Genomic DNA, 72089 nt, shown 5'->3' with positions numbered 1-72089 from the left:
AATGATTGTATAAGATTGTGTGATGGATTACTGCCATATACTCCTTGTGGGAATAATTGTGTTTATATTGGGGTATTGTAAGTGGGATTGTTACGTGAATTAGGAATCAACTGTGGGTGAGGATCGTGTTAATTATAATAGTGTTGAGTTTAGACGCTGAAAAGGTTGGAACTGTATGGTGGTCAACTGGGAAGGAGGAAAATAGAATAGGTCGTGGGAGGTGCAGAAACGCATTGCAGAGAGTCTGGTTCTGGTGTGCCGCCTGGCGGAGCTATTCTATCCGCCAGGCGATGACGATGGGTGCAGGTACGTCTTTTGCGTGCTTAAAAGAGAGAAGAGGGTGGAAGTGAGTAGAACTGGGATGAGTCATGTTTTAAACAAATATTGATAAAGTTGTAAGAGATAAATAGCCAGTAGTATAGGATTAAGGAAATGGGATTAAGTGTGAAGGCATGAGCATGATATGTAAGATTGGAAAGAGTGTAGTTGGAATAGTAAGAATAAGAATTTTAGTGACCAGTCTCAGAGTTGAATAAACACACTTGTTGGGGTCGCAACTGGAATAAGGGATAGATGGATCAAGATTTGAGGTAATACCTATGATTTGTGTAGAATGAATTATGAATTAACTGAGCAGGGAGTGTGGTACTATGATAAATCAATTTGAGTAGAGAATGTGGTATGGGAAATATTCTAAGGGGTTTCTATCAGGAGACAAGAGAGCTTACATTGTAATGTTGGAAGAGATTGGTGCATTGTAGGTATGATAGGGAGTTTGGAATGGGAGTTATAGGTACATGTATTTGTTTACATATGATATTTGTAGGCTCGCCTATGAGGGTTGAGATTGGGGTTCTTATGCGATCTATGGAAGGGATTTAAATGGTAAACTGGATTAACTGGAGTGTCATAAACCAGAAAAATGTTGTTCTGGTATGGCGCCTGGCGGTCTACTGATAGCCGCCAGGCGATAGCCTTAGCGTGAGAGGGTCTGCACTGAGAGGCGCCTGGCGGCACGGTGTGCTCCGCCAGGCGGTGACGAGAAAACAGTGGGGTCTGGGAGAACGCTGGCGCCTGGCGGGAGGTGAGTACCGCCAGGCGGTCTGGAGCAATTTCGCCTGGCGGCGTGTGGGCCGGGCCAGGCGGAAACGCTGTTGTTCTTGCACTTGGTGTGTTGTTTTTGACTGACAATGATGCTTTGCTTGGATCGGGAGATGCTGTGCCATGAGCGGGTAGGTTCATGGATGGTGTGACATGTGATGATATGAGCGGGGAGGTTCATATCAAGTTACTCTCACGTGGGGATACGAGCGGGGAGGTTCGTATGTTCCGTGCTCACGTTGAGAGATGCCACGTGCGGGGAGGTACGGGGGCTGGTGGATCACATGTGTTGGACTACGGGCGGGTAGGTCCGTAGAGCAGGACTACGAGCGGGGAGGTTCGTAGAAGCAGGACCACGAGCGGGCAGGTTCGTGTGAGCATCAGATTCCCGAGTCCAAGGCTAACAAAATGTATGATTTGAAGACTGTTAAGTCTTGGGGATTAGGGTCTTGGCCAAGAATTATAGATAATGATTAAGATGGGTAAATGATCTATCTTGTGTTTATATTCTTGTTATTTTATTTTCTCAGCTCACCCTTTCTGTTTGTGTGTGGCGATGATCGTGTAATTCGTTACACGGGAGCAGATGTTGATACAGGTGGTGCTGAGGATGTTCAGATGGCGGAGTGAGGGCTAGCATGGGAGTAGTGCTAGGGTTTTACTAAATTGTAATTTATGTTTAAATGCAAATTTTGGGAACTTGTAACATTGTATGAATTGGTTATGAGTTTTGGCGCGCTAACTTAATGAAATAAAATTTTCCCGCGTTGGGAATTTTATCGAGATGGCTATTTAATGAAATTATTTATTTTAATATTTATTTTTAAGTAATATTCCCTAGGGATGTTACATTTGGTATCAGAGCAAACGTTTTGATGCTTTTGGGGCAAACTGGGGAGTGAGCTGACGTTTGTATGTGAAATTGATTGATGTGTGTTAGTTGCTAGAATTAATAGAGCATGATTTAATCTTTAGCTGTTTGATTTTAACAGCTAAAATATGTGGCGTGAACAGGCAATGGCAAACAGGAGGCGTAGAAACACTGCCGGAGCTGATGAGATTGCTAACGCAATCCACAGGATGGTGGATGCTATGCAGCCCGTGGCAGCGCCCCCACGGGCTATGATCCCACCTGTCAGACCAGTGACCATGGAGGACTTCATGCGTCACAAACCGGCTAAGTTTACTGGGAAAGCCACCCCAGATGAGGCTGACGCATGGCTTCGTGAATGTGAGAAGATATTTCGGGTGATCGAGTGCACAGAGGCACAGAAGTTAAATTTTGCCACCTTCCTACTAGTGACTGAAGCTGAATATTGATGGATGAGTATGCAGCAGCAGATGATAAATAGAGCTGAAGATGTGACTTGGGCCAACTTCAGGACGAGGTTCCTGGAGAAATATTTTCTTGACAGCGCTAAACATGAGCGCGAGGCAGAGTTTCTCACCCTGCAGCAGGGAAGCTTGTCCGTGCAGGACTATGTGGAGAGGTTTGAGTACCTCTCGAGATTCTACTCCCAGACGGTGACGGAGGAGTGGCGCTGTAGGAAGTTTGAGGGCGGCCTCAAGCATGAACTGAGGCGTTTCATAGTGCCACTGAGGGTGCGAGAGTTTCCTATCTTGGTGGAGCAAGCCAAGAGTGTGGAGCAGCTGGAGAAGGGACCCAGTCTGGTGAATCGTACACAGAGGAATAGTACTGAGGGCAGAGCCCAGAAGAAGCCTTACAGTCGACCAGTCGTGTCTTCGTGGAGACCGAGGTGCTATAACTGTGGGGGTGAGCATCTGCAACGAAATTGTACTAGACCCGCCCGCAGCGGAGGCAGTGGCATGGGCACTCGTAAGTGCTATGCCTGTGATCAGCCAGGACACTTTGCCGATAAGTGTCCTAATAGGAAGACTACCCCAGCATCCCGATCTCAGCCATCCTCATCTGACAGGCCGCGAGCCGCAGGCTGGGTTTTTGCCATGACCAGCACAGAGGCCACCCGGTCAGGTAATTTGATTCTGGACCATTGTTCACTTTATGGTAACAGTGTGCTAGTGCTATTTGATTCAGGAGCTTCGCACTCCTTCATATCCCATGATTGTGTGAAGAAATTGGGGTTGTCCACTCGTGACCTCGAATGCGAGTTGATAGTCTCGACACCCGCATCTGGACAGGTTTCAACAAACATAGCCTGTGTTAGATGCTTGATGGAGGTGGAGGGCAGACGCTTCAAGGTGAATCTAGTCTGTTTGCCCTTGGAGGGATTGGAGGTCATACTGGGAATGGACTGGCTGTCTATCAACCACGTGGTGCTTGATTGTGGACGGCGCAGAATTGTGTTCCCAAAAACAGAAGGGATAGAGTTGGTAACGTCTGGAGAGGCAGTGAAAGAGATGAAGAGAGGATCGACGTGTTTTGTGATAGTGGCCCAAGAGAAGAAAATGAGTACAGAAGAGCAGATCAGTAAGATACCGGTGGTGGACGAATATGCATATGTGTTTCCAGACGAGATACCCGAGTTACCACCCAGCCGGGATATAGATTTCTCAATTGATCTAATCCCTGGAGCGGGTCCAGTGTCGGCAGCGCCATATAGAATGGCACCGGCTGAATTAGCAGAGTTGAAGAATCAGATAGAAGACCTGCTAGAGAAGAAATTCATCCGACCCAGCGCTTCACCGTGGGGAGCCCCGGTGTTATTAGTGAAGAAGAAAGACGGTAGTTCTCGGCTGTGCGTCGATTATCGTCAGTTGAACAAGTTGACGATAAAGAACAAGTATCCACTGCCTAGAATCGATGATTTGCTTGATCAGCTCAGAGGGGCAGGAGTATTCTCCAAGATTGATTTGAGGTCTGACTATCATCAGATCTTAGTCAAGCCGGAGGATGTCCAGAAGACAGCCTTTAGATCGAGATATGGACATTACGAATATGTCGTGATGCCCTTTGGAGTGACCAATGCACCAGCTGTCTTCATGGATTATATGAACCACATCTTTAGACCGTATCTGGACAAATTCGTGGTGGTGTTTATAGATGACATACTCATCTACTCTCGGACTAGGGAGGAACATGCGGGCCATCTGAGAGTTGTGTTGGAGGTATTGAGGGAACACCAGTTGTACGGTAAACTGTCCAAGTGTGAATTCTGGCTGGACGAAGTGCAGTTTCTGGGGCACGTAATTTCTTCACGTGGTATATCAGTGGACCCGAGTAAGATTAAGACGGTGTTGAAATGGGAGAGACCTCAAACTGTAACAGAAGTCAGGAGTTTCTATTGGACATTAAGGTTACCTTGATGTGAAGGTTCACTCCTAAGGCTCCAAGAGAGAAGAGATGTTCAATTAGGAGCAAAAAGTAAAGCTCAACAAGCATCATATAATGCACATAGACCAAGAACCAGAGAATAGAAAAATCAACCAAACAATACTCGAAATTATGACGAATAAGGACTAAACAAGATTACTAGACAACATGTAAAGATCATAAAATCAAAATGACTCAACATAAAAGCATTTCAACTGAACAAGGGCAACAAAATACTCAATAAAATGCAAAAAGCTCAAGGCCATAACACAAAATGAAGCAAATGAGTTAAACCAAAAGAAGAAGACATCAGAACATAAAACCAATCGGTAGAACTCAAGAAAATAAGGAAAACAATGAGAAGACAACATGAAATTGAAGAAATAATGAAGAAGATAAACTTATCTTTGAAGTGTGATCAACCAAGGCTCATGATACGACATGATGAGTCCATCTTAAAGCTTGGAATTCATGAGCAAATGATGGAGGAAATAAAGCATGAAAGCAAGGTAGAATGATGGTGAAGAGGTTCGGTGATGGTGTATAGAAGAAGCTCTTAAGTGAGGTTAGGCCTACACTCAAAGAGGTAGGTTAGAGGAAGCCAGTAAGGGGAACTCTAGCCTAAGTTGATTCACAAAGAGAGAGTAATGTGGAAGCATTTCAACAACATAACTCTACTAAATTCATGAATGAGTATACGTTAGCTAAGGCCCTTTATTTATAAGAGAAAAAAAGAGCAAGGTGTCTAGAAAAAGGGAGGGAAAATGGTCTAGAAAACATGGATTTTGGAGCCAAAAGAGTGCATGCACAAGATGTGACTTTCCACCTAGGTAGTCATATGTTCCTTGCCTTGGTGCGGCTAAGGAGAAGCTTGCTCACCAAGCTTGGTGCAAATTAGGGTAAAATCCCAATGTGTTATGCACCTCAGACCAAGGCCTAACATGTAGCATGTAACATCCCGTCCGGATATTACAGATTTAAATAAAATAAAATATAATTAATAATTAAACAACATTTATTATAATGTATTTTCCCAAAATGCAGAAAATTAAAACTTTATTTCATCATTAAATAACTTAAATCCATACTTAAAAAATTAAAATACAATATCCAAATCTGGAACATAAAATTTTATAACATTATTCAAAAACCATAAAACTTCAAATCTTTGATAAATCTTTTCTCCCAGTCTAGCCCCACTCCGACTTTAGGCTTTACCAGATCCACCTGCAACGTCATCTGCCCACTGTAACACAAAACACAATCATCGTCAAACACAAGTAGATAGGGTGAGCTAATAGTACAAAATATAAACATACAATTCATGAATTATTCACACACATCAAAGGAACTCCTATCCTTTGATTCCACACAACATGGCCACCACCATGTCATCCACGATATACGTCTTTAGATGAAAACCTCAAGATAGCTTGTCGTCACACCTACAAGCACAACTTATAGAACACATGCAGGAAACTAGCTACGGACCATACTCTATAACGCCAGGTGGAGTTCCCAATACGAACCAAGTTCGTAACATCCCAAGACTACTAAACTCGTTAGCCACCTACTGAGGAGGGCAATATATCTGGACCCATCCGTACGAGCCACAACTCGCACACTCACACTAGCAACACTCGCCAACCCCAGCCACTGTAACATCCCGGTAAGATATTACTTAAAATAAATAATTAAACAAGGCAGAAATAAATACCTCATTTATTAATTAGTCCATTTCCCAAAAACACAGGAAATTTTTAAAACTTTAAAAACATTAATAGTCCACATATTCTAAAATTCATCTGTACAACTTTAAGATTAATATCCAAAACCATAAAATCTGTAATCAAATTACATGGAAATTAAATAAAACAGTTATAAAATCCCCTCGTGCGCTGAGCCCACTCTCCGCCACTAAGCGTCTCCTAGCTCACCTGAAACATCATCTGCTCCCGGATAATAAATTACCCGATCATCGCCAAACACAAACAGATAGGGTGAGCTATGCACATAAACATAAATAAGTATGAAATAATTTCCCAGTCCATTCATAGATATTTATTGGTTTCCAAAAACACCCACATTCCCATACTCATAACCAATCTGAGTTCATGCATGTACTCTAAATCTAGGATTTCATGTGCTTCCATGACCCTCCTCGCTCGTGGTCCAACCTACAAGCCTATCCCGCTTGTAGTCCTGCTTCACGGACTCCCTCGTCCGTCATCCGAACTCCTTGCTCAGACCCGGACCGCATACCCGCCTTTTCTACTATGAATTCCCTTGCTCATAGCATTCTCAAGTTGAGCATGAGATGAACTCCCTCGCTCATTCATTCCAACAAGAGTACCTCTGGTGAACTAAACAGTTCACGTTCCGCATGTGGTCCACCCATCACGAACTCCTTACTCGTGACAAAATCCAAGCACATCCCACATCCTATGGACTTAGTCCTTCAAGCCCAAACACCACAAACATGTGTATACTTCCCATAACTTAGGAAACACCAAGTAAAACAACTCAAAAATTGCACACACAAGCATGGATTCACAACCTTCTCACCTAAGCCAAGGGTCTACGCCTAGGCTAGTCCATCAGCCTCGCTTAAGCTAGCCCACCTCGCCTAAGCGAGCGTGCAATAGTGGTTGTACCACTTCATCTTGCTTAAGCGAGCTCTTCTCGCGTAAGCGAGACGTTAGTTCGCTCAACACACGTAGCTCCTCGCCTGGACGAGGATTCAACGAAAACAACACCAAGTCTTGCGACCTCGCTTATGCGAGCCATTCTCGCGTGGACGAGAAGTCGCGCTAAACTCATACAGGCTTCATTGCGACCTCGCTTAGGCGAGCCATTCTCGCCTAAGCGAGAGTATATGTCGCTCAACCCTGACACAGGTTGCTTGAGCAAGCAGCACGAACCAAAAACCAGAAACGAGGATCTGCAACTCTCGCTTAGGCGAGATGGACTCGCTTGGATGAAACTTGCAGAGTTTCGTCTCTGTTCACGCACACAATTCACCAAATCCAATACCAAAACATCACTCAATCATTACCAACATAATGTAATGGCAAGCAAACCTCACAATCATGCTTAATCATATGGACTACCAAAATTCGAGTATACATTCTTCAATAAACCTCCAATATCAAAAACCCTCATCCCCCCATCATACAAATCACAAAAGGGTTTTGCAACCAGTAACAACCAACCCAATTCTCACTCTCATCACACATGCACAAAAATTCACAGCACACAAAATTCAATTGAGAATAACAATGCTCCAAAAATCATAGCGCACATCAGTAAATTCACATGCACAAGGACAACTCCCCTAACCTGAAATTCTTGATTAAAATTGGGAAGGATGAAGGTTCCTTGGTTCACCAATGCTTATGCTTCAGCCCCTTACACACCCAAAACACCCCTCTCACTCCCTAATTTCGTTCTCCTCTCAAAACCAGTTCACAACACTGCCAAAACCCTTTCTTTTCCCCTAAAATAGCCTTTTATATGTGTCTTAATTATGGGCTTAAGTGCTAAAACAAAAAATGAGACTAATGGTGTTTTTAATTTCCAATTAAGGGTAATTACGTAGTGGTTTAATACTGTTTTTCCAGCTCTTTGGCTGCTTCTCATTCTAGTTTTACCTTTGCCCTTTCACCTCCACTCCAAGCTAGAATTAGCAAAAATAAAGCCTACTTTATGTCCATCAAGGTTTGAACCCATGACCCTCCACTCATAAGACCAAAGTAGAACCATTATGCCAATTCAAATTTAGTGATAACTATTATAATCCTATGATTATAATATCACGCACCAGTCACAAATATATTATCAAAATAATAATAATCAAATAACACACAAAAGGTATACATAGGACTTGAACCCAAGTCCTCTCACACAATCAAAGTACTCTCAATCATTTGAGCTAGTACTTTTCCATATCATATTTAATGTCATTCTCCCTCATTATTAATTAATTAATTAATTACTTAATTAATTAATTTCCATGGGTCTTACAGCCACAACTCAAGAGTTTCTCGTGTTCATCTGCCATTCATAGCCACAACTCAATAGATGTCATTCCGAGCCACAACTCAAGGGATGCCACATGTTCAACCCCTATCTCGAGCCACAACGCAAGGGATACGTTCCGAGTCACAACTCAAGGAACACCAGCAAGCTAACCTTGAAGGTATCACCAAAGTATTGTAGATCACGCACAACCAAAGCAAACAAAGCTTTTAACTCTATAGTATCGCCTGGCGCTACTCTAGAGCCACTAGGCGAAACACGTTTCTAGACTGCTTGGCGGGGGACACGTGCCACCAGGCACCTCATGCCTCTGATGCCACTAACTCTACAACTATCGCTTGGCGGGACATCCCTCACTGCCAGGCACCTCGCGTCCTAAAGATCCTCTAGAACAATGGTTATCGCCTAGCGGGACGCACCCCACCGCCGAGCGCCACACTAGTATAGCGAACTGTACTGGTTTTGCGTCACTTCATCCAATTGTTAACCCTCAGTCACACAACTGCACACATCTAAAGTATTAATTCTCTTACTGGTTATCTTATTACTAATGTTCCTACATCCATATAGGTTCACCAATCCAATTATCTCAATAAGTTGATTTACTTAAGATCAATCTGACTCACCCACATTACGCCTTACTCAACTAATATTAACCATAACCCATCCCTATTTCCAAATATTATATCAATCTTCACCTAATTACAAGTGACATAACAAGTATACCTTAATCTATATTTACCCCGCATTCTCAACTTATACAAATCCACATAACCTCTCCAACTACTAAGTTATTCTGCCTCACCATCCAATAGAATCCTGGTTTAATTAACTTGTAAGGCACTATTTTTGGCATCCTAATATGTCAACCCAAATCATCACCTAACATTCTCACTTAGTCACATCTCATACATTGCTTATCCTTTTTAATCCCTACCCAACATATCCTTGTTCCCTTTTAATACTCCAAATGACCCAACATAAATTTCCCAACCTCCATTGAACACCAAACACACAATGGCTACTGCTTTGGTCTAGCGTCTAACGATAATCAGGGTGCCGCTAGGTGGTTCATGCTATTCTAGGAACCCAAAATTTTTCCTTGCACCCACGAACCTTAACCCACCCAAATTTCAACTTAATAGACTACACTCACGCGATTAAGTTCATAGTTCATTCATAAAGCTTTTAATACACGAAATTCTATTAATATTCTCCACTTATCTGATCAAACACCAAAAACCCCAATTCTCAAATCCTACTATTCATATTTGACCAATTTCATTAAATTCCTTCGCATCACACTCCAATTTCACAATGATCCCTTTTTCCCAGGCACCCATAATCAATTACAACTTTTTCCACCGATCAGAATCAACCCAGAACTCCAAGAACATCAAAATCGAGCCAACATGGCTCGCTTACCGCTAGGCCATTCAAACAAAACCTAGAAAAACTTGGTGGAGGCATGCGTCGCTTGGCAGTCAGGATCATACCGCTAGGCAGTTCCTCTTCAACAACCTAGAATCACGCAGAAAAGGATGGGTCGCCTAGCGGCAGTTCATCACTCGTCAGGCAGTTTCTGGAAAATTTTAGAAACACAAAATATACACAGTTTGGACAAAGTATATGCATCCAATAAATCATACATTTCATACAATTAAGCAATACGAATTAAAATGAATGGTTCCAGCTCCACTAACCTGGATTCCTTGCTTAAAAATTGATGAGTCTAGAGTTCCTCCTTGATCAACAATGGCAACCCCTTTTTCTCCTTTCACGAACCACACTCACTCTCTGAACACAGTGATAGCTCTCAATTTCCTCTCCTCACCTTGCTCAACAACAATGACACACTCAAAAATCTTTCTTCTCACCCACAATTGGTCTTTTAATGGTGTCTTAATGGTAGGTTAATGTTCCAAAACGAATTTCGTTTACTCAAGATGTTAATTGACATTCAAGGTCCATTATGGGTTGTTTCCCAGCCCTTTTGGTTGCCTCTCTGACAGCTGCTAGGGTTTCTATGCTCTTCCACATTCATGCCAAAAAGAATCTTGAAATAAAGAAAGTTCAATTTGGATCTACCAAGGTTCGAACCCACAACCATGCAATTCCAAAACGAGCACACAACTAATTCAATCAATTCATGTTTCATGATAATTCCTATAATTCCAAGATTATATTATCACTCATCATGATCAAGCATATTATTAAAATAATAATCAATTAAATAAGATATTTGAGCTAGTATTTTTCCATGTCACAATAATCAACATTTAATTCCATAAAGACTCCTACTACCCACATTTATTAATTATTTATTTATTTAATTAAATAAATTTCATGGGTCTTACATAACCCAACTCATATTGGTCCTAAATGCTTCTAAGGCCCACAAATCCTTCCAAGGCCCAAATATACATGGCCCAAAGAAAACTATTTGCCTAGAATACAAAACTCAAAATTAAATCCTAATCTTCACATCCTCCTTAGCCATATGAACTTTAACTTGGGCCTAACATTCTCATAGCAGGCCATGTTTTCTTGTATCCTTCTAGCCATAGCTTAAGTGGTAGGTCCCTTGGCTGGAGGTATCTCATCAGGTAGTAATGTAGGTCTTTAAGTGTTTGTAAATGGAGGCTTACTTGCAATTGCCTGATCCAACAACTTAACTTGTATGCTCTTGGGCTATATTCATTTCAGTGCTTGTGGCTCCCCTATTGCATTGTAGGTGGCTAATGCTCTAGGGAATTCTAGCCCCAACGTTAATGTAAACGTTTTGTTACTCTCGATCCTAATTAAGGTTTTAATTAAGGTATTTTTATTTAGAAATATTTTAAGATTTAAGTTTGTTGGTCAACAATAGACTTAAAATTTAAGTCTACCGATTCTTGGTCTATTCTAAAATAGACTTAAAAGTCCCAAAATAACAGACTTAAAAAGCCTGTTTTGTGGTAATGACATCTTCCTCAATACCGGTATGATAATGTGCTTTTGTGATAAATTACAATAATCGTAGTTGGAAACCACAACCACTAAAATAGATGGGTGAGATAACATAACAAAGTAAAACCTTAATTTTGAAAATAAACTCATTCAACCTTTAAATCATGACACAAAGAAATAAATAACTTTTCATAACAAAACCTAATAACACCTTTGCTCATAGAGTTCTTAGTCCAAAGACATTCATCCTCTGGGTTCGACACTCTAAGAACCCTTTCCTCCATCGAGGTACCAACCAAGAGGGATCCTCTCAAGGCACCCAATCTGGATAGAGCTTAAAGCATCATCATATTCACCACTCTCAGCTAGAGTCCACACATACAAAAATCAAAACAATTTAAAATTTCAACTTTAAAATAATAATTTAAATATAAAAAATTTCAACACTTTCACCACCAAAAACACATTTTGATCATCAAATAACAGCAATATAAAAAACTAAAAAGAAATCACAATCTAGCTAACTTCACCACACACATACAAGCAAGAAAGTTAGCTCCCCTCACAACTTAAGATACTCCCACACCTTTATACTCATAAAACTCATAAAATGATGAAAATATCATATTCCCGAATTAATCATAAATTTCTTAAAATCTCAACATATTTCAAATAAATATTATTTTAAACTTTAAAAGATAATAATCAAACAAAAAATAACCATAGTTTAGCCTAACTCATCATACACACATATAGAAACAAAGACAAGAAAGAAAACAAGAATGTTTGCTCCTATTTACCTCTTACTTTTCACTTCTTCCTTCTTCCCCTTCAAAACTCAACCTTTAAAACCTTCTCCTTTCTTCCTTAACATGCCATCGTTTCAATTAAAATTTCCCCCCTAAATGATGACTCCATTACTCACCATGAAGCAATATAGGATGACTAGAAGGGAGGCCTCTAACCTTATTTTTCTTTATTTTTTTTTCATTATGTTGACTTTCCCTAAGTTGACTTATGTTGACCATAGTTGACTTGACTTAAGTTGACATGTTGACTCTTTTGTTTGTTTCTTTTGTAGGACAAGCTAGTAACAACTTGGAGGAGTGTAACACTACTTGGAATGGAAGAGAGCATCACCTCTGGAATAAAATAAATGGGCACATATTTGGAGAGGCTTGGGAGGCAAGGTTGACCTTCTTTATCTAGGAGGTCAATGGCGCCACCTAGGAAGCTTAGAGGGCAAGCTATGATTCTCTCCAAGAAACCACATTTTTATCGAGTTTCGAGAATACTTGTTTTTCATTTTGTAGTTACACCCTTCTACTTTCTCTTTTTGCAAGGAGGCCCTTTCCCACATTTATAAAAGGGGCTCTCCTAGACTATTGTAAGCGTTGAATATTTTTGGGTGAAAACACTATATTTAAGCACCTTTTACGAGTTCTCCCCTCGAGAGTGTCTTCTTCCTCTTGCCCTATCTTGGTATTATTTCTCAGGTGACGGTATACACCACTAATCTTTGGTTAGTGAGCTTTAATGCCCCCTAAGTTGCATGCCTCACCATTGAGTTCCCCTCCTTCCCTTCTATCTTCCAATTTTTATCACTTTTCTTCTCTTTTGTTACTTTTATTTTCATTACTATCTGCATACTTGTTGATTGGCCCACGAAGGGTTCAACTTTTTAATAGGTATACTGGGTCAGTTGTAGTGCAACAAGGTTGTATCCATAGGGAGGAAGTGATAACTAGATCAATAGTCTATAGTTTGACTCAAAGTTTGGCAATGGAATAGTATATGAGATTTGGTTTCTATATTGTTAAAGATAAATAAGTGATAGAGGCTGTACCCCACCAAATTAAAACATATTAAATGCGGTACATGAAAGTGAACCAAGTCGTCTCCCAACGACCAATATTTTCATTTAAAGCGAAATTTCCAGATGAACACAACAATAAAACACAAGGGGGGTTGGCAGAGAGATTTAGAATGCTAATCAACAGATTAAATTAAATGCTACAATGATTAAAACTGTATTGACATCCTTGATTCAAATGCAATTTCACTTATCATAGGCCACCAAATTAACACAAACTCTGCCTTGTCTCCATCCACTAGATAATAATTCACTAAGCGAAAATTACAATCTAGCTTCATTATGCAATTAAGCAATGCACACATCCTTAAATTCATGACAGCCAAGCTACATACATTAAGCATGAACGTATCTTAACCAAAACATATGCAATTACTCTGTAAATTAAGCATTAACAGATTCACCACATGCATTCCACGAATTCAGAACAAAAACATGGCAGATTTCACAAAACAAGCACAACCTCAAAGCTTCATTGCATTTTTCATCAAGGAGTCAATACACGAATTTAGCTAGACATGGAAATGAGAAATTAAACACTTCAAAACTGAAATCACAAAAACAGAACTAAGAACCCAAACTTATGAAATCTGAAAATGCAATTTAAGAGCAAAAATAAAGATTTCAAAGCTTAAGTGGAATGCAAAACGGTGTTATCATATATAAATGCGAAAACCCCATGAATGGGTATTGTTCCAAGTCAATAAAACCCACAACACGAACTGCCCAAGCAAGAAAACGAATTCAAAACGCAAAACCCTCAATGGGTGCTGTCAAATATGCATAAAAACGGTAAAAATGAGCCAAAAACGTGAAAAACCGCAAGGGGGACGTCCATGGAAGCTTGGAGAACGAAAATGGATGTTTTAAAGAGTGGTTGAAGATGATGGAGCGGCTGGTCTCTTCATGTAGACCTAATTTCGTGGTCATATAACCCTTGCCACTCATATTTACAAAACTGCCACTCTGCCACTCAGATTTACAAAAATACCACTCTGGGCCTCAAATGTTGACCCATTGACTTTGCTGACGTGGAAATGACATGGAAATGATGTGGCAATGATGTGGAAAGTCTCTTCAACTAAATATTAATGTCCAAGCTCCAAAATTGCTTCACCCAAATACCTAAAAATAATTAAAAACAAAAATTAGGCCAAATAATGTGAAATTAGTCCAAATTCGGAATAATGGCCCAATAAAACCCAACAGATGAAAAACACTCTAATGATAAACAATTAAGCACTAATCAATTGTCTAATGGGTACACAAAAGCTAGTGAAATGGAAGAAAATAATGACTCATCAAAATCGACCACACTTACCCTTTTGCACTCCTCGGCAAAATTAAAGAGTAAAGCAAAGCAAGGACATCACAAACATAACAATAGAGACAAAAAGACACAAGACAAATAGACACATGACAAACGGACTCGACACAGACAAATGGAAACACATCTAACACAGAAGGATTCAAAGCTGCAAGGTATCCATGAACATCATCCAAGCAATTCAAAACATGTCAAGTACTCAGTTCAGCTTAAGGAGAGAATTGAAAGCAACATAACCTCACGAAATATGCACTGTATCACTCAAATCTATAGGCTACTGTTTGCTCTCAAAGCACCCCTGAAAAACAAACATCAAACAGACTTGGCAAGCCTCTACAACGAACAACCAAACCAGAAACACATGCAGGTCAAGATCAGAAGGACTTTTCAAGGTTGTAATGGGGCTGAGGACAAGGTGTGGAACATATGGATAAGCAACTAAGCAACCAAGGAAATAGAGGAGCAATGGGGAATAAGTCTCAATCAATCATGAAAGTAATCCCAAACACCAACACTTCCAACTTCGGTTCTCACACAATGCTCAAATCCAAACTCCTTTTTATTTCTTTTCTTTATTCTCTTTTCTTTTCTTTTTGTTTTCTCTTTTTTTTTTCTTTTTCTATACAAAGAACATGCAGAGAAACAACAATTTTTAAATCCCACTTTGGTGTACAAATGAGCAATTCCAAAAACCAACAACAAGTGCGCACACAACCACACTTGTTGTGCGCGACCACACTTAATTGAGCACCCATTCTCAAAACAATTCCAAAGCTCCAAAATTTCCTAAGGTAGGAATAATCATGGTTTTTCAGGCTAAGGGCTTGTAATGAACTGTAGAACAATTAAAGGGTATGCAAGCTCAAAAAGGGGTATCAACAGAAACAGTTCAAGGTAGGCTCATCTGGCTATAGGCTCACAGAACAAAATTGCCTAAATCATATCCCAACATGCATGTGAATCAGAAAAGCATTCAGAAAGAGTCAAGCCAAGGCCACTGTGCAAGCATTCAAGAGGCATATATCACACAATCAAAGAACAGAGAGTGGCTCAAATTCTCACACAGGGTAAAATAATTCCAAAAGCAACTTGACATGCAAAGAGAAAGCAAGGATATCAATCCATAGAGTAACCAATAACTCATCCTCCAAGAGTGAAGTGAGTGTTCCAAAAAGAAAGTGAAAACATAACACTAACTAACACAAATTAACAAGAAATGAAACAAACAAACGAAAACAACAACAGACAGACAGACCTGGACAAGTGCAATAAAAGTAAGAAGAAGGGGAAAGAAAACTCCCTGAATCATGGTGAAACAACAGTGGGGTCAAGCAGGGAAGTTTCCTCCACAACAGTATCCCCCAAGGCAGGATTGCTGAGGAATGGCTTCAGACGATGCCCATTCACTTTGAAACTCTTATCAGTGGACTGACTTTTGATTTCGACTGCACCATAAGGATAAACATTAGTAACAACAAAAGGACCAATCCACTTTGATCGCAACTTACCCCCCATGAGTCCAAGTCTGGAGTTATACAGTAAAACTTGCTGACCAACAACAAACTCCTTTCTAGCAATGGAGCTATCATGGAATCTCTTGGTCTTCTCCTTGTAGAACATAGAGTTCTGATATGCCTCCAAACAGATCTCGTCTAATTCATTCAACTGCAGCTTCCTTTCCTCCCCAGCTTGATCAAGAGAGAAGTTGCATGACTTGACAACCCAGTATGCTCGATGCTCTATCTCCACTGGAAGGTGGCATGGCTTACCAAAGACAACCCGATAAGGAGACATCCCTATAGGTGCCTTGTAAGCAGTCCTGTGAGCCCATAGAGCGTCCTCAAGTCTATTGCTCCAATCCTTCCTGTTGGGCTGCACAATCTTCTCCAAGATCCTCTTGATTTCTCTGTTTGAGATCTTGGCTTGCCCATTAGTTTGGGGGTGATATGGTGTAGAAAGTTTATGCACAACCCCGTACTTTTGAAGCAAAACCCCCAAGGATCTGTTGCAAAAATGGGTGCCCTGGTCACTAACAATAGCTCGAGGAACTCCAAACCTGCAAAATATGTGAGACCTAACAAAGTCCACAACAACTCGAGCATCATTAGTTCTAGTGGCTTTGGCTTCCACCCATTTTGAAACATAATCAACAGCAAGCAAGATGTAAGTGTAACCAAAAGAGGCAAGGAAAGGGCCCATAAAATCTATACCCCAGACATCAAACACCTCACAAAATAGCATGGATCATCTGTTGTCTCCAAGAAATGGCTCCTCTTGCTCGTTGGCATTCCTCACATGTGCTACAAATCCTCCACGCATCTTTGAAGATGGTGGGCCAATAAAATCCACAATCTAGCACCTTACGAGCTGTCCTTTGTGTGCCAAGGTGACCACCAGGTGCAGATGAATGACAAAATTTGAGGACTGAGTCAATCTCATGGTCCGGAATGTATCTCCTGGTAACCTGATCACTGCACATTTTCCACAGATAGGGGTCATCCCAAATGTAATACCTAGCATTGCTCTTCAGTTTATCACATTGAGCTCTGGATGCTAGGGGAGGAAAAACAGAAGCAGCAAGATAGTTAACAATGTTAGCAAACCAAGGTGAGGAAGAAGTAGAGAGTGTCAACAAACTTTCATCGGGAAAGTCATCTCGGATCGGTGAAGCATCATCAGTAGACCTCTCAATCCTGCTTAGGTGGTCTGTAACCAGGTTTTGTGCTCCGCTCCTATCACGGATTTTCAAATCGAATTCTTGGAGCCAGAGCATCCATCTTATCAGCCGAGGTTTTGATTCTGCCTTCTTCAACAGGTACTTAAGAGCTGCATGGTCAGTAAACATAACAACAGGAGAACCAAGCAGATAAGATCGAAACTTTTCAAGTGCAAAAACTACCGCAATGAGCTCTTTTTCTGTTGTGGTGTAATTTGATTGGGCAACATCTATGTCCTGGAGGCGTAGTAGATTACCCTCGGCTGCTTATCAATCCTTTGAGCTAAAACAACCCCTAATGCATAGTTGGATGCATCACACATAAGCTCAAATGAGGCTGTCCAGTTGGACGCCTGAATGATTGGAGTTGTGGTCAGGGCCTTCTTGAGGCAATCAAAAGCCTCTTTGCATCCTTCATCAAAGATGAAGTCAACATCGTTTTGCAGTAGGTTGGACAGTGGGAGGGCCTTCTTACTGAAGTCTTGAATGAAGCGCCTGTAAAACCCTGCATGGCCAAGAAAAGAACGAACCTCTCGCACAGAAGAGGGGTAAGGAGATTGTGAAATAATTGAGATCTTGGCAGGGTCAACTTCAATGCCCTTTTTTGAAATTATGTACCCCAATACTATGCCTTGTTCTACCATGAAATGACATTTCTCAAAATTGAGAACAAGGTTAGATTGGATGCACCTGTTTAAAACTCTGTCCAAACTATCCAAACATGTATCAAATGAGGACCCATATACAGTAAAGTCGTCCATAAACACCTTTATGCATTTTTCAAGAAAATCACTAAAAATGCTAAGCATGCACCGCTGGAATGTGTCAGGGGCATTGCATAGGCCAAACGACATCCTCCTATAGGCAAAAGTGTCAAAGGGGCATGTGAATGTGGTTCTCTCTTGGTCCTCAGGTGCAATGTGAATTTGAAAATAACCAGAAAACCCATCAAGAAAGCAATAGTGGGACTTACCTGCCAAGTGCTCAAGGATCTGATCAATAAAAGGCAGGGGAAGTGGTCTTTTCTGGTTTCTTGATTTAGCCTTCTGTAGTCAATGCAAACCCTCTAACTATTTTGCACTCTTGTTGGAATCAGCTCCTCTTGTTCATTCTTGACTACAGTGAGGCCAGTCTTCTTTGGAACAACATGGATGGGGCTAACCCATTGACTGTCAGAAATGGGGTAGATGATCCCAGCTTGTAGAAGCTTGGTCACCTCTTTCTTTACAACATCCGAGATGACAGGGTTGAGTCGCCTCTGTGGCTGTCTCATTGGCTTTGCTCAATCTTCCAACAATATCCTGTGCATGCATGTTGATGGGCTAATACCAGGGATGTTAGCCAATGTCCATCCAATTGCCTTCTTATGCTTTTTAAGAACGTGCAACAACCTCTGCTCTTGTTCAGCAGTGAGGGAGGTGGAAATGATGACAGGCAGTTTGTCGTCCTCCTCTAAGTAGACATACTTGAGGTTGTCTGGCAGTGGTTTCAACTCTGGAGTACTGGATGCTGGCTGAATATCAGGAACCAGAAGGGAGGGAGAAATGGGTTCAACAGCTTGTACCTGAGCATAACAATCAGATGCATATGTACTTCCTGCAACATGGTTAGTGCAACCTGATTGTATAACATCAAAGTCAATAGGTACAACATCCAGAGAGTCAAACTCATTAGATTCAACATTATCCACATCATATTCAGCATCATCAGAATCAGAAGCAGAATCAGAATCAAGAACATCAATGCATGCAAATTCAGATAACTCAGACACAGATGAATGTTTTAATGCATGCAAAGAGTGGAAATCAGAAATCAATCCATCAACAGCATCATCAATAATATCCACGTGAAAAACTGAATGATCCTCAGAAGGATGTTTCATGGCATCCAGAATGTTAAATCGCACAACAATATCATCAAACTCCATGGACAAAGTACCTGCATGGACATCAATTTTGGTTCGTGCAGTTTTCAAAAATGGTCTGCCTAAAATGATTGGTGCAGAACCATGTGAAAATCCCTCTTCCATATCAAGAATGTAAAAATCAGCAGGGAAAATCAATTCACTAACACGAACCAAAACATCATCAACCAAACCTGCGGGGTGGGCAATACTTCTATTTGCCAACTGAATCACCACACCCGTAGGTTGCAGGGGTCCAAGAGAAAGAGATTTAAAAATAGACAGAGGCATTACATTTATTGAAGCACTAAGATCAAGCATTGCATTTTCAAATTTATTGTTACCTATGATGCAAGGTACACAAAATGTACCTGGGTCCTTACACTTCTCAGGAATCTGAGGAACAGATTTACCTATCAATGTTGACACATTTCTGCCCATGCTCATCTTTTCGTTTCCCTTTAGCCTCCTCTTGTGCGTGCATAGCTCCTTCAAGAACTTTGCATATCTGGGAATCTGTTTAATGGCATCCAACAGAGGTATGTTCACCTCCACCTTCCTGAATGTTTCTAAGATCTCCCTGTCAACCTCTTCCATTTTTTTGCTTGGAATGGCTCTCGAAGGGAAAGGAAGAGGTATGGAAGGTGCAATAGTAGAGGTGGAAGGCGTAGAAGTCACACCAGATGTGGAAGGACCAGCTGCATGAGCATCACGCTTTCTCTGAAGTGTGGCAGGGTCGACTTCCTTTGAAGGAGTAGGCTCAGGAGTGGGAACTTCAATGTTCTTCCCAGATCTCAATGTAATGGCACTCACATTCCTCGGATTTTCCACCGTCTGTGATGGAAGCTTGTCAGAATTATGAGCCTGTGCCTGGTTTAGCTGAGTGGCCATCTGCCCCATTTGATTTGTCAAACTCTGGATTGAGGCCCTAGTCTCCTGCTGGAATTGCATATTTTGAAGGGTCATCATCCTGACTAACTCCTCCAATGAAGTAGAAGAAGAAGGTGCAGGTGCTGCAGCAAGAGCTGGTGTGGGTACAGGTGGAGCAGGAGCAGCTTGTGGTGCAGGTGCAACTCTTTATTGTGGAGGTGGTTGCACATTTTGAAATTGTTGGGGCTGCTGGTTACCCTGGTTTCCCCATTTCAAATTAGGGTGATTCCTCCATCCTGGATTATATCTGTTGGTTGACAAATCATGGTGGTTTTGTTGTTGTTGTTGGGGCCTATTGTTGTTGAAAATATTAGCTGCATAGGCCTGAGGGGTATCCACTGGTGTAGAAGAAGAAGATTGTTGTTGCAATGCTGGGCAAGAGTCTGTAAAATGATCAACAGATGTACAAAGGCCACAAACTCTTGCAGCTGGAGCTCTCTGATTGGAAGCAAGTTGATTGACCAGTGTGGTAAGAGCATCAATCTTACTTTCCAACTTCTTTATGTACTCGGCTGCTCCTACATCATGAACACCTTTAACAACTATGACATCACTCCTTGTGCCAAATTGTTGAGAATTTGAAGCCATGTTCTCTATTAGTTGTCTGGCTGCAGCTGGGGTTATGTTACCAAGGGCACCACCACTTGCGGCATCAATCATATTTCGATCCATGTGGTGTAGACCTTCATAAAAATACTGCAGAAGGAGATGTTCAGAGATCTGATGGTGTGGGCAGCTTGAACAGAGATTCTTGAACCTCTCCCAATACTCATAAAGGGTTTCCCCAGATTGCTGCTTGATGCCAGAAATCTCCTTCCTTATGGCTGTTGTCCTTGAAGCAGGAAAGAACTTGCAAAGGAACAATCTCTTCAGGTCATCCCAGCTTGTGATGGACCTGGGTGCTAGGTAGTACAACTAGTCTTTCGCATTACCCTCCAAAGAATGAGGGAAAGCCTTCAAGTATACATGGTCCTCCTGTACATCTGCAGGCTTCATGGTGGAACAGACGGCATGAAACTGCTTCAAGTGTTTGCACGGGTCCTCATCTGCAAGACCATGAAACTTTGGCAACAAGTGTATTAAACCAGTTTTCAGCACATTTGGAACCTCCTCCTCAGGGTATTGAATGCATAAACTATCATAAGTGAACTCTGGTGCAGTGAGCTCACTCATGGTTCTCTCATGAGGTGGAGGAGGTTGAGCCATGTTATCAGTATGAAAATGAAAATGCTCAGAATAAACAATATGCTCAGAATGTAAGGAATGAGAAGTGTCAGAAGTATGATGAGAATCAGAAGAGTCAGGAAAAGTCACTGAATATTGAGCATGCAAAGACGGATTCCTAAGATGCCTACTTCCTCTATGGAATGTCCTATCAATCTCAGGGTCAAATGGTTGTAATTCACTTGGGTTTCCCCTAGTCATGCACCAAAAAGCATTAATTGTAGTGATATTGGCATAACATAGGGTATAACTACAAGTATACTCAAACGAACTCCAAATGACTTGAAATTTGGTAGGCTATTCCTTTGAGTGGTAAAACAGAAGCACAAAAAAAATCAGATCAAAACTCAAAGCACAAGTATTTTTGACAATTTTTCAAAAGTGGAAAAATGAAGAAAAATCATAAAAAACATTGGTGAAATGTAGAAAATGGCATTTTCTGGAGAATCTAAGTTTGCAAACCGGCGAAGCTGGTTTCGACAAGGTGGGAAATCAAATTCCACCCCAGCATCAGCCTGCTTGTTAACTCCAGCTCTGCTGCGGGTTGAAACCATCTTCAGAGAAAAATGGGTACTAAGGTGTTCATCTCGTGCCCCACGGTGGGCGCCAATTGTTCATGCAGAGAACAAACAAGATAAGTTAGGAACAAGCGTCACCTTACCCACGTAGTCCGCTATCTCCTCAGTTGGCCTCTTCCTGGTTGGTACATATCGGCTTGAACCCAGGAGGAGTTACTTGCAGAAGGGACTCCGAAGCTCAAGTGAGTCAAAGCTCTCAAAAGGTCAAATCAGGTGATTAATGGAGTAATGAATGCGTACCTTTAATTACTGGAGTCCACGCGTATTTATAGGGTATTAATTATGTTTGGTTACGTCATGGGTTGGGCCCTATTTTGGGCTGTAGGTGGGCCTGGACCTTGGCCCAGGCCCTTAGTTCGATTATTGTGGGCTTATTGGATGTCAGGGGGTTTTCATTTCGCTAAGTCTTTAGGAACGGTCTGATCCGGTTACTTCTCCAATTGGTTGATGTCGTCTTTGCCCGTGCATTGTCCTAGGTTGGTCGTTTTGTTATGAGTTCAGGCTCCGTTCAGTTATGAGTTTAGGTTTATGCCGGCCCGAGGCGTGTACTTGGGTTGTTTCCGGTATATACGTGGGGGTTGTTATTTATACGGTTAAGTTGGCCAGGTATGGTATAGTTAAGTTGTCCAGGTACAGTACACCAGTCCCTCAACCTTTGCCGATATAGTATGTTGGTGAAGGATGATATGTGCTGATGTACTAGTCGTGACCGGCTAGGTGTGATACAATTACTTAAATTCATAATATTCGGTTGGATGTTACATATTCTAATAGAGAAAAATGCATCTTTAGGATGGATCATGTGATCTTCCTAGGGTTCAAAGTAAATGTAAAAGGGGTCCATGTGGTCCAAGAGAAAGTGGTGGCTATAAAGGAGTGGCCAACACCTTAAATGTGAGTGAGCTTTGATCTTTTCATGTCTTATCATTTTTTAGTTTGATACTCATATAACATATTATTTAATTTCATCATTGATTATGCAATTTCTTTTAACTTGGATGCATGAAATCTTTGATACATGTGATTATGCTCTGCATTATACTTTCACATATTTTATCTTGTAGTTGTGTCATCATAAAAAAAAGGGAGATTATTAAGATCAGACGAAATCAACCTCGTTTGATGAAGTTGTTTTTATGCTAACAAAATAATTATTTAAAGGAATGTGTATAAGCCTTTTACATAATACATGTGACAAGCTCATTGATCAGATGATAGATGAAATGGTGTTGAAATTCAGTCAAATATGCTAATCAAACAATATATGATATATATGGTAAAGTTGAATGGTCAGACAATACACGGGTGGATTACAAGTTATTGGTGTTGGGGCAAGGTGGCTCTAAGAGAGGAATGAATAGAGCTGGTAGACATTTTAAAATCTTTAATGCAAACATAAGATATGCAAATGAATGATCAAGATAGAGAAGAATGAAGATGAGGATTTATACGGGTTCACCTCACACCTTGAGGCTACGTCCAGTCTTTTATGCAACGAGTTTAACCTCTCAAGGTGCCCTTCTCAATCTCCCCCTAAGATAAAAAGCTCTTTCACTTTTTTTATTTCTAAAATTAAAGAATGGTAAGTTAAACACAAACTCATTATTTCGACTCTCATTTTTCACATGTTTTGTTGCTTTTTGAAGAAAAAAAAAAGATAACTTTCTCTTCTCTCACATGATACTAAAATATTAGTTTCATATTTTTTTATCTCATGAGTCTTTTGTATAGTAATTTTTTATGAACATAAAAGAAGAAGTTAAGTATTATGTGTTTTTCCATAACCCATTCTTAACTGAGTTGATTATCATAGAATGAACCATATTTTTTTGTATTAATGACAATGATTAAATGTATAAATTTCGAAAGTATTATTTTGGCTCCCAAAAAATTATCAAACAAGATCTGTTGTTGATCACAATTGAAAGTCAACACAAATAAAACAAATAGGGTAACCTAGATTTCTTTAAAAAGTGTCATACAATCACACACATTCACATCTCATCCATTCATCTAATGGACTTCATTCAATAATCAAATTATTCACTTAATGACATCACAACAAACATAATCAAGTGTCTAAATCTCTCAACCCAACTAGCTATCTCTCATGTCATAAAGAATTGACTTCACATCATCATAGTTCAATAAGACTCGTGTGTTGAATCAAACTAAGAGATCTACACTTGTCATACTACCTTCAGTGACACAGAGCTATATTTCATGAAGTTAAGTTCTCATATGACAAGGTAAATTGTTTATAACATATTATGCACAATTAATTATTTTTCACATTGTATGCTATCTCATGGAAACCAACATTTACTCTCACCACTTGATATTTTTATTTATGTGCTTAGTACAATCTCTTTTAGAATCCCAAATTTAGTACACTACTAACAACTTCTCAACATAATATTTCCTTTTTGGATATACCTATGTTCACATTATACTATATATCACATCTCAACAAAATTAACACATTCTCATTCAAACAAATATATACTTTTATCATTTGCCACAACTTAAAGAAGTTAAACATATTTAGAAATTCAAAACATTGATTTTCACTTACCCATATTATCCCTTCTCGTTCAACGAGCTCACCAGCTCGTCCAACAAGACAACTCTTAGAGTTTTATTATAAAAGGTTTGTCTAACAAAAGTACTCACTCACACAATGAGACACCCATGAAGGTTGCCTCGCTCAACAAGACCTTACTTGCTCAATGATCAATCCCTTCTAAGCTTTACGGATTTAATTAAATTAATTTCAATTTGCGAGAGGGTTTACTCACCTATCAACCAAGTATTGGGAGTTCTTACTTAACAAAATTTGCTCAATGACACCAGACTTGCATAGTGACCATGCGACCTATATCTCTTAAAATTTTTGATAAAAAGAATTTCACTTGCCTAGTAATTTACTATCCAATTGCCAAAGCCATGGGAGCCTAATTTAGAGGCTCACCTCGTAAGTAAAACAAATTGAACTCTCTAGATTTTAGAAACTTGAATTTTGCTCCGCCAATGGATGACTTGACCAACGAGCCTACATAATTTAGAAATCTTGAAAGATATATTAGTTTATCAAATTACCTTCAACTGGGTAGTTTTGTCCTTTTATCACAAGTAAATCATTTAGTTCTAAAATATTGTCCCATAAATGAATTTGACTAAATTGATTTATCAAACTCTATTCATTACTCACATCACACAACATTATTCAAATTCAACATCTCATTTTAATATTCAACAATCATCAGAAATCATCAAAAGTTCACCAAACAACTTATATTAAGTGTGGTGACCACATCACTTTATCTTCCAAAAAAAATGTAAGAATCTCTTAAAATCTTATAGAAAAGTCAGAAAAAAATAATAATAAAAAGCTTTAAAAGACGATGGTCTTTCTAAACTAAAATTTGAATAATCAATTTTTCTATATATAAACTCTATATTTTAATAATAAAATATATAAAATCTATCTTAAATAAATCACTTCTACTTTTATCTTTATTTTAATCTTCAAGGAAATAACATGTTAAAGTTGTTTACTTTCTCTTATTAGAGGTTATTTGTCATATGGAAAGGAAGGGGAGGTGGATTTATTACCATCTTATTCGTAAGGGAAAAAAAAAAAAGAGAATGAGTGAATGACGGCTTACCCTACAATTAATTGCAATAATTATGTAAAGAATCAAATATGATTCAAAATTAACTATTTTCGTAATTACATGTAAATTAAGTATACTTAATGATTACATACCTCCATATGATTACATTTTTAAGCATAACTGCTTATATTTAACTCAATCCGCGCTCTTCTATGCTCATTAATGAAATCACATTACAAATTTTTGATATTTCAAGTGAAATAAATGTATAGTTAAACAAATTATTTTTGTTAAGAAATAAATTATTTAAATTTAAAGTAATAAATAATTTTATTTATATATTATTTGTAATTAGGTTTTTTAATGAATTTTGTTATTGAATTATAATAATGTTTTAAGAAAAATTATTTTACATTTATACTTTAAATTTATACAAAAAACAAACAATCAAACATAATAAAAAGTATAATACATAACAATATTTTAGTATAAAATTATAATGTATACATGTAACATCCCATTTAATTTAATACGCGAAATTAAAGGAAGCGTCACATAAAGATAACATACTAGCGCAGTCCTGGAATTTAAAACTCAACTCCTTACAACACAAGGCATACCACGATGCCCAAAAGAAAACTGAATAAAAAGTTTACAAAATGTATATAAATCCAAGGACAAACAAATACATGGGCCACAGCCCTAAAGAAAAGCCCATAAAGAAAATTAAGCCCAGTCCACACGGACTATGCAGCGAAACCATCACCTCCCTATTGTCCACGGGTGTTCCTCGCATTTGCTCACACCAACAAGTTGATGATCATCGCAAAGGAGAGTACCATACAACAGGACACACAACAATAAAGTAGGGTAAGCTAGAGTACAATGGATTTCATTCATGCAATCAAATATATTTTCACAATTCCATAAACACATATCAACCAAGCATGTTAAGACTTCACAAACATTACACTAAGACATGGCTCGACTCATCCGGATACATATAACCTGGTCGGATTCAGCGGATGCTCGCACTTGTGGTGGATACCTCTGCTCACCCCCGAGCTATATGTTATAAATGTTACAATGAATCAATTTCCCTCACCACAAAGTTAGCCCTTAATGAATTTTAGGCCTCCTACTACTCTCACCACAGGAGTCAAGTGAAATAAATGTATAGTTAAACAAATTCTAGGTGAGACTAATTGACTCCTTAGAGTGTCAGGATGCAACCTTACCTTGAATCCTTACCAAGTTATACAGATGGGGCACCACCATAGACACCCACTAACAGGGGCCATGGAATTACGTCTCGACCAGTGAAGCACGACCCTAAAATCTCACCTAGAGATTTCAAGGAATTACGCACTGACTACAACCAAACATAATCAAGCAACCAATTAATAATTATCGCGCATATATACATACATATATGTCAACTCTCGCAACCAACCTCTTTCATATTCCAGATCAAACCAATACCATCACATCATGCTCCATCCATGAATTAGAATCTAAATCCATCTCATAACCATGCCACTTTCGCAACCAACCATTTCATGCTCATTTCATGCCAAGGATTTATTCAAGTTTGTCATTCATAACTCATACACCCTCCCACACATGCATATTATACCCTTCATGCCATTATACAATAACCCCATCAATTACATGCCAAACATAAAAAGGCAGGAAAGGAAACACCAAACTAGCGCGTACCCTCGTCCAGCTCCTCGCTCAGACCGAAAGGGTCTCGCCCAGGCGATAAGGATTCTCGCTCAGGGGAGCTCCCCTTCGCCTAGGCGAGAGCTCGATAAAACTCGGCATAAACAAACGCGCCAGCTCGCTTAGGCGAGCTCACCTCGCCTGAGCAAGGCAGTCTCTCGCTCAAAACCAAGACCACCCGCCTGGGCGACAGCTCGCGCAGAAGGCTTGGGCAAGCCTCCGCCAGACTCTCTTAGGCGATTCTGACTTGCCTAGGCGAGATTACCAGTTCTCGCCCTGATCTCACTTGCAGCAGATGCATTTTCAAATCCAAGCAATCATACAAAGTATTCCACGCACCAAAAATAACGATTAACCCATACAAACATCAAGCAAGCTCAAGAACAGGCCAAAAACAAACCCTAGCTTCTCGTACCTAGAAAAGGGTTAACAGAGGCCTTGACGGCATGACAGCAAGCACTGCAGCTTTAGGAATGAGCTAACGAGCTGAAAACAGAAGGAAAACGGAACCAAGGGACAAATTATCGAAACCCTAACTAGGAAATACAAAGAAAGATCGATGGAAAACCATACAAGCTAGAAAGAGGCACTCACGTGGAGTAGGAGCTGGGTTCGAGTTAGCTCGAAAAGGCTTAGGGCAAACCCTAGCAGAGCATCCTGTGAGAGTAAAGGAGAAGGTGACAGCTGGTTCTGTGAAAGAGTGAGAGTGGAAATGTTAGGGCAACTTGGGATAAGCTTTATCCTTTGGGCCAGCTCTTTGGCCCATCAGATTTGGGGCAACCCTTTTTGTTAATGGTTACAAAAAGAATAGGGTATTACAATAAGTAAATAAATAAATAAATATATATATATATATATATATATATATATATATATATATATAAAGTTAATATTATTATTCATTGTTAATTTAAATTGATCTTAAGATTTTTAATCATTTTTTTTTGTTCGAAATAAAGTAAAATTCAATTGAGTGTTAATTTGATATTAGTGATTTTTATTTTACACGTATAAAGCTATATTAAAAAATTAATCATTCTTTAAATTATATAATTTTATACAAATTTATTAATAAAAAAATTAAATATTATTTTCAATTTTATAAATTATTTACTACATAATTTATCATTTTCTAAATTCAATTTATATATTTTTTTGTTTTTCATTATAAAAGAAGGCATTTTGGTAAATAATTATACAATACAATTAATTTAATTTCTTTCTCATATCACATTCATTATAAATATTTCACTCATTCTTCTTTAATTCAAACAATCTTACTTTCTAGCCACTTTCCTTCCTTTTTTTCCCTATCCAAAAGCAATCATATCAAAAAATTTCAATCATTGTTAAGAAATTCAATGACTATTTCTTTTATTTGGAAACCAAATGAAAACATAAAATAAAATAAAAATAAGTCATATGTAAACATATTATTTAGGTTTTAGTTGGGAAATTAGTCTTAATCAAACCTTTCTCACCCCTTATAATTAATTTCCAAAGCTTCACAGTTTGTTGAGAATAAGACTCGAGATTAAAGTTTTATGCATAGGTAATTTGATGTCTAGAAAATAATTAAGAATAAATAACTTTAAATTCATGTTTATAAAAAATAATTAAAAATAAATGTAATTGAGATATTTTTTCAAAAATTAAGATTTGATTAATACTTTTTCAAAAGTAGATATCAAATCTAATACATCTAAACAAAAATGGGTATCATCCAACTAATTAAACCTAAAAACTAATTATTATGAAAGTTTACATTGTTACCTTAGCTCCCTAAACCTGAATGTAGAGGATAAAAATAGAAAAGAATGCAGGAAAGTTAAGGGGACAAAGATGTTGGTGAAAGGGGAGAATGAAAGGATATAATGAAATGTTGTTAAAGTTGTTAGGGAGAGAGAGGTTATGATTGATTAAGGGAATGCACATGGAAATTTGGGTGTTGCTATATTCTATTATATTCTATTCTAGGGATACAGAAAGTCTACCTAGTATTCTAAGATGCCATTGAATCGGAATATTCTTCATTCATTCATTCATACAAGTTGACCTAATTTTGCTACTTGGACTCAGATCATAGGGCAAACCTTGTCGGAGAATATGCATAATTTGATGCCTTTTGCTCAGTTTTCCGAGTCATTTTCAACACACTATTACTGTTCATCACGTCTTTTTTTCTCGCACTTAAAATATTTGATTTCGTTTCTTCTTCCTCCAGATCAAACCACTCTTCAAATTCTTAATTGTTAAGCTGTCTAGTAAATATATATATGTAAATTTTATTTTACAAATTAATTTTATTATAAGATTGGGTTAAAATTAAAGTTAATGTTTTAAGAAAAATATTTCATCAGCAAAGAAATGAATAGTGCAATGATAATAATAATAAGTTGATGAAAAGTAAATGATGTATGAAGTCCTATAAATTGATTAATTTTGTTTTGTCTTCACGTTGAAAGTTTTTATTTATTTGTTGGCATTTACTGAAAAAAATTACTTAATAGATTATTTTATCGCTTCACTCTTATACTTTTCAAATTTTGTCACTTATTTTTTTTTTTCACGTTTTTATCATTAAATATTTATTTCTATAACGAATCTCATTGTTTTACAAAATTTTTATGAAAATGGAAATGTATTGCGAAGAAAAAGTTAACAATATAAAATAGAATCGAAACCATATCATCTTTGAAAAATGAAGTTGATGATGCAGCGATGGTTTTGTTTTCTAAATATTTTTTTAACTTGTCATCGCTTTTAAAAAATTATAAAGTCATTAAAAGTTGTGACAATGGCAAACCAATAAAAAACTTAAAATAATAATAAAAATATACATTATATATATATATATATATATATATATATATATATATACTAGAAATTGGTTTTATATTATATTAAAAATATATATTTTAACTTTGACGTGAAACTAGAATTCGTTCATGTACAAAATTTTGATACATTTTGATCCTAAACTTTAAAATTAAAATGATATAATCTGTTTAACTTAATTATGTTGAAGCGAGAAAGTGTCAAACAGTATAAACAACTCAAATGTTATTATGAAACATGTTTGACATGTTGAAAAATATTAACATAATTGGATTAAAAGAAATATATTCCTTCATTTTTAAAGTTTAGGGACCAAAATGTGTCAAAGTTTCGAACATGGACGAATTCTAATTTCTCATCAAAGTTCAGGGACTAAAAACATATTTAACCCTTTTATTTTACATTCATTTGTGAATTTTTAAGTTAAAAAACTCGTACCTATCTAAAATTTATAGGGTTTTTCAACTTCTAATAAAATCCTTAATTAAGAAAAGATGAGTCCAATAACTTGTACTAATATTGAAATAAAAAATAAATCTTTCCAGTATGAGTATGACACTTTCTCTAGTCAATGGATGAGTTTCGTTAAAAGTCATTTTTACACTATTGATGCTTCTACTTCTTTTATTAGACATCTCAAAAGGTTTCTCTCTTGTAATTAAAGATCTCTTCCTTTTACGTATTTGGGTGTGCCAATTTTTGTGAGGGCTCTTGAACAGTGGTGTTTTAGTCTTTGGTTGATAAGTTTCGTAATAAGCTTGATTCTCTGAAAGGGAAGTTGCTTATGGGAAGAATTCATCTAATAAATTCAATAGTTGTTTGCTTGTTGTCTTATTTCTTCCTAATTTATAAGTGGCCTATTAAACTTATTCTTAAGGTGGAATAATTGATTCAAAATTTTGTTTAGACTGGAGATATACAAAATAGAGGACTGCTAATTGTTAAATGGTCTATCTTGGTGGTTTTAAGTTGAATGGTGATTTATAGGTTACTAATATTCAAAGCGAGAATAAAGCCTATCTGATACATTTAGCTTGGGAATTTGCTTATGGTAGCATGACTTGGATTGAAGTCATGCTTATTCGATTTCTTAAGTCTAAGTATCAGAAATATTTGTTCTTTAAATTGTTGTAAATTGTCATGGTATTAAAAGTGCATACGATGTTGTTCTTGAAAATACTTTTTGGACACTAGGTAAGGGTGATTGCATTAACTTTGGAATGATCATTGGTGCTCTAACATTTGCATATCTAAATTGTCTATAATTCCTTATTTTGATAGAATAAGGTTATACTTCATTGTTAGTTTGGCATGGACAAGTACTCATCGAAACTTTCCTTCTTTTGTTGTCAATTTATGTGATTATTCTTCTTTAATGGTTAATGAGAATGAGGATGTGCCTAATTGGATTTTGGAATATTCTAGTGTGCTTTCTCAAAAAATGAAAAAAAAAATACTTTTCTAGTATGGAATGTGTGGATTGGAGGAACTTGATTTTGTTGGATGATGTGTCACCAGCTAAAACTTTGGTTCTTTGAAAGTTGTTATATGGTTGTTTACCAATTGATTTGGAGGTTCAAAAAGGAGTGATTTTATGCTTTATTTTTTCTTTGTGTTGAAATAATTTTGAATATTTTCCTAATTTGTTCTTTCATTGTTCTAGGATCCAATTGTGTATCCTTCTACTATTTTCCAAATTAAGAAGTTGGTGCGTATAGCTGAAAATCAATCTAAGAAGCATATGAGTAATATTGTCTTTAATATTTTGATGTTGAAATATTTCAAAGCTTTGATTGGTTTCATTTATGGACGTAACATAGAAAGTTCCATCAACTAATTGGTTCAAGGTGAATAAATATTGTGCATCTAAGGGTTGTCCAGGTTTAGTTTCATGTGTTAGTGTTTTTAGAGGTAGTCGTATGAATATATGCATAGTTTTTCAGCCTTTTGAGGGTGCAAACTTCTATTTTAGCTATGTTTATGGCGATCATTAATGGTTTGAAGCATGCTTGGAGGGAGGACTATCAGAGACTTTGGTTGGAGAATGATTCTTCTTTAGTTTGTGATGGTTTTTTTTATCAACGAGTGATTCCCTGGAGTCTTAGAGGGAGATGGTGACGATGCTTGCACTTTTGTAAGCATGTACAGTTCAAAGTTTCTCATTTTTTTCATGAGAAAAATCATTGTGCTAATAAGTTAGCTAATTTATCTTTGATTCATAGAGAATAATATGTTTTTTAATGTTTTACCATCATGTACTTATTTAGATTTTTTCAAAATAGGTATAGTTTGCCTATGTTTCGTGAAGTGTAATTTTTTCATGTGTTTGGTATGTGTTGAAAAAAGAAGAAGATGGACATCTTGCTTCAATAAAGTTTTAAAATTGATGACTTATGGAGAAATGTTGAAAACTTAATTATGATTCATGAATAAAAGTGTTGAAGACGTAAAGAATGCTTGGAATCAAGATTTATTTTAAGTTCTTATAATTTGGGTTGTTGAAGTCATGTAATATATGTATGTCATTTAAGATAGTAAATATAAACGATCATAAGCCAAAAGATAGATCCCAAGCAATAATGCATTAAGAAGTTCAAGAGAGAGTCTTTGCTTTAGCAATTAACACTCAAATAATTAATTATTTTTAGTGATAATTAATTATCTCAGTGAAAAGTGACTTTCGAGTAAAGCCTCTATGATAATCGATTATCAGTAGTAGTTGTGACTTGACTCTCTAGTTTCTTGACCTAATTTCGAAATTGGCTTCTATAAATAGGGTGGTAGGCTTTCATTTGAAGATACAAAAGTTAGAGAAGTTTAAGTGCTTGAGAATTCTATGTGAAAAGGCTTTGAAAAACCTAAGTTTGAGTAGAGCAATAACTTTCACCAAATGGGTTCTTTTGTGATTGAGTGTTGTTGTAGTTGCTAGGAGAAGTTATTCATCCTTTGTGTAATTCAAAGGAAATGTTCATTTCTTGTGGACTCAAGGAAGGTGTTTCTTCATCTCTTGGGTGATTCAAGAGAGATGTCTTCATCCTTTGTAGGAGTCAAAAGAGGTGTTCATCTCTTGTGAATTTCAAAGGAGGTGTCTTTCATCTCTTGTGGCTTCAAGCGACGTGTTTTCTTTCTTAAATTATTCTTACTCATATTTGTAATCTAAGTTTATTCTTAGTGTTTAAGTTAATCCCTCTTTAGAGAGATTAACAACTAAACATAGGGTCTTTTGATTTCAACCAATATAAAATACCTTGTGTCAATCTTATCTTTCCCTACTCATTTTAATTAATTGTTGTTATTATAAAGGAAAATATTTTAATTGAACTTTCATATTAAAAAGGAAAAAATTTTAAAGCACATTTTGTATTAAACAAAACAATTCACCCCACCCTCTTGGCTTTTTGTCCAAACCCAAATATTCCACTGCGCGATTTTAAATTGGTATCAAAACTTGCTTTGATAGTTTTTAAATTAAGTTTCAAAATAGTTGGACAAAATTAAATATTTGTCAAGAGTACGTTTATTAGCAGACCTCCACTTTTTGTTTGGGAAAATTATCCTTTTTTTGGAAAATAAGATTGCAAATATTTTTAGAGTCTGTTGATAGAGGTATTTGGGATGCTATTATAAAAAGGTATTTTTGTTCCTAATATTATTGTTAATAATGTGCAGGAATCTAAGCCTTTTTTTTGCAATAGAGTGTAGAAGGAAATAGAAGGGTTCAATGTGATGTTAGGGCCAAAAATATTATTTCATTTGCTTTAACCCTTGATGAGTTTTCCTAGATCTCTATTTGTAAGAGTGCTCAAGAGATGTGGAAAATTTTAAGAGTAACCCTTGAAGGCACAAATGATGTAAACCGACAAGACAGAACTCACTGATTTAGGATTACGTGATGTTTCATATGCTAAAAGGGGAAACAATATACGATGTGCATAAAAGATTCACCCACATTGTCAATCATCTCTCTAGGTAAGGTAAAAATGATGAACTTAATATAAAAATTTTGAAATCTTTGAATAGGTCTTGGCAACCTAAGGTCACGACCATCATGGAATTGCAAAACCTTGAAACCATGACAACTCTTTTTGGTAAGCTAAAAGAACACAAGCTTGAATTTGGAAGGTTGAATGATGAAGAGGATCAAGGAAATAAAATGAATATTGCCTTTAAATCTAAAATTTTCAATGGAAAAAATCAATAAGAAGATGATGACTCTGATTGTGACGATATAAACTTAATGCTGAAAATGTTCACAAAGTTTATGAAGAGCAAATGACAACATAAAAATCATAAAAAGAAGAACCAAGGTTCTTCTCCAAATTTCCAATACTACGGTTGTGTAGATTTGGAGCATGTCAAAATAAACTGCCCAAATGTTAAGAAGAGAGAAAAGAAGAAGGGCAGAAAGTTCTTCGAGAAAAAGAAATGGAAGGACAACAATTCCAGTTGCTCATCAAGCTTTAGTGACTTGAATGAGGAAGTCGAGCTTTGTTTATTAACTAAAAAATTAAATTCTTTGCATATAAAATTGAAATAAAAAATAAAGTTTTACAAAAGAAATTTAAAAACTCTCTCTTAAAGAAGAAATTTTGAAAAATAAAATTTCAATGTTAGAAAGTAAAGAGATTACAAATGTTGAGTGTGCATCTTGTAAAAGCCATATATTTGACATTAGCATTCTTGGAAAATTACTTCAAGATGCAACTAAAAATAAAAGTATTAAAAATTTAATGTTTAATAAAAAAGGATTTCAATAACAACAAGCAAGCTCCTAAGAATAAAAACAGAAGACCACGTAGGATATGGGTAGAAAAAGGTAAGTCTTATTCTAGGAATATAAATTGTGTAACATGTTTCTATTGTATGCAAAAGGGACATACTTCTAACAAATGTAGAATCAAACATTTTGATGTTCCTAATAGAAGATATGCTGAGATTCCTATTATAAAGTAACTTGTCTCTAACCACAAAGGACCCAAATAAGTTTTAGGGGACCTAGTAACTTGTCTCTTAGTAAGTTCTATAATCTTAGAAAAGATTTAGGCATATTGGATGTTAGTAATGTGTCTTAAATTGTGAAAAGTGATATTTTTTTAATTGATTTTTGGAAATCACCATGCAATAATCGATTATGTCATCCGAAAATTGAACATTGATTGAATTAAAATTTTAGGATGTTATTTGTAATAATCAATTATTTCAAGTCATAATCGATTTTCATTGTGCAATAATCAATTATTGTGCTAAATAATTGATTATCTGAGGTTTTGGAAATTTTTGAGAAAAAAATGATAACTAATGATAATCAATTATTCTGCAAAGTTGAATATGAAAATTAAATTTTTTACCTTTTGGATGAATTTTTCAAACATTTTGACTAAGATGTGTCAAAATTTATAGTAGTGTCTAACATGAAATATTTTTCTACGGTAGCCTATTTTACATACCTACGTACAATTTTTTTTTTCTCAACTAGACCCTATATTGCAAATACAGTTATTTATTTATTTTTGTTTGAGAAATTATTACTTTTTATTTAGAAAATTATAAAAAATAAATATTTAAAACCATAGAAATATAAAAATTTTGTTTAAGAAAAAATTATAATTACAAAAAAAATATATATATAAAATAAAAAATTTAAAATATAAGAAAATATCAAATTTTTAATTGAAAATTACAAAATAGAAAAAGTATTCAAATTTATTAAAAACTTATTTAGAAAAAATATAAAAATAAAAGTTGAAACTTTTCTATGCAACTTTTTTATTTTATTTTTAAATTTTAAGAAGTTTGAGTATTATATATTTTTTTCTTTTTTTAATTAATATTTTGAAATGTTTTATTTATTGAAAATGATTAAACATAAGTTTAAAGTTTTTATAGTGTAATGTAAATTTTGTTGTTTGAAAATTAGTTAGGAGTAAAATATTAAAAGAATAAAAATTAAAAAATTCAAATTCAAATCCAAATTTGATAAATTTTTAAGTTATTCGTTATTTAAATTAAAGTTAATAAAGAGTCAAGGTTAGAATTCGTAGACCAAAATCTGACTTGAAACAAAGTCTGTTATTCCTTTAAATGTTGTCGGCAGAGTGTGCTATGTTGGAAAAAGAAAAAACTCTATATGTCATATGTAAAAAAAAAAAAAAAAAATCAAAATTCTACAGAAAATAATTTAGAGAAAAAATATCTTAACAATTAAATTATTAAATTCAAAAACACTAAATCCTTAAAAATATTTCTTTACAATTACAATAAAACAACAATAAAAATAATCAAATTTATTTCAAATATTCTAAATTGATATATTTTTAAATTTCTATTTTTATATTTGTTCTAAAATTAAACGTCTTAAATAAATTTTTATACTTTTTTGTCGTTTCAAATTTTCTATTAAAATATTATATATTTTTCTATATTTTTAAATTTCAATTTTCATATTTGTTTTCTAAGTAAATTTTTTTTAATAAATTTTAATACTCTTTCCTATTTTAAAAAAGTTTATAAATCTCAATCAAAACATTCAATATTGTTTTATATTTTTACATTTATATTTTTACTTTTTTTCTAAATAAAATCTTTTAAACAAAATTTTATATTTCTAAAATTTTAAATATTTATTTTTTTATTTTTTAAATAGAAATTTATATTTATTCACACAAAAGTAATAAAAAAATGTATATCCACAGTGAAAAAAAGTCTAGTTGAGAAAATAAAATACATATAAATCTAGTAATGATAATAAATATATGAAAGAGACCACTGCAGGAAAAAAATCGTCTAATATAACCTTAGTTTTCTATGTATACATCCTCAATCTTACGAATTATATATGGGATTCCTTACAGATTTAATTGGTAATCCTGAGCTACTTCAACTTAATATTTATTTTTCATTTATCATTACATAAATTTTCTTTATATATATATATATATATATATATATATATATATATATATATATATATATATATATATATATATATATATATATATATATATATATTATGTTTAGTGACAAACACAGTGAGATAATAGGTAGAGATGAAATATTCTATCGGTATTTTATAGGGTTGCAAAGTAAGTTAATCTAGTGTATATTAATTGATTCGTTATAGATCAAGTTAAAAGTCATTTAATAATTTGGTAAGTTAAAAATGTCTCAAAATCCTCTTTTTATTCTACCCTAATTTTTAAAGGGCTGCCCCTAATCTAATGGGCTTAAGGGCTGACTCATAGGGTGTCCAAGGCCTTAAGGCAGCCAAACTCCTCTCATTTCTGTCATTCTTGTAGAAACAATACTCTCACACTCTCCTTCTCCCCATAGAGGCCCTGCTAGGGTTTAGCCCCAATCTTGGTCAAGCTAACTCTAAGCTCAGCTCGTCTTCACGTAAGATAAACCCCAACCCCTACTGGTTCCTTTCAAAGTTCTTTTTGGTATTTTTCCACTAGAGGTCCACTTTAGTAACCTCGTTCCTGTTCTGTGCTACTGAATCTAGTTCTTAGATATGCTCTTGGAGCTGCTGGTCCCGTTGGTTTAAGAGTCGAAGCCCGATATTAGCTCCTTTCCAGGTAAGGGAAGCTAGAGTTATGAGTTTTAGTCTATTTTTTGTCTGTTTGGAAGTTACTTGATGTTTGTATAGTCTGTACGTTGTTGTGAATGTTTGGATTACAATGTGTGGTTGTATTGGTTGTGAAAATACAACTGTTGCAGGGAAACAGTGGCGAGATCTGTTGTTCTCGCCTAAGCGAGACCGACTCGCCCAGGCGAGACTGACAGGGACAAATAAGGGTGACATTTACGAACTCTCGCTCAAGCGGAGTGCTCTTGTTTTGAGCGAGGCATTGTCTCGCTCAGGCGAGAGACGCTCGCCTAAGCGAGAAGACGTGAAAGCCTTGGGGTGTCACTGCAGTTTAGCCCAGACGAGGAACCTTACCTTTGGGCGAGGGGTTGTCTCGCTTAGGCGAGGGAGGGTCGCCTAAGCGAGTGTGCGAGAATCTCCCAGGGTCTCTATTGTTAGGAATACAAGTGTGAGTCTAAGTCCCACATTGACCAGAATTGAGAAAATAGAGCACTATATAAGAATAAAGACCCATAAACCCATTGCCTTAAGGTTTTGGGTTGAGAGTGGTGTCAATATCTTATGTGGTTGGGCTCAGATCTCATTGGTGATACCTCCTCCTTAAAAACCTGACATCTATCACGGTCTCGCCTAAGCGCTGTAGCTTGAGCGAGGGAACCCCTCTCGCCTGAGCAACCTGACATCTATCACGGTCTCGCCTAAGCGAGAGCCTGTAGCTTGAGCGAGGGAACCCCTCTCGCCTGAGCGAGGGCTTTTGGCTTAAGCGAGGTCCGCTGCAAGCCATGCTATTTTCTTCGCCTAGTTGTTGTGAGTTGCTCAATTTATTCGAGACGTAATTCCATGGTCCCTGTTAGTGGGTGTCCATGGTGGTGCCCCATCTGTATAATTTGGTAAGGATTGAAGGTAAGGTTACATCCTGACAAGTCACTCCTAGCTTAACTCAAATATTCTTTCCACAAGATACTCTTGGCTCAATCAAATATTCTTTCAAAAAGTTACTCTAGATTTAACCCAAGTATTCTTTTAACAAGTCACTCTCTTGACTCAAGATAAATACAATGTCTTTCTTGACTCAAGATAAATACAATGTCTTTGTAATAAAAAGATAATGATTTGTGTTCACTAGAGATGCTAGTATCTTTAGACATATATAATATTTATGCTCTTTTTACTAGTTTGCTAGAATGAACACAAACAATATTCTTATAAACTTGTTATAGGACAGGGAAAATTCACCAGTTTCAACAGTTTGCAAACAATGGTGTTAGGTTTATAAAGGAGGGGGTTTCACTGGGGAGAACAACACCAATGAGATCTGAGCCTAACCACATAAGACACTGACACCACTCTCAACCCAAAACCTTAAGGCAATGGGTTTATGGGCCTTGATCCTTATATGGTGCTCTACTTTCTCATTTCTGGTCAATGTGGGACTTAGACTCACACTTGGATTCCTAACAAATGGTTATTCTTCATATGCGTTCTTCTTCAAGGAGTGTGAATATATTTGGCAAACATCGAAACTTTAACTTCAATCTGAAGAGATATTTGAAAAAGCCTGTATTTGGTGTAATTCTCATTTAGGAGTATACTGTGAACTTGCATCACAAAATGAAACTTCAGAAATAAATGTTAGCTCATTATCTATTTGTTCTTATCGTATTATTGTCACCAATCACGTATCAGACGTAATAAAAATGTATATATGATGTTTTATCATTTGTTGAATGAAGCACTCATGATATGTACAACGTCTATCAAACACATCTTCATGTTCTAAGTTTTATTAAGCACTTAATCAAAATAATATGGTGTTAAAATTTTGCTTTAACAGAAATAGTAAATAATTACATCAAAAGAGTGATGAAAAAAATAATAATACAGGATTATTCTTTTGTAAGTTATAGAAGAGCACACCTCTAACTAAACTTGAATTTATTTAACCACAGGTTAAGTAACACGAATTCAGTTGGATTCATTTAAAAAAAAAGTATATATTTTTAATCTTTCCCAATTCAAACCCATAAAAACCTGATTGTCTCACAAATTTAAATTCATGGCATCTCTAATATTTTATAAAAAGGGATAATAGTAAGTCCCTCAACTTTCATTAAGTCTACTCATAATACAATTTTATCACTAAATTTAACATCTTTTGATAGTGCACATTTCTTTATGAAAACGTTTTGGCATATGAATAAAGAGAAACGAGAAAATGGATAATTTATCCTCTCACTCTTTTTTTTTAAGTTGTAACATACACTGTAGTGCAATACTAACTTTGCATCTTTCACAAGTCAAAAAGAACATTTTCTCCTAATTATGTAAGCTCATGGACACTAGTACCAAACTTAATAAAATGATGCTATTAATAGCCTTATATACAAACGTTAAATTTTATATATCCAATTGATAGATTGTTTTATTTTTTATGAAATGAATAAAGTTTATAAAATTTCAAAAATTAAAGAATATTTTTTACATTTTATTATAACAAAGTATATATTATTTTAATGTTGGTAATTTTTTACTATTTAAAATAAATAAATATATAATAATAAAAAGAAGAAGGAGGAAAAAAAGTATGTTTTTCATAGTTTTAGTTTTGTACTTTCAAAATAATGAATTAATTCTAAATTTTTTAAGAAGTAAATTTATTCATTCTCTTAATTTTGTGATGGTAAAAAATCATTATTAAATAAATGTTAAATTTAAATTCATATAGTTTAAAATTGATTAAAATCTGATGACTTTATCAGAACTATGTTTTTAAAGAGTATTATGAAGGGCCAAGGAAAAAAATGTATATAATATGTATTTAGCCATAATTTCTTATTTGAGGAAGGTGTACTAAAAAAGTTATTGTTGAAAATTAAGGATAAAAATGAGTTCATTATCTCATCTAAGGTATTATCTTGTATAGTGTTGGAAGTATCACATTGGTTAGAGATAAGAAAATTTCATAATATATATAAGTGAGGTGCAAATCTCACCTTATAAGTCGATTTTTGCACCTTACAAACTGATTTTGTAGGGTTAGTTAGGCTTAAAGCCCACTTCTAACATATTGACTTTAACTTTTTTGTTTTTATTGTTTTTCTTAAAAGAAGCTTAGGCAAGTTAAGGAAGGAAAATAAATACAAGTTAATCTTGACCTTATTTCTTAATAAGATATGAGATTTATATGGGTATGAAATAAATAACAAGTTTCTCATTCGAGGATAAAGGAGGTACGAATGACCTAGAACTTCATCCCATGTAGATGACATCCGTAAAATACTTTTACGGTCAATCATCATATTCATATTATTAATTACTTTGATATGATTCATATATAATCCACAATTTTTATCCCTAATTTCTCTTTAAAATGTTAACTCCTTAATTTTTAATTATTCACAATTATGGTTGTACCACACCTAGCCAAACTCAACCAAGTAAGTAAACGATACATATATGCCAAGGCGGTCAAGTAGTTAGCCTAGGCCGAGTTGGTCTAAGCCTTACCAGATTAAACCGATAGCACAAACCGTCGAGGAAAGTAGTCAGCCTAGGCCGACTACTCCAATATACTTAGTAAAATCGAAGCCCCCCGTGTTCAATAGGTCCTAAGGGCCCAAGCCCACTTACAGCCCAAACTAAAGCCCAAGCCAGGGCCTAGCCCATGGCATAATCAGACATAATTAATGCTCTATAAATACACGTTGACCCCAGTAATTAAAGGTACGCATTCATTAATCACTGATTTGACCTTTTGAGAGTTTTGACTCACTTGAGCTTCGGAGTCCCTTCTGCAGGTAACCCCTCATGAGTCCAAACCGACATGTACCAACCGGGAAGAGATAGCGGACTACATGGGTAAGGTGACGCTTGTGCCTAACTTATCTTGTTTGTTCTCTGCAGGAACAATGGTCTTAACTTTCTTCTCAATTATGATCCCTTAGTTTGTTATTCATAACTTTGCCCATTTTTCAATTTAATATATTAAATCATTATCAAAGTACATTTATGCAAGTGCTACTCATTTCAGTCTCATGTAAGTAACCATTGTCATGTTTTTTCTACCCATTTTATTGTGTCATATCTAAAATAACAAAAAAATAATGATCAAAAAGCTATAAAAGTAAATACTAAATATTAAATATTAAAAATTCAAGAAGTAAAATTGCAAAAAGAAAATTAACTAAAATAATTTATTTTTATAAAATATAGACATGAAAATTATACTTTATTCTTAGGACTCATATAATAAATAAAATGTTTTGATGTGCTTTCTTCTTTTTTAAGAACGAGGTGTCATCTCCTTTAATGTTCAAGATACAAACTTCTTTTCACTAGTGCAGAATGGGGTTTTTAACTCGCCTTATAGGCCTCGGTTACTGCGGGACCGAAGCCTATAAGGAGGCGGTGGCATTTTTGAAATTTTTCTTAGCATTTTGCCTCGGGTCCCATATCAACCGAAGCATATAACCAGTTTTATGCTTCGGTTCTCAACCAACCGAAGCCTATAACCCATCTGTGGCCCCCACATTTCCAAAACTGCCACTGACAGCACACTTTTTGGCCTCGGGTGTCAAAGGACCGAGGCCTATAATGGAAGATTTGGCCTCGGGTGGAGCAGAACCGAGGCCTATAACCCATCTATGGCCCCCAGATTTCCAAAACTGCCACTGACAGCACACTTTTTGGCCTCGGGTGTTTACAGAACCGAGGCCTATAGTCCTTTCTGCCTCGGGTGTTTACAGAACCGAGGCCATATCCTTTATTTATGTTCCCAAATCGCGCGAACCCTCACTGTTCATCATCTTCTCTCTCGCGACCTTTCCATCAGCGACCTCCGTCAGCGACCTCTCCATCGCCCTCTCCATCGCCGATTGCGCCTCCGTGCACGAAGTTTGGGTCGCCGGTCTTGCTCCGCCACCGAACAGCAGGCGAAAAGGAGGCAGCCACCGTCGCGCCACCGTCGAAAAGGAAGCAGCCACCACCGTCGCGCCACCGTCCAGCTCTCGTTGCGGCCTCCGTCGCGCCACCGTCGCGCCACCGTCGCTCCTCTGTTGCGGCCTCCTGCGCGCCACCGCTGCGTTGTGCGTACGTCGCGCCCCCTCCGTCGTGCATTCGTCGCCCCACTTCGCCACGGTTCCCCACAGCCACCTTGCACTGCTGCTCGGTGTGACTGCTCCGGCGAGTATCTTGCGCCTCGTTCGCCAATTCTGTCCGGGGTAAATTCAAAACGCGTTATTTTTTTTTTCGTGTTGTATATTTTTTTATGATTTAGGTAATTGTTTTGCATTTTGATGAGATTTTTGGTTGATTTTTGCGTTTTTCTTTTGCTATTTTTACGGTCTCTTATTTATTTTATTACCTCTTATAGCTCTTGAAGACCTCAGTATCGTGGGTGTGCATCATCTTCCATTGTCATTCAATTTTCACGCTCCCAGGTTCTTAATTCTATTATTTTGTAAGATTTTGTTGTTTATTATGTATTAGTAATATGTTATATATATGTATATATGTGGTTTATTATTTACTTAAATATTTGTTTGATTTGTGAGTTCGCCTTAGTTTCCCGTTTGAGATTCAATACGAAAATTATGTATTGTTCCCGAATTTTCATGTTGAAAAAACTACCTTTTTTTTAAATTAGATATAAGGGGATACAATACTAATAATTTAAATGTATTGAATCTTGAATTGTCCGATTGGACAGTTTAAGAAGATTAATCACTTTCTAGTAATTTATTAGTGCATATATATATATTTTAAAATAAAGATCTTAAAATTCATGAATATTTGTCAATTGTGTTTTGTATTGATCTTCGGGTGCATATTTGATTGTGGTTTATAATCACTTTCATTTCGTGTATCCTGAAGGCCAATGCGAAATGCTGGCAAAATTTCGTGAAATTTAAGATTTGTATTTTAAAAGTAATATGTACCAATAAAATAAAGAAAGTGAATCTTCTTAAATGAGATAGAAAAGAAAAAATCTAGGCCCCCACCTTCTGAGGGTGAAGATACTAAGCCTCCTTCACCACCATCACGTCATCAGAAGTGGAAGTTAGCCCGTTTACGCTCATCAGGCAACTACACTTCTGACTCTGCACGAGAAATCTCTGAGAAAATTGTAAGATACAATTCTTATCTAAATTGCTCGTTCATGTTTTATATTGTATTTTGATTTATAAATGTTTTTGTTACCTTGTAGGATTCGTTGGTTGAGCAGACCTCTCAAGGAGGATTCATTCCAGAAGGTCGTCATGACATACTTGCTGCTGCAATTGGACGACCTGAGCACCCTGGACGTGTGCGTGGTGCTGGATCAGGAGTCGGCATACGCCAATTTTTTGGTTCCTCCTCTCGTCAGTCTTCATGCAGTCATGGTGCTGATTATGAACAAAGACTAAAGGAAATGATCACGGCGCAAGTGAGAGAAGAACTAATGCGCCAATTTGAGCATTATGGCATTCGTTCGCCAGTGGATCATCCGCCAGAACTAGACCCATTTGTGCCTCCCACGGGTAAATTTGTTTTCTATAAGTTATGAATTGAATAAATGATATTTAATAAAGTAATTGAATAACATTAATAAATCATTGGCTCTAACAGGTAGAAGCGGAAAGGGGAGTTGTTCAGCTCCACCCGGGGATGACATGGATGACACTCATCCATGTCAACTATATATTTGGGATGGTACAGAGAAGACACTAGTGGCTCGTGGAAAAGTATTTGAGGCAGCCACAGTTCTTCATGGCATGGAGTTATCAGAGGATGAGGTTAAGGTCACGGTAGAGGAGGTTCTCATGCCGTATGCTTTAGTTCCTGTGCCAACAGATGAGGTGTATACTGTGGCACAGGCATTCCAGTGTTTCCTCGCCTGGCCTAGAGATTTGGTTGATACTGACCCCCCGGTACAGACTCTTAAACCCACAAATATACTACATTTTTAAGTTTACATGTTTATTATATTCAAACTTAAATTATATTCCATTTAAACTGAAATTGCATCAATATAGGAAAAACCTCAATCAAAGAAGATTCTTCTCTCTTTGGATGATCCTCTTGGTGCATTGCTCCAACTTGCAGAAATCATAGCTGATAAGCCGATGCAGGTTCCTTGGGATGCTAACATTTTTGGGAGAGATCTTGACATCCCACTTTATTTGCATTCCCAAGATGTCTTGGAGCTTGCACGAGGACAAGAAGAACTCAATATTACCATTATTCAATTATGGATGATGTAAGTCTTTTAGTCATTATATATAGTTATTTGATATATTTATGTATTTACTTATATCAAATCAATTTTTGGTTTAGGTATCTGTCTGGTGTCACTGAAACTATGGGCTGAATGATGTATATGGGTTTATAGACCCCCAACTCACCCATGAAGGCAACAAGTTTGATGACATTCAAGCATATGTGACCAAATGCTTTCAACGTGGAAAAGAAATTTATTTTGTCCCTTATCTTGCTGGGTAAGTCATTTTTGTTAACTTATGAATATAATAAGTCATTTTAATGCATAACAATGAATTTATTTTCTTATCAGGCGTCATTGGCAGTTACTTGTGGTTTCCCTAAGGGAGAACCTTGCTGTGTGGTTTTGCTCTTTGCATCGCCCTCCCCCCAACCATCTTAGACAAGTGATAGATTGGTAAGAACCTCAATATCAATCTTATGAATATGACATGTTATATAAAAATATCCTAACTTATTCCCTATATCATAGTTCAATTGCTGCACATAACATGTTGTTAGGGAGATCAACGGCTAAGGCAAAAGGTCTTGTATGGTGTTCTCTCCAGGTTTGATATTTCTATCCATATCTTCATGATTGTTTGCTTGATTTTCTTCATTAATTAATTGTAACGTTGTTAATATAATGTAGTGTAATAGACAAACCGGCTCATATGAGTGCGGTTACTATATAATGCAATGGATGACAACCACTGTGCGTGCTCGTATTACAATAAATTGGGAAACGGTAATATATATTTGAATTAAAATGAATACTTTGCAATATTTCCTTTTTATATACTAACTTAACTTAATCTATTATTTTGTAGACATTCAAGAGTCCTGCAGCAATTCCCGCAAAGTCCATCAAGTTTGGTAGGATAGCATGTGCCAAATATATAATTGAAATGTACAATACTATTGATTAGAACATGTATCTTGATTGTAAATGATTTGTAATTGTCTTTTAAATGAATTTGAATTGTGGATGTGTTTTAAAATATTTTGTTCTGGTCTATTCTGGTCTGTGCTGGGTGCTGAACAAAATTTGCAGGTTTAAATGTGGGAATAACACCAAAACAGAAACTGCATTTAAAAAAAAAACAGAGTATTAGGCCTCGGTTCATACCAGAAACGAAGCAAAAAGGGTGCTTTTGGCCTCGGGTGCAGCCAAAACCGAGGCCAAAAGGGTATCGAATCTAAAAAAAAAAAAAAAAAAACCCATATGGCCTCGGGTGCAACAAAAACCGAGGCCAAAAAAAGCCCATATGGCCTCGGGTGCAGCAAAAACCGAGGCCAAAAGGGTTATCGAATTTAAAAAAAAAAAAAGGCCCATATGGCCTCGGGTGCAGTGAAAACCGAGGCAAAAGGCAGGGTCTATGGCCTCGGTTGCACTGAAAACCGAGGCAGAAGCGCCCTTTATGGCTTCGGTTCTTAACCGAGGCCAAAAGCTATGACCTTTTGGCCTCGCCCCAATATGCTTCAGTTCCCGAACCGGTGCAGAATATTAAAAACAACCGCTGCCAAAGGCCCTTCCTGCACTGGTGTTTGTTTGTTGGGATCACTGGAGTAATGTGTATTGGGACACTAAGGTTAGTTAGAGAATAAAATACTAAATGTGTAATCAATTAATAGTGTTAATGGATGGAACAAAAAAATATGAGAGGATACTTCTCTAAATATTGGTGTATTTTTATATTTGTGTTTTTGTGAACAATTAATGTATGCATATGGGAGTATCACACATTGATGGGATTTGTTGCAATTCAAAGATTGTGCAAATGAGAACATGGCTGAAAAAGTTCTTCTGAAGAATTCTTTTTTTTTTTTTCTTGTTTAATAATAGATGTGTGTGTTCGATTTTCTTTAGACTATGGGTGGTCGTGAGTTATAAACGTAACTTTGGACAATTGAACCAAGTAGTTGGGCGTTGTTGTAATTTTTTAGATTTTGTGTGTGACTTTGCATATGAGAGCAATGTCTCAAATATTTCTACATTTTTATAGTATAAGATCAAGTTATTTGTCCGATGGTTGTCATTAGTAGGTGATGATTACATTTTTACTCACATTTATAACATCTCACATTTGTTTTATTGGAGTGTATTTGAGATTGGTTTAACTAGAATTTTTTCAATTTGTATTATTTAAGCTTCAATGAGAATCGGTGGTAAAAATAATGTTTAATCCTTGATAGAGGTAGACGAGTCTAACTAGACAAGTCTCACTAAAAACTTTAATCTATGAAGTACGATTTAAGGGATCATATATGTACTAGGTGACTTTAATGACTGAATTCACACATACTCTATGAATGTTTTAATATCTGTTGATAATTAAATTATTATCTTTTATTGAAATTCTTGTTTGTTTGCTTTTAGCAATCTTTTGTATGCTTAATTCAAGAGGTTAAAAAATATAAATATAAAACAAATAAGCTTGAAGACATGAGAAATGCTTAATGAATTAATCATATTGTGCTTACATCGTCTGTTCTTTTTTAGTTATAATTTTTTATCTTGTTTTTGAACAATTGTTGATAATTTGATCCCGATTTCTAATTAAAGTTCTTATTAATTTGTTAAATTTTAATGATCTCTTGTTCACTTAATTCAAGAGGTAGAAAATATAAATCTCAAACATAGATGTTTGGAGATGCAAGAGATACTTAATGAATTGAATGATGCTTGTTTGATTATTTCATTTATATTTAAAATTTGGATGAAGGATAATAATATAACAGTCGGTTAAGAATTTAACTTTGAATGAATTGGGAAATCCATTTATCTTTTATTGTTTTATTCATTCTTTTAAACATCGTCTATATCAACAAAATTCCTCGTTTTACTTTATTGTTCTTTCTTAGTTTTGACTTTTGCAAACGTCCTTTGAAATCAAGTTTACTAAATTGAAATTGAATTCATTAGGATACAATTTTGGACAGACTAACCTATCAATACTTAATTTCTATTAACTTTTCATGCACTGTATACATTTTTGGACTTTCTATTGGATGACCTACTCCTACATTAGATGTTTACTAATTCATTAGGTTACCCATCACTATATTAGATGTCTACTTTTTAATTTGATTGAAGAAATAGTTAACCACTCGAGTATTTATCTGCCTGGTCTATTTTTTTTCCTCTTATAAGAATTTGAAACGTTAAGACTTGATAGAATGATCAAAGCTTTAGTATTTTTATATGACAAAAAAAATGAAGTTTTCTTTCATTGTAATGTAATGTAAATATTTCATATTAGTTCCTAATATTTTGTCAATAACAAATGAGGATTTCAAGATGTTATGGATTATAAATCAACTTTGCACCTCTCATTTCTTAGTGTTCTTATCACCGCATCATCATTCTAACCTTGGTGTTAATGTTTTGTTCTTAATATTTTCGCTAAGCGTTTCACAATTTTATCCTAACTAATTTTTTCTCATTATTGTACATATTATAGTTCTTCTTTAGCCGATTAACTTTTGTTGTTCATTGTGTTTTGGATAGATACAATTTAATTAATCTTTTTAAAAATGTTACTCAGCACATAGTAGACACCAAATATTCTTACAAAAGTCAAATTAACTTCCGCAAAACCATGTTGCCCTAACTTCTTTTATGACCGAGGTGTTCTCTCCTTCTTTGATGGTCAAAGACATGTTCTCCCTTTATACGTGTGCAAAAATACATTAAATACACTAAATACGTAATCAATTATGTATACTTTGATATTCTCACCTAATTATACTATTTTTAATAATTTTTTATCTATATCAATTTCGGAGGTATCATTACATCAATTTTAACTTTTAATTAATTATTTTATACAAATTAATAATTATCTAAGTGTTTACTAATATTTCCCCAAAATGTATTAATTAATAGTTCACAAATTCTATTACGTCGAATATAATTAAAATGGCGTCGAATTAATTTATGTAGATAATTAAATCTATTTACCATATAAAAATTTGTGATAGACATCTTGATAGGTTTATATATATTTTCACATATATGGGTTATATTTATCATAGGCATGGTTATGGATATTGAGAGATTGTGGTTCTATATGGTTATATGACATTAGTCTTACACATATAAGACCTTAGACACCACTTTTACACCAAAACCTTAAGGCAATGTTGTTATGGGTCTTTATTCTTATATAGTGTTTAACTTTGTCTTTTCTATCTAATGTGGAACTTTTTGACTCACACTTGGACTATTTCCAACTTAATTTAACTTAATTTGTCAAAGGGTAAGAGCATGGATTCTCGTGAGAAAAAGTATAACCTTTTTCTGGAAAAAGTCCACAGCATTGCTACTGCTACACTTGATTAAGTAATATTATTTTCAAATTTAAATCATACACATGGAAAAGCCCAGGATAATCATTTGTGGATAAAATTCTCATTTATGTGCGGTCGTAAACTTCTCAAAACAATTCTTTTTTTCTCTCTAATTAATAGCATAAATAAAAGAACCTCCCCAATCATATTTTTTTATATATATAAAACTCGGAATTGCATTCGATTATTCACTTTAAGGACAAATTTGTGATCAGAATATATGTCTTGGGAATATATTTATCACTTAATTGAAAATACACGACTCAGTCTTATATATTATCCTCTCCCTAAATCTCTAATTTGACTTTGTTCTGAGATTTTATTCTTGACTGAAGGAAAGTTTCAACATTTGGCTTCCTAAACAAGGAGTGAAGAGAAACTTTTTTTGTGGTTTGTTTGCATATTTTAAAGGGTAAAGTTTCTAATAATTTGCTCTTCCAATTAACAATCATGGCTTAGAGCATAAGGGTGCATATACACTAATGGTGTGGATAAGAATAAACATAATTGTTGAAGATTGGTATCTCAAAAAAGCTTTTGGGAAGAGAATATAGACACTGCCAAGACAATGCCACAAAACCAATCACAATTTAGTTGTGTGTGGTTGTGCATAATTAGGTCTAAAGTATAATAGTTTATGCAAAACCTTGTTATTTGACACATGTCTTTCTTTCTCACAATCATTGTTTATTCTTTGAAACAATGACCAATTATAGCAGTAATTTAACCATGTGCCTTTTGGTTTCTTGCAAGAGTCACATTATTTCCCTTTTTTTTTTTTTTTACTGAGGAAATATTGTGTGTGCAAGATGTGAGAATTAAACTAAAAGAATGTGTCAGATTCATCACTAACTGCTATGATTTAGCACAGCTTATTCTATACATCTAAATGAAAAATACAAAAGAAACCTAAAAGGATAATTATTATCCTTTATGAGATTAACTGCGAAAGCTTTCCACAATGGAAAAGTAATGACTTTAAAATACAATATATTTGTACACTGAAAACATAAGTGTTCGAGTTCTTTTACCCCATGTGTACAGCAAAAATGGTTCAATATCATTAGAAGTGAATTAAATTTATGTTTTTGTGGATAAGTTTTGTTTTCAAGTTTCGAAAGCTTCTCACTTTTAAAAAAAGTTGCTCCGAAGTTCACAATATTTATAATCAATTCACTATTTTAAAATAATTTTTAAGAGATAGTATAATTATATAGGGTTAAATATATTTTTGATCCCTTAAGTTTCAGTGAATTTTGGAATTAGTCTCTTTTCAAAATTTTATATCAATTTAGTCTTTCATCTTTAGAAATGCGTGAATTTAGTCATTCTTACCAAATTTGGTTAAGTTTATTGCATTTTATGATAATATTTGAGTTAATATTAAAGTGAAAATGTGTCAAACGTTATAAATAATTCAAATATTATCATGAAATGTGCTTGAGACGTCAGATAAACTTAACAAAAATTGGTTAAAAAGACTAAATTCACACATTTTTAAAGATAAAAGACTAAATTGATCAAAATTTTTGAAGAAAGATTAATTAATAGATATATTTTTAAAATTAGTTTTTCAATTAAGTTAGATCCAAACTAAAATTTTATAATATAACGTGTCCTTATAAGTTAATATTGGACTATTAGTTTTCTTGAGTTTCATCCTTTTTGTTCTTATAGTCTTTCTGTTTTTTATTTTTATCTTGATGCACTACTAGAAAAATATCATTTAATCACTAAATTCAGTCACAAAAGTAATGGGGTTACAAATTGTCACCAAAATAACCACATATTTGAATTGGTTTCAAATTAGTCATCGAAAAAATGATCGATTGTCTTGTTAATAATATTAGTTTACATGAGCACTTTGTAATGATAATTCAATATTCAAGTCAATATTTGGAAAATAGGATCAAACGTTGTAAATATGGTTTTGTTTCAAGAATAAGTTAATATTTCACTTTGAGATACTCACCTTTTTATACTATTCTTGTTATGTTTTTATGTATACGAATAATTAGAATAGACTTAAGTATCTTCAAATCATGATTGTGATGCTGTTTTATGTATAATGCTACTAATTCTATGATTATGTGATAATTCTGACAGCAACTTACTTAATATGTGATTGTCTGAGAATAATTGGCCGAAAGGAATTTCAATTTGCTAAGAGTGTCTGAAATAAGTTTGGTCAATAATGTAAAAGTATATATAAAAATCTAGCTTGTAAATTATATTTTAAATTTATAATATATAAATTAAAATGTATATTTAACAGTTTTTTATCTGTTTATTATTATGATTATTTAACTTTCTTCTCTAAAGGTTATATAGTTAGGTTTTAAAATTTGAATTAATTTAATTTTTTTCATCAAAATTTATGGTGAGATGGTATAACATTTATAACTTATTTTATGTATGTCTTTGTCAGTAAATCAAGTTTAACTCATGACCTGTAATTTATTGTTCTATCATCAAATTAATTTAATAAAAAGAAAATCATACATATTAACTTGTTCAACAGGAAGATAAATTTTAAAAAATAATTATAAAAATAAGAAAAGAAAAACTATTAAACCTAAGATGACCACCATATATAGAAGGATACATCATTTAGACTTTTAAAGCTGATATTAATTCAAACTTAAATTTGAAAAAAGAATTAAGAAATGAATGAAGTAATACAAAATCAATTTTTGAAAAAGATAATAATATTTTGACAACTTTTTCTTACGACCTGAGGTGATATCTTTTAAGTGATCATGAAATATAAAAAAATAATGGAAAAAAATGAAAAAAAAAATAGAAAATCACTTAAAAAATGTCATCTTAGATTGTAAGTGAAAGTTATCAAAACCTAATTGTTAGAAAAATAGGACTTTTGAAGCTGAGATGAATTGAAACTTAACTTTGAAAAGAAGAATTAAGAAATGAAGGAAGTAGGATTAAAATGTATTAAATTGTTAGGGGTGTTGTAATGATGATTTTGATAGGGTTTTGATAGTTTTTGTAAGGGACATGCATGCTGATTCTTCCATCCCCACCACCACCCTTCAAATCAGGAATGCTTTTTTCAACTTTATAAACGTCACCACAAACTAAAAGACAACCAAGCTTTAAACCCTAGTTTAATTACTGTGCAATAATATTGCACTTTCGTTGCACCTGTGCGTTTCTCAGAGAAAAAGAGACACTACTATGATTGGTGGGGTTTTATATGCAGACACCATGTGGAAACCAACATGCTTTCGTTGCTCTTCCTTTACTACCCTTCGCCTGCACAAACTCAATATATTATTCCAGTTAATATAATATTTAAGAGTTATTAACTTAGTAATACAAATTGGAAAAGAGATATTATGATTTATGTTTTTTTTACTAATTATTGATAAAATTAAAAATCTTGATATTTGTTTCAGTTTTTCTTTTCTTAGCTTTTTTCGTTAGGATTAACTATTACATCTCAAGCATTGTTTGTTTTAGTAAATTTTTGTTACAGTTTTTATTAATAAAAGGTATTTCAGATAGTTAAACAAGTAAAATGTATTTAAATTGTCTTATAAATTGACTTTTAAGTGATGAAAACTATTCTATGAATTTGAATAATATTTTACATATATACCTGTCTATCTCATTGTTTCAATCAATTAATCAGCATAAACTTGATTGATAGATTCGAAAAAATTCAAGAAAAAAGTCTTGGATCGATCATGTTAGTTTAATATGGATAGATTAGATTAATTGTTTGTAACTGCTATTAAGTTTTTTCTAAAGTTTGTTGTACCATATGTATAAAATTGATTAAAATGGTCAATGTTCCTTCTTCTGAAATTTCCTTAAATTTACTTACCCATATAAAATATGTAGTCAATTAATTATACCTTGGGACATGATTTAAACAAAATCTTAAACTCTCGCTTTCAGAATTTTGTTTTGTTTTGGTTAATCAATTATTTAAAAAGTGGTTATTTCTACAATTTTTTTTTATTTAATTGATGTTCAATAAAAGAATGGAATGATAATATTCTAATATATATAATATTGAATAGTATCACCCTATTTCGAATTCATCATTTTACTATAATGACTATGTTTAATTAACGTTCTTTTAATATTTATAACATTCCTTTAAATAAAATATATATTTTGAAATGAGTCCAGAGATGATGACTTAAATGTTCATTTCTCTTATTATATCACAATAAATGATTGAATTATAGCATAATAATAACAACTTTATTTTAAAACAAGTGCTAACCAGTCTTCTAAGAATAGTTATCAAGAAACTAAAAGTGAAAAGTGTTATTAATGCATTTCCAAATATCACTATAACTTTTTAATTATGATTCTTGAGCTATAATATTTAAGAAATTTGTAACAAAACCCTTTAGTTTAGAGCCAAAGGGAATTGAACTAATTTTCTTAATAAAAACAAATTGACCACAATGGATTTTAGAAAATTGATCTCAAGTGATTCTTTTCTCTATCTTGATCTATATTTAATTACCAACGTGGGGATGAGTACTAAACTTATAGTTTATTAAGGGAACATGAGGAGGAGAGGCAATTTGGCATAATTTATGTTAGTTGGATGCCTTTATTTTCAAAGGCACAGCTATTAAATAAGCATTTGTGGGGTGGGAACTTGGGATGCATGTGAGGACAATCATGGGAAAATGGGAAGAAATTTTTTACGTTTGATGGTGGTGGAGGGTACCCCTCCATTGATTCTATGCTTGCAAATGTTTGGTCACAACAAAAAAAATATGAGTCTAAGTGGAGGCTTTGGTCCCCCAACCCCAAATTGTTCCCACCATCACTTTACTTTTGACCTTCTTTTTAAGCCTCTTCTTTGTCGTTGCAACTTATTATCAACCCAGATTTGCCGAAACAGATGTGGCTTTCTTACTTGTCGACACAAGAATCTAGACAACCATTGGTGGTCTCAAATTTTTTTTTTCCTCTGTAACTGCTTGGTCTGTTTTCAAGCCAAGTTGAAAACAACTCAACATTTTCTAACCACATTAGCCAATCCAAGGCCTAATGGGCTAGACCAGTGATATAGCTGAGAAAACAACTCTCTCTCTCTCTGGTTATGAATACCGATGCACTTAATATATATAAATGCAATCATTTAAAAAAAGATTGTGTAGAGAATATACATATGTATAGTATAAGCTTGTATGGTATGATTTTTGTGTTATACATCTTATAAAACAAATCAATCAAATAAAATCACAGATATGTTTTGAAAGTTAATGTCGATGATTATTTTACTAACTAAAAGTGAGAGGTTCTTGGACAAGGAATCAGACGCATCTTAATTGCTTAAAACGATAGTTATTGGAATTAAGAGATTAATTGTGATTACATATAAAAGGATATTCTCTATAATAGAGAATAAGTATATAAGTATATAAGTATATAAATATTCGTGAAAGACAATGTTAGCTTAATTTATGTACATGTTGACTCAATATATAAATATGCTTATCAAATGTAAAAAGTATAAGATTGTAAGGTGTCATATCATTTGATAGACATAATATTTGTGTCTTTCATGATCTATTACTTCAAACAAAGCTTGCTTCTTATACCAATGACGTGCAATCGTGTTTTATACTTCGTTTTTTCCCAAAACTTAATCAAAAGTATGTGTGTTAGATTTTTTTTTCTCAACATTTCTCATTTACTATATTTATTGTGTTGGTTGCATGTTAGGTAGTTTACATGTCTAAGGATATGTGTTTGCATGTATAGTTTTATGGAGAATGAATTTCTACTATTTAGTGATGACATTATGGATATGATCTTTTTAAGGACCACAACATAGGTATAGAGTTAAAATATAATTTTGGTATTTTTGTGTGTGTATTGGTTTTGAATCTTGGGTCTTGTAATTGTTTTTTTTTTCTATTTGTTTGTATTGGGCCTTTATTAAGCCTTGTATATGATTTTATTTTCTTGCAATTAGAGGCTTTTCAACACTATAATTTTAAGAGACTTGTTGGATGGGCCTTAGCGGTGTTAGGGTCCATGAGTACAAGGACTATAGTATATAAACCTTTGTGTATACTCTTGTACTAAAAATTTAGTCATTTGTGAATTTAAATCATTTTTTTAAAATGAAAATTCTCTATAAGTTCTTCAATATAACTTTTGATCCTTAAGGTTTTTAGTTTCCAATTCAAAGTGACAGATCTTTCTCTTCTCATTTATTCTCTTAGTTTTGACATAAATCAAGGTATATTGAAGTTTCTTCATCTTTGGCCCTTCCACATTTTCTATTTTGTCAATTCTTTGATTAGAAATTGTTAGAATGGTCCTACATGAGGTTAGTTTGCGATATTACTATGGTTGAAAAAGGAAAAAGAAAATGGATTAAGACTGGGAAAGGTTTAAAACACTTAACTTTTGAATGGATTTGCAAAAGATAAGCGTAATGTGGATTTGCCACTTGAAGAAGATCTCCAAGATAAGAATCAAGAAAAGGGTTTCAGTTTTTGAAGACCATAAAAAATGTTACAAATCAATAGTATTTCATTCATTCAACTATAAGTTTACAAGAATCTTTAGTTTGTAAATGAAATTTTGACCAAAAGGAAGGAAAATTTTCAAGCAATGTGAACACAAGAAAAGGATTCATGTTGCATTTTCAAACTTGGAGTACATGAGCAAGTGATGGAGAACTCCATGGAGTGAAATGATGCGCAGAAGCAAGATATGTTAGCACAATTGACTTTGAAGCATGGAGATTTAATGAAGATATTGCATAGAGACTTGATGAGGTTATGATTCATTGATGAAGACTTGATCAAGTAATGAAGACTTGAAGAGATGGTATGTTGATCAAGCTTGAAGTGTGCTTAATCTGGCTAACACGTGATGATATTGAAGCTTGAAGATTGGAGCTTAACCTGAAGACTAACTGACATATATTAGGTGTCTTGTGTCTGGTTGTAGTCTTTGAGTATGTTAAATGGGTTTTTAATATCTTAATTGGTTGGCTACTATAGTTCTGTTATTAACATATTCAATCGGCTAAATTATTATTCAATCAATTGATTTCACTTAAGTCAAGTCAAACCAACCTATTGAAAATGTCAACAGACAAACTATAAAGTCTGGATTTTTAGAGAGATTAGTAACAATTGTGATTTTTGAGTGCAAAATCAGTGTGAATACTTTGGAAAATTCTCTCTCTCTGAACTACATAAATTTGTAGTTGTTCGTGAGGTTTTCTTTGATTCTTAGAGCGTTTTACTTGGCATAAGTGACTTGGAGAAAGAGGATTGGTTGGCTAGGGAGAGCCATCATCAAGGTTTGGTCTTTCTTAAGTTTTTGGGTTTTGTTTGGTGTGATTCCAAATATGCAAGTGAGACTCTTGTTGTGCTTTGTTTAGATTCTTACAGGATTCAAGAGTATTGGTGTAGTTTTGTGTTTTCAAAAGTGTAATCCTGTTGGACTTTGTAAAAGTTTTGAAATACTAAAAATTCAAGCTAAGGTTGCCTTGACAAGCTAGTTGTAGCTCAAACTTGAGTGAACTAGTATAAAATTTTGTGTATTTGTTTGATCTTCTTGTTTGTTCTTTGTTAAAAACTTCAAGAAAAATGTTTTGAATAATCGTTTTATAGTATTTTGATGTTGTGATGTAATTTGGAGTTGTAACCTTGCATGTACTACTGATTGGAGTTGATCTTGATTAATTGCACTACCAATTTCTGAGTTCATAATCAATTCTATTTTTTGCATAATTTTTCCAGTTTTTTTAATTTGTTCAATTGTTGTTTTAATTTGTTGAATCATATTGGTCTATCTATTTGAATCTCTATTAAATGAACTCAATTTGTTAACTTTGTTTTCAATTGACTAAAAATAGATGTTCCGATAGAGATTACATATTGATTTGTTGGTCACTTTGATTCAAGGTAAAGGCTTTCTATAAATTTGAATTGAACCTGAATTTTAGTAATAACCAATTTAACCCCCTCCTCATTTTTGGCTAAGAAAGCCTTTTAAAACTTACAATTGGTATCAGAACGGGTTCTTGAAAGATATTCAAATTTGATCCTAAAATTATTTTCGAAATGGTTGAAAACAAACCCCCTTTTGCAGAAGGTGCTTCTATACATAGGACTCCGATGTTTAATGGTGTTAATTGTCATTTTGAAAACATTCGCATAAAAAATTTCGTTGAATCAATTGACTAAGGAATTTGGAATGCAATCATGAATGATGAAAAATAGGTTAACTTGGAACCTTTGGACAGAAGATAAGAAGAAAAAAGCTCGATATGATTGTGTAGTCAAGAACATCCTAATATCTGCATTGAATATGTATGATTTTTTCATAATTTCTCAATGCAATAACGCAAAGGATTTGTGGGATGTGCTTGAAGTCACATATGAAGGAACCAATGATGTGAAGAGGGCTAGGAAACATGCATTGATACAGGAGTATAAGTTGTTCAAGATGTAGTAAGGTGAATCCATAACTGAAGTCCAGAAAATGTTCACACACATTGTCAATCATCTCATAGGCTTGGGAAAAGAATTTGACAAAGAGGAGTTAAACATCAAGGTCTTGAAGTGTCTTGATAGAAGGCAGCAACCTAAAGTCACGACCATCTCAAAACCAAGGGATTTGTCAACAATGACCATTGCTGCCTTGTTAGGAAAGCTTAAAGAGTAGTGAGAAAAAGGTAAAGAATATAGCCTTGAAGTCTAAAATCAAGAAAGATGAGGAAGTGGTTGAATTAAGTGAGAATGAGAATTTGAATTTACTTGTCAAGAGAAGGGGTAACAAAGGTAACCAAAGGAGGTACAATTCTAAATGCAATGATACAAATAGTACTCCTAATGTCAGTTGTTACAATTGTGGTAAGCAAGGAAATATAATGATTGAATGTCCAAACATTAATCAAAACAAAGAGAAAGGTGTTGACAGGAAAAAGGAAAGCAAGCCCAAGGAATGACGTGCTTACATTGTTTCGAAAGATAATGATGATTCAACAAGTAGCTCATCACAAAAAGAAAGTGAAGAAGTAAACTTGTGTCTCATGACTGGATGTGAGTCATTATCATCATCAAGCCAAGTAAGTTCTCTGTCAAAAAAAGATAAGCATGACTATTACCAACTGTTGCATGACTTTGAAGAATTGCATGATAAAGCTAACAAAATTGTTGTCATAAACAATCGACTAAAGGTTTAAACAACTGGCTAGAAAATAAAGTTGATCAGCTAGAAACCGATTTAAAAGTTGATTTTAAAAACCTGGAGTTGATCTAGAATAACTCAACCTATTGTAATGAGAATTAGTTGATTTCAAAACCTTGTGAAAATTGCATTGTTTTAGAAAAAAAAGTCAAATACCTTATAAAAATCTGTGCAAGATTCACAATAGGAAAAGTAGATTTAGAAGTTGTTCTTGGCTCTCAAAATTGTGTTTTTGAAAAGGCTGGAATTGGTTACAATTCCTTTAGTGAAAAGAAAGCCAAGAAGTTTGCTAATTTCTTTTCAACTAGTAATCTAATTGATATATCTTTGACTGCTTGCAATTATTATATGAGAAAAGGTTATGTTTCTTAGAACTGCAAAGCAAGAAAATATGATGTACCTAAGGGATACTTGAAATGGATCCCAAAGGACCAAGATAGGATTAACCATGTTTGAACCAACCTATCAAGGGTACCGTGTAATGTAAATCTGTTTTGCAGGTCATAAAGAGTGACAAGAAAGATTTGTGGTACCTAGATAGTGGGTGTTCAAGGCATATGCCAGGTGATCAAACAAAATTTGCAAACTTGAGCTTGAAGAATGAAGGATTTGTGACTTATGAAGATAACAACAAATGAAAAATACTTGGAATTGGAATCATAAGCAATGGATCCTCATTCAACATCCAAAAACATGCTTCTAGTTGATCATAAGGGATATAAAATAGTGTTTGAACCTAGTCATTATCTTATCTTTTATGCATGTGGTAGCATTGTATTAATAGGAAAAATAGTGAACAACATATACTTGCTTGATATACATCATGCATCAAATAGCATACATTGTTTTCTTACAAAAGAATATGACACATGGTTATGGCATAGAAGACTTTGTCACATTCATATGCAACATTTAAATAGGTTGAATAGAAAATAATTGGTTGAAGGACTACCAAAACTTAAGTTTGAGAAGGATAAAGTGCATGATGCATGCCAAAATGGAAAACAAACTAAGGTCTCTTTCAAACCTAAAAATTGTTTCAACTGAAAGACCTTTAACATTACTTCACATGAATCTATTTGTACCTTCACGAACCATGAGTTTTGGTGGGAACTTCTATGCATTATTCATAGTAGATGATCTCTCTAGGTTTATAAGGACATTATTTTTAGCATCCAAAATGATAATTATCATGCTTTCAAAAGACTGACCAAGGTCTTAGAAAATGAAAAGAGTTCTAAAATTGTTTTTATTCGAAGTACTTTTGGGATGATGTAGTCAACACAACAAGTTATGTTAGGACCATGTTGAATGAAACTTTATTGCCAAAGTACTTTTGAGCTGATATAGTCAACACAACAAGTTATGTTTTAAATCGTGTATTGATTAGGCCTATTTTAAAGAAAACCCCTTATGAGCTTTTCAACAGTAGAAGGCCTGTTTTGACTCACCTAAAGGTGTTTGACTGTAAATGCTTCATTCTAAATAATGGCAAAGAAAAACTTGGCAAGTTTGATGCAAAAGCTACTAATGAAGGAATCTTTCTCGGTTATGCTGCAAATAGTCATGCATATATGGTGTATAATAAAAGACTTATGATTGTTGAAAAGTCTTGCCATGTTATATTTGATGAATCTAACTCAAAGTTGCAAGACCAAGTGGTAATTGATGCAGATGAAGATGATGCCATTCTAGGAAAGCATGTTGGAATAGAAAATGAATCAATTGAAAAAGAAAATTAATCAACTAAAGTTCATGTTCACAACAACTTACCAAAGGATTGGATAACTCTTAAAGGACTATGAAAGGACATCATTGGTGATATTGATAAGAAAGTATCTACTAGACGCAAGCTTAAATTTCTTTTGTGAACATTTTGCATTTGTGTCATAAGTTGAACCCCAAAATGTGAATGATGCATTAAATGGTAGTAATTGGATCATTGCCATTCAAGATGAACTTAATCAATTCACTAGAAATGATGTATGGTTTGTAGTTCGTAGAAGTGATGATATGAATATAATTGGTACAAAATGGGTGTTTAGAAATAAAATGGATGAAGATGGTAACATAATTAGGAATAAAGTTAGGCTAGTAGTTAAAGCTTATGATCAAGGGGAAGGAATTGATTTTGATGAAACATAGGAACCTATTGCTTGGCTAGAAGTTGTGAGATTGTTATTGGCATATGTTTGCATGTGTAATTTAAAATTGTTTCAGGATGTTAAAAGTGCATTCTTGTATGAAGAAGTGTATGTATCACAACCACTTGGTTTTGAAGATCATCTTTACCCTGATCATGTTTTTAAACTGAAAAATGCCTTATATGGTTTAAAGCAAGTACCACGCTAGAGGTATGAAAGACTAAGCTACTTTTTATTATCAAAAGGGTATGCAAAAGGTGTTGTTGATCAAACATTTCTCATTAGAAACGTGAAAGTAATGTGATGCTTGTTCAAGTGTATGTTGATGATATAATCTTTGGTTCCAATAGTAACTCATTGTGTGAAGAATTTGTTGCAGCCATGCAGGGTGAATTTGAGATGTCCATGATGGGTGAGCTAACCTACTTTTCGGGGTTGCAAGTCAAACAGCTTGAGCAAGAAACATTTTTAAACCAGTCAAAATACCGATTGACTTGTTGAAAAAATTTGAAATGGAGAATTACAAGGAAGTTTTCACTCCAATTTATACAAATTGCTATATGGATTTAACTGAGGCTGGGCAATAAGTTGATTCAACCAAATACAGAGGGCTAATTGGTTTTTTTCTCTATCTTACCGCAAGTAGGTCAAATATCCAATTTAGTGTGAGTGTGTGTGCAAGATTTCAATCCAATCCAAAGGAATCACACTACAAAGCTGCCAAGAGGATTCTCAAGTATTTGAAAGGAACAATCAATGTTGGATTGTGGTATCAAGGTAACTCTAAGATTAACCTAAATTGATTTATAGATTCTGGTTGCAACGTATAAATTGAATAGAAAAAAGCAGAAGTGGAATTTGCCACCTACTTGGCTCGAGTTTGATATCATGGAATAACATGAAGCAAGCTTGTGCAACACTCTTCACAACTAAGGCAGAGTATATTGTAGCTGATTATTGTTGTGTGAAAATCATATGACATAAGCATCAACTCTTAGATTATCGAGTGAAGTTGCTAATGGTACCCTTGCATTGTGATAACACTAGTGCAATCAATCTAACTAATAATCCAATATAGCATTCTAAAAGTAAACACATTGAAATAAGGCATCACTTTATTAGAGATCATGCAGGCTAAGAAATGAACTAGGAATGTTGGATATGAAAAATGTGATGTGATATAGGTTTAACAAGTTGAAGTAGACTCCATGGAGATGATGCTCCAGGATGCGGAAGCATGAAATGATGAATGAAATGGATTTCGTAGAGTGGTTTAGGTGTGTTTCTTGAAGAAGGTTGTGTCAACCCTCAAGGAAAAAGTCTAGGAGAATAAAATTTATCTTATAATATTTCCAAATTATCTTTATAATATTTCCAAATTATCTTTATAATGCTTAAGTACTCCTATTTATAGAATTTAGGAGTTAACCCAAGTCTCAAAAAGAAGAAGAAAAGGTACAAAGAATCTAAAACTGGAATGCTCTAGGACCTTACTCAAGAGTGACTAGCCAACTGCACATTCATGCACCAAGTTAACTACCTAATGAATGCACCTTTCAATGCATGCATCTTTCTTGTGCAAGTTAGAGGATACCTTGGCCTATAAGCAATGTTTCTAAGGTTGCTTGAGGCTTAAGGTAGCTCAAACAAGCACATATACCTTAGGATATACCTTGTGAAGGAAATGAGTAACACTCAACCTAATATCAGTCTATACAAGATATGAATTTGACTGTGCTCTTAGAGTATTCTAACTTTTTTTCTTTTGAATATTTGACATCATCACTTTTATATATCATTTATTCTTCTTTTCTTCTTCTTCTTGGTCTTGGTACTTGTAGTCACAATGTGTCATTTGAATATTGATGCATATTCAATTGAGCAAATTCTTCATATCTTCAAACATATTTTCTTTCTTCATCTGGAAGTACTTGATATGACATTCAAAGTGTAGTGCTTTTTGTGAATTATCAGTTTTTTCCTTTTCAACCATTCAATAATTTGATTTTCAAACTTTATGGGTTGTGGCTTTAATTTTCTAGAGTTTCTCTTACAATTTTTTATCTGTAGAGTCTCTTCCTTTCTCATGATTGGTTGATAAATATATGACAACATTCACAATCTTCAATTAGAGAGGATTTCCTTTCATATATGTTCAATTAAATATCTAATCATCTATGATATCCTTCAGATATATCTTTAATCATAATATCTTTAAATAACATTGACCCTTGCATTGGAACTTTTTTAATTGATTTGATCATCAATTTAAATGCTTAGATTTATTTGATCAATCCAGGATTGATCTTCATATCACCTTGTGATTTTTGAATTATCTTTTGTGCTATTTGAACTTAACTCGTCTAATGATGAGTGCATATTTTTGTCCTCATTTAATGTTTAATTCTTGGAATTTCAATTGATTTTTGTGTTATTAATTTGATTGGAATTTCTAATAATTAGGCTTATTGAGTTTCTGAGATAAAAATGACTTAAAAAGTGTTTTTTTAGTTGCATAAATTATCTTTGGAAATTTTGAGGAATATGCTGAATCACATCATACTAAGATATTTGTTGATATGTATGACGATGCTCATAGTAATATGTCTGCTAATGGACATATTAATTATACTAAACATGTTGCTGAAGTTGATGAAGAAATTTTAGATTCTCACACTAACATATCTACTGATGGATATGATGATGATGCTCAATGTGAATATAATGTTTTATCTATTAATGATGATATGAGTACAAATGATCTTTTTCAGGAGCAAAGTGGTGATAATAATACAATGGAGGAACCAAGTGCTGTAGAAAACCCAACAATATTGGAAGATGCATCTGAAACATCTACTACTGCAACTAACTTGGTTAATGATAAAGTAGTAGAGTCAACTACTCGTAGGTATGATTTTTATTTTTCTATTTTTGTTTTTATTTTCATTTAAAAAAATTGTGATTTCTTTTTAAGCAAATTGTGAAAGTATTAACTTTCTAGTGAAACTTTTAAATAATATGTCTCATAAGAAATCCACCAAAAATATTTCCTAACTTTCAATAAAACATATTGACATTGGATTTTAAGATTTGATTTAGTAATTGGGACAATCATATTTTTGGGAAAATAAAAGTCGTGTTGAAATGAGTGGATTGTTTATATGATTTGCTAGTTGAGTTGATTTGAGAATTTCTTGATTAAATATTTTGTGAAAGAGTTTTGACCTCGTGAGTTTCTAGCCTTAATGTAAAGGATGGACTGCCATAAGTCATTCCTATTTTTATTGAGTGATTTGCTCATGCTTTGTTTATACTCAAATATTTAGCTTGATTCTTTTGTTTTGCATCTTAGGTGAACTTGCATGATTTGATATGATTGAGACATTTCTTGTTTTTAGCTACATGGCCAAATAATCCTACCTTACTATTAATCCATTGGTAACCCCTTTGAGCATTAAACCTCTTTTTTCTTATTTTAAGCCCATTGTAAATCCTTATAAAGAAAAAAACCATGTTTTTCCTTACCTTAGAAAGAAAAAGAAGCTAGTGGATTATGTTAGGATCGGGTGAGGAATAAAGTGTGTGGGTGAGTACCTCATCCACAAAATAATGATAATGGCATAAGGGAAGCAAAAAGTTTCACTAGAAAAATGTAGAAAAATAATTGCTTCCTTAAGAAGAGCAACAAAATGAAAAAGAGTTGTTTTTGAAATTATGCTCCACTTTTCTTTCTGTATTTATATTTCAAAAACTCAAAAATCCTAATTTTCCTACCTTTGCCTTGGATTATAACCTGTTAAAAGTCCTCATGATCTTTGAATACATATTTTCTAAAAGTTTATGAATATTAGAATCATAAACTTGAGTGTTTACTCGCATAAGTATTTTGACTAAAAACACAAGTCAAAACACTTTAGCGAATTTTGGTGAGAAAATATACAGTTTAAACTTGAGTGATATCTTTCATATTTGATTTTCTTGTAAATTCAAAATATTAAATCAAGTGTGAAAAATATAATTTTCCATTTGTATGTGCATGACAACTTGATTTCTAGAAGATTGATTTGTTTCCAGTTATGTTCATTCCTTTGATGTAGTGTTGATGTGAAATAAAATAACACATAACACGTTTTGAAATTACTTAATTTTTTCCTAGGAGTGCAAAAGGATAAGTGTAATTTTGCCTAGGAATACAAAAGGATAAGTGTAGGGGTGTCATGAATGCGTATTTTTACTCTCATTTAATGTTTAATTCTGAAATTTCAATTGATTTTTGTGCTTAAAATTAATTTGATTGGAATTTTTAGTAATTAGGCTTACTTAGTTTCTAAGATAAAAAGGGCTTAGAAAGTGTTTTTTAGTTGCATAAATTATCTTTGGATATTCTAACGTTTGTTGATGTAGTTGAACTTAAATTTGGTTCTTTACAAGTGTGAAATTAAAAATCAGTAAATTTTGGAAAGAAATAAATCAGGAGCTAAATGCACTCCCAGTTTCTATTTTACACACTCTTTTTTCAAGTGGACCATCCAAAATCCTATTATGCACCATAATTCTTTACTAAGTTTCACCCCTTTTACCACTCCCAAATTCTGGCCAACCATATGCTGCCACATGGTAGAAAGCCTACATGGTAGAAACCCTAAGCACACATCTAAGCGAGTTCAGTTTCTCTATTGTATAATGTGGTAGGGAGTCTCTACTAGTCTAATTAAAAATGACATTGTTTGCACTTTTTCAATTTAATCTCTCCTAGCCTAATTAAAACGGCACCGTTGTACTTTTTCAATTTAGTAAAATATATTAATTTTTAATCGATTATTTAAATGTAAGGTTTTAACAGTCCATTTTTCCCTATTGTAAAAAACCCTCGATTTTATAAAAAAGTGTTGTTGCTTGCTCAACACTAGGACCTCACAATTTTACCAAGTAATTTTTTGTTCTTTTCTTTTATATTTAGCATAGTTCTTTTAAGTTTTTTTTTTTTTCTATAGTACATTTAAGTGTGTAAATATATATTATTGTGTTTCTGCCATGATTTTTTAAAGAACATTCATGTCTATATGTTTTATGACCAATTTAATAAGTTCACTTATTTTTATTTATTTTTTATAGGAGTACTTGATGGATACAAGCTTGAGTCTTAAACTTGGTCTTGAATTTGATAACCTAGAAGATGCATGGAAGTTTTAGGTTCATTATGGTGGTAGTAAAGGTTTTGGAGTTAGAAGACACTACCCTAGCAAGAATAGAAAAGATGGATCTATTACTTCTTACATATATGTTTTTTGCAAGGAAGGTACGCGAAAACCAGATAAAAGAGACTTTAAGACCAATAATCCTCGACCTGAAACAAGAACAAGATGTGCTACAAGAATAAAAGTTAAAAGAGTCGGTGAAACATATAGAGTAGTTGATTTTATTGATGATCATAACCACCCACTTCATCTACCAGAAATAGTTCATTTATTACCTAGTCAATGAAAAATAACAGATTGTCAAGCATATGATCTTGAAATAGTAGAACAAGCAGGGATTCAACACAAGACATCATTTGATTTAATGAGTAAATATGTAGGAGGTAGAGAAAATTCAGGCTATACAAGAGAAGATGCAAAGAACTATCTGAACTCAAAGAGGCAGAGAGATTTGGCATATGGTGAAGCTAGAATCTTGTTACAATATTTCCAACAACAACTAATAGATAATCCTTCATTTTTCCATGCCTACCAAATGGATTTGGAAGAACAAATAACAAACATATTTTGGGCTAATGTAAGAATGTTATTTAACTATCATTGTTTTGGAGATGTCATTTCGTTGGATACAACATATTGTACAAATGGAGATCATAGGTCCCTTGCATTTTTTTTCAGGATTTAATCATTATAGAGGAGGGGTGATATTTGGGGCAGCCTTATTGTATGACGAGACCATTGGGTCCTTCAAATTATTATTTCAAACATTTTTGCAGGCACACAATCAAAAAAATCCATAAATTGTGTTTAATGATCAAGACCAAGCCATGAAAAGAGCATTAAAAGAAATTATGCCATTAACAAAGCATGGTTTGTGCACATGGCATATAATAAGGAATGGAGTCAAGCATCTTGGAAATTTAATGAAGGATGGCTCACATTTCTTATGAGATTTCAAGAAGTGTATGTATGATTATGAAGAAGAAATAGATTTTGAAAACTCATAAAGAGTTATTAGTGAAATACATTGTTGAAGAAAAGACATGGTTGAATTCAATATATCAAAGAAAAGAGAAATGGGAAACATGTTATATGAAGAATGCTTTTACGCTTGGCATGAGGAGCACATAACTAAGTGAAAGCATTAATTCAGATATAAAGAGTTGCACTAGACCTAATTTGAATATCAACCAATTTTTTAAGCAATTTGAACGGATTGTTCAAGAAAAAAGATACAATGAGTTACAACATGATTATGAGATGCGCCAAAAGATACCAAGAATAATAGTACAAAGTTCACCCTTAATTCGACAAATTTCACAGGTATACACTCCTCTTATGTTCAATTTGTTCCAATGAGAATGAGATCTAGTAATTGAAAGGAAAGAAACAAATGTATGTTATCACTATGTCATAACAATGGTGGATGACAAAGGAGAATGAAATGTTTCATATGAGTCATACTTTGAGAATGGAGAGTGGAAAATTACTTGTAGTTTAGAAAATTTGAACAATGGAGAATATTTTGTTGTTATTCATTAATAATACTATTTTGTAAGGATATCAAGCTTCTCCCAGAAAAATATATATTGAAAAGGTGGACAAAAGATGCACGAAGTGATGCAATGATTGATCATGGTGGAAAGGCAATTAATGTTGATCCTAGATTGGAAAGCTCAAAACAGTATAAGCAACTATGTTTAAGACTTTTAAGATTAACTCATGATGTATCAGATGATTCAGAAGCATGCGCTATGGTTTGGGAATGGGTGTTAGAACTTGAGAAGAAAGTGGTTGCAATTCGATTGAACAATCAATCACATGGTACTTGTGGTACTACAATTGCGGCAAGACAACATTTTCCTGAATCATCAACATCTAAAGGTATTGGCTTTAAGAAGAAAGATGGTCCAAAACAAAAGAAGTATAGACGTTTAAAGAGTTGGGTTGATGAATTAAAACAAAAAAGAAGAAAATTGAAACCTTCACAACTTCAGTCAAGTCAACATTTATTGGGGTCATCAACTTCAACCCCATTAGAGACATATTCAATACCTTTTTTTGTCTCAACCTTTTCAAATAAGTTTCACTAGCATGCTTATGGTATGTGAATTTATTTAGAATTTAACAATAACTTATGACAATAACTAGCATGCTTATTGATGTTACTAACATATATCTTATTTTATTGTTTCAGGATGTTCAAGATGGCTGCAATATTGCATCAAATCAATCATTGGAATTTAGTTAGGTCACTTTATTAGTTAGGTCACTTTATTGTCATGATTAGTTGTTTGTAAATTATGACTAAGTTAATGTTTTTTAAGTTATGAAATTTGGTATGCTTATGTGATCAACTTGCACCATCTTTTGTATAAACAAGAATGAAAAAGAAGTATTTCCATGAACAACTTTTTATTAGATCAATTAAATTGTACATTTTTACAATACAAAGAAACTACACATTACAACAAGAAGCTTTACTTCAAAACATAAACTACATATTACAACAGGAACCTTTGCTTGAATAGATAAACTACATATTACAATAGGAACTTATGTTTCAAAATCCATTCTTCTAATGCTTCAAGGAAATTCTTGTATAGCTTCGAAAGGGAATTCTTGTATAGCTTCGGAAACATAGATGGAGGAAGAATTCTAAGTGAATAAGATATGTCTTTACTTCTTCATGAAAACCATCATCGTTTATGGAGACTCAAATCAAGTAACCATTTTGGAGTAGTACATTTCAGGTAGCATAGGTATTTCCAATAAAATGTTTTCATTCGAGATTAAATGCACTCAGATTAGATCAATATAATGTTCACTTCCTGCTGCACTGGCCTTTCCAATTGATGGTTGGAAAACATGACTTGAGAATGATTATTATAATCCAACAATAAACCTTGGGAAAAAGAATTATGAGCATGACTTTTGGACAATAGTCTTTGACCCAGCATGTTCTGTTGTCAAAATAAAGTATCTCAAAACTTAGACCAAAACACAAATCTCACTTTGATTTTGTTCAAAATTCCTCCTGTAATAGCATAAAAGTGTCAACCATGTTAGCATTATGACATTAGAACCATAACAATTTATACGAATATTAAATTGGACAAACATGGCAATCGCCCCCTGTCACCATCCAAAAAAAAATAATATACAGAGCATTTGACATGAATTAAGAAATTTGATGGCATAACTAAGATAGTGGCATATTTTAACACAACATGGAATATGACCAAACATAACAACATTTTTCCCAGGGCATAACGATCAAACCAAAGAGGCATATAAGGTTTGGCTCTCTGAGGTGCCATTACAATCAACATCCATCTACAACAAACAACCAATACAACATACAATTGACAAGAGGAGAAGGGGATTTAGTGTTCTCAATTAGAAACACTTCCGTTCGTGAATAAGATAATGTGGTAGATGTTCATCGGAAAAAAAACCAATTAGAAAGAGAATAAACCTTTCACGACGATAACAATGACAATGGCGTCGATGTGGCCATCCGATGGTGCTTCTGGTTGTATCGCAGAGGCGTCAGTGGTGGAGAAGAGACACAACAATTGGATTTGTGAAGACAAAGAAGCCCCGTGAGTGAACGATTGCTCGCACTCCAATCAATCTCGGAAAACCCTGGTGGCCCTAAATTCATCCCCAAAACCTAACGCTATCCATTTTTATGGTTACGAAAACTTTGTTGTTTTTTCTTCTCGTTTCATAGTTTTCCCCAAATTACCATTAACATAAGATGTAATAAGATTTAAAAGTAAACTCAACCGTTTTGATTATCTATTAAAATAAACATTTTATTAAATTGAAAAAGTGCAAACGGTATTGTTTAAATAGTGCATTAGAGGCTTAGTATGGTTTTTACAATTGAGAAACCAAACTCCATCTAAGTCCATCAAATTGTGCCACGTAATCATCTTCTTCCTCTCTCATCAGCCTCACCAAACAACCATTGAAGCCACCTTTGCACACTTACAAAACGGGAAACAACGTGCCATCTTCACTACAACAACCTGAAACTCCAACGAACCAAAACACGAGACCATCACCATGTAGCAGCACCTGCACGTTGCCGTCTCTACTGTACTAACAGGTCGCGTTCCATTCTCCTCCATGTCGTCAATCACGTCCACGCACCTACAGACAACGAACAACAGAAACATAGCCTCTTGCGCGCCGTCAACTCGCGCCACCACGGATCTGCAACAGTTGGAAGCTCAACCCAACATCAGCCACCATTGAAGCCATCACTTCGGAGCACTTGTTTTTTTCCATACTAGGCAAATCAGACTAGGTAATTACGAGAATAGGCAAGTTTTTAAAAAATTACCAATTTAGGCAAATCGTCTTGGCCCCATACATTTTTACATGAAGAAATCGTTTGGCCCCTAGGCGTTTTTAGGTTGAAGGGAGAAATCGTGAGGGGGATGGCGATATGTAAAAAGAAATTGTAGGGGTGCAACACGTTTTCAACTGAAATTGTTTAGGAGAGCACGTTTTCTAAGCTGTAATCGATTACTTTCCGATGTAATTGATTACTGAATGAGTTGCAGTATTTCTAGGTTAAATGTAATTGATTACAGAGATATTGTAATCAATTATAGTCGTAATTTAAAAAAAAAAAGTTCATTAAATTTCAATTGGATACAAAAGCAATCATAATAATAATGTCGAATATGAAACTAAAAACAGGGGAGAAAGTAGAAAAAACATTATAATAAATTAAAGTACTGATATAAGAAATAATAATGTCAATGTGAAGTACACGGTGCATTAAAAAATACAAAGGTTTTTTAATAAAATAAAGATGAAATGCATCTAAGAAGGAGGAAATTGGCGCCGCACGTAAGCCATGTCTTCCTCAAGTTGACCAACCCGAGCATCCATATTGTCAAATCTTGAACCAACAAAAGCCCAAAGGTCGCGGATCTCATGGATAATATCATTGAGCATAGTAGTAGATGAATCCTTGATAGGTTGAGGGGGTGGAGATGGTGTGCACTCTTCATGAATAGGTTGACCCTCCATATCACGTTTATGAACTCATTTGACATTAGGGGTCTGGGATGTGCTCGGTGGTTGGACACATGATGGGCATGGAACTGATTGAGTTCCCGTCGGCTACTAATGGGCGAGGAGTCCTTAGTATGGTGATTGCATGTGTCGGGCGCATGATGGGCAAGAAACTGTGATGTTCCCGTCGGCTACTATTGGGCGAGGAGTCCATAGTATGGTGATTGCGTGCGTGCCAGGGTCCAAGTGTGAGACTTGAATGTTTATACTACAGGCGAGGAGTCTGTAGGGCAGGACTATGAGCGGGATAGGCTCATAGGGTTGGACCACGAATGAGTTAGTTTCGTGGGAGCACAGGGAAGTCCCAAGACCTAGTTCATGTATATGACTCATAACGGACTATGAGGTCATGGTTGGGTGATTATGAAATATGAAATTAGTTATGTTATTTTGGGTTGGGAAACATATTTATACTCATGTTTCTTTATATATATGTTATGCATAGCTCACCCTTTCTGTGTGTGTGGCGATTATCGAGTAACTTGTTATCCGGGAGCAGATGATGTGACAGGTGGGCTAGGAGCTACTTAGAGACGGATAGCAGGGTCTACCTGGGGCTTTTGAAAGGATTTTAATTTAAAGGATTTTGATGTAATTTATGATTATGTTGAACTTTGGTATATTTTGTATTAAAGTAATTGCGAATATTTGAGTTATGCTGCAATTAAAGTTTTTAAATTTCCAATGTTTTTGGGAAATGAGGTATTATTACATGCAGTGCAATTATTTTACTTTGATTTATTTTATTAAATTCGTAATATCCTGACGGGATGTTACAGTAGAAGGTGAGACAAATGAGACATTGATTTGGTTTTTTCAACTACTACGTGAGCATATAACTCCTCAACCAAATCTATGCCTAATTAATGATAGAGGCAAGGCCATTTTGTCAGCCTACACTCGGAAGAAGTTGACTAGGAATCAGACAATCTACATTCCATCTACTGCATACATCATTTGGATTCCAATATCAACAACATGTTCAAAAATACGGATCTTAAGAAAGATTTCGTTGACTTGGGTACTACATTTTCCTAACCTTACATTCCATATGCAGAAATTTGTTTCTTCAAATTAAATATTATTTCATTTAATTTTTTATTTCTTTTTCACAGCTTACGAAGTCAAACAACCTACGGTGCAAACAAAACT

The 72089-nt window shown here is 34.6% G+C and overlaps 2 protein-coding genes and 1 non-coding gene across 3 annotated transcripts; all 3 read left to right on the top strand.

Moving 5' to 3' along the window:
- Positions 1–20847: 20847 nt before the first annotated feature.
- LOC114167968 (small nucleolar RNA R71) lies at positions 20848–20954 on the top strand. Its single transcript, XR_003600567.1, has one exon. It is a non-coding gene; the product is annotated as a small nucleolar RNA R71 (small nucleolar RNA).
- Positions 20955–22445: 1491 nt separating this feature from the next.
- Positions 22446–44643, top strand: LOC146882147 (uncharacterized). Its single transcript, XM_085667296.1, has 4 exons — positions 22446–22537; positions 42528–42915; positions 43902–44214; positions 44303–44643. Exons 1-4 carry the CDS (start codon positions 22446–22448, stop codon positions 44641–44643), a joined length of 1134 nt encoding a protein of 377 aa, XP_085523422.1.
- Positions 44644–63389: 18746 nt separating this feature from the next.
- On the top strand, positions 63390–68091 carry LOC146882146 (uncharacterized). The gene is made up of 3 exons (XM_085667295.1): positions 63390–63527; positions 67400–67786; positions 68038–68091. Exons 1-3 carry the CDS (start codon positions 63390–63392, stop codon positions 68089–68091), a joined length of 579 nt encoding a protein of 192 aa, XP_085523421.1.
- The last annotated feature ends 3998 nt before the right edge of the window (positions 68092–72089 follow it).

Source organism: Vigna unguiculata, chromosome 10, assembly GCF_037176805.1.
Source record: "Vigna unguiculata cultivar grain cowpea cultivar isolate G323 ecotype 2 chromosome 10, ASM3717680v1, whole genome shotgun sequence".
Lineage (NCBI taxonomy): Eukaryota > Viridiplantae > Streptophyta > Magnoliopsida > Fabales > Fabaceae > Vigna > Vigna unguiculata.
The sequence above is the reverse complement of the archived record's forward strand: the minus strand, read 5'-3'. Positions and strand labels throughout refer to the sequence as shown.

What these genes read in the sequence shown, in the direction of transcription:
- LOC146882147 (XM_085667296.1), top strand. Translation starts at nt 22,446, where the DNA reads ATGAGTTTAGGTTTATGCCGGCCCGAGGCGTGTACTTGGGTTGTTTCC. An exon ending in TATACGGTTAAGTTGGCCAG is followed by an intron (nt 22,538 to 42,527) that starts GTATGGTATAGT and finishes CCTTTCCATCAG; the next exon opens with CGACCTCCGTCAGCGACCTC. An exon ending in GTTCGCCAATTCTGTCCGGG is followed by an intron (nt 42,916 to 43,901) that starts GTAAATTCAAAA and finishes GTTACCTTGTAG; the next exon opens with GATTCGTTGGTTGAGCAGAC.
- LOC146882146 (XM_085667295.1), top strand. Translation starts at nt 63,390, where the DNA reads ATGAGTACAAATGATCTTTTTCAGGAGCAAAGTGGTGATAATAATACA. An exon ending in CTAACTTGGTTAATGATAAA is followed by an intron (nt 63,528 to 67,399) that starts GTAGTAGAGTCA and finishes CTATTTTGTAAG; the next exon opens with GATATCAAGCTTCTCCCAGA. An exon ending in ATAGACGTTTAAAGAGTTGG is followed by an intron (nt 67,787 to 68,037) that starts GTTGATGAATTA and finishes TTATTGTTTCAG; the next exon opens with GATGTTCAAGATGGCTGCAA.